At 38.7% G+C, this 70,089-nt stretch overlaps 2 protein-coding genes across 2 annotated transcripts; one reads left to right on the plus strand and one right to left on the minus strand.

Moving 5' to 3' along the window:
- Positions 1-1,160: 1,160 nt before the first annotated feature.
- On the plus strand, positions 1,161-20,062 carry LOC140244595 (uncharacterized). The gene is made up of 6 exons (XM_072324220.1): positions 1,161-1,349; positions 7,235-7,392; positions 7,860-8,074; positions 8,501-8,703; positions 10,168-10,455; positions 12,929-20,062. Exons 1-6 carry the CDS (start codon positions 1,161-1,163, stop codon positions 16,130-16,132), a joined length of 4,257 nt encoding a protein of 1,418 aa, XP_072180321.1. The 3' UTR covers positions 16,133-20,062.
- Positions 20,063-31,396: 11,334 nt separating this feature from the next.
- On the minus strand, positions 31,397-60,180 carry LOC140242300 (importin-9-like). Its single transcript, XM_072322046.1, has 23 exons — positions 60,045-60,180; positions 58,289-58,350; positions 56,213-56,299; positions 55,254-55,455; positions 53,881-54,056; positions 53,266-53,385; positions 52,597-52,756; positions 51,292-51,443; positions 49,998-50,096; positions 48,779-48,885; positions 47,296-47,435; positions 46,874-46,952; positions 46,208-46,442; positions 45,105-45,183; positions 43,452-43,600; positions 42,159-42,287; positions 40,860-41,135; positions 39,442-39,608; positions 38,315-38,448; positions 37,245-37,369; positions 35,914-36,019; positions 34,018-34,103; positions 31,397-32,392 (listed from the first exon to the last, which is right to left on the minus strand). The coding sequence occupies exons 1-23, from the start codon at positions 60,178-60,180 to the stop codon at positions 32,273-32,275; spliced, it is 3,126 nt and encodes a 1,041-aa protein (XP_072178147.1). The 3' UTR covers positions 31,397-32,272.
- Between the last annotated feature and the right edge of the window lie 9,909 nt (positions 60,181-70,089).

Consider the following 70,089-nt stretch of genomic DNA (forward strand, 5'->3'; position numbering starts at 1 on the left):
AAAAACATAGGACATTTTTATTGTGTCTGTCTACACGATGTGTCTTATGACCATGGTATGTTTGTTGTTACGTAGGGCCTACTGTGTGTATAATGCCCATGAATATACATGTTATCATTATATGTATATGTAGGCCCTATACAATTTATGATGTCCAAAACACTCTCAAAAGGAAACAAACATAGACTTAACATTTGCTCTATACAGCAGTTAGTGGAGGGAATTTGCTTAAAAAGAAAGTGAACTTTTATATAATTCTATGATTTTCCTTTAACCGTATATGTTTTTCAAAAAGCTTGTTATATTCAACGATGCGATATAACTTATATAATAGGTGTGTGTGTCTGAGTGTGTGTGTGTGCGTGCGTGTGTGTGTGTGTTAATGTGTGCAGAGAGGGACTTCCCCTTCGATAATGATCATTCAAAACACCATATGGCATGTGGTCTCTTACACAGTGGAAGAACATAATTCTCTTTTCTCTTATTTCAAGTACGATGTATTTGGTATTGCCAGTACTTTTTATCTGCTCCACTTTGCCAAAACTTTCCCCCTCTAAATCCACAAGCATGCACCTCTTACCCCCACTCCCCACACACACACACACACACACACAAAAACGTAACCCACAGAGGAAAGATACATGTACATGAATTGAAAGTGGAAAGAATAGGAAATCTCGCTTAATATTATGATAAAAGATAAATTACACCTTGTTCGAAGCCCCCATCCCCTCCCTTTAAAAAAAAATATACATGTAGGCCTAGTAGAGTTGAATTTATATATTAAAAAAAAATAGAATCTTATCTAGTAATGTTTGTGGCTGTGCACCATATCTTGTGTAGGAAGAACAGCATTATAATAACCAGGGAGGTGGCTTCCCATCTCCCTGAAATATACACACGATCGCACACCACGTGGGTTTACGCGGAGCAGCAAGTTCATGTGTGTAATTGTTATGGGCACACAAACTGTACCACCAGCTTGGCGGGTCTCTGTGTGTGTGTCTGCATCATGTCTGCTGTGCGCTGGTCAGGTCGCACGTTGCGGCAAAGATGATAGAGCGCGGCGCTCTATCATCTTTGGCTGCGGGACGTGTCCGCGGCTACATGCTGGTGGATGGCTAGTGCGCGTATCGTACGTGCCTTCAAATAAATCCGCGATGGCGACGTCGAGTTGTTCCGAAAGTGCGAACACTGATGACGAGAAAGACGCTACAAATCCAGCTCTCCAGATGCAAAGAGTGCTGGATACCTTCCTGCAGTCCTTTCTGGCCTCGAGCGCTACTGCAGGAGGGAGCGATGGAGATCACATCAATAACAATATCAAGTTTTGTCAACTACTGACCGAGGTAAGCAAGAACCGCTTCCAGGTTAGCAGCAGTGTGCATGCCCTACGACTACCCATCACTAGTAATCCATGCATTGCTCGGAGCATTCAGCGCTCGCTCATCGTGGAGCCCGATCCCGAGCCACCGACCAGCCAGTGCCCTAAGCTCATTCGTTTGTTTTGGTCCTCGAGACCTTAGGACCGTCCAGACAATAGTTGTGTACTGGAGCGGAGCCTGAGGGCTCTTGGTAAAGCGAAGTCTCTTTTGTTGTATCCCGTATGGGCCGTAACTGATTATGTTTACTAAATGTGGGCCAGATAAACGGAAAGTGATTGTTTCCGCCAATGTTTTTGTCGGCGTTAGTTTGTCTGTGTTATAGAATAACTCACTAAGTAAGAGTTGTAAAAGATAACACTATTAACAGGCGTTCTAGCGACAACGTGTTTCTAAAACAGATTTCATTTCAGACATTTGGATAAAACTTTTGACAGGAAAAGTCGATACTGAAACAAGGAACAGATGATTAAATTTTGGTAGTGATCAGAAATTTTTATAAAATTTAGAAGAATTTTAACAATATTTTGGCAAAAAGGGTAAATGAACTTGGCCTTGCCCTTGGAGGTTCAAGAAACGGTAATCATGTAGAAATGCACACCTACCGTTCGCTTCGCCGTTTGTCAATCAAATTTTGTGCAGCTATTGGAGATGCTAAATTGAACCATATCAGAGAGTTTTCATGGAATTAGAAAGCCGAAAAGGTAAGAAAAATGAGAAATCGGAGTTGAAAGTATGTCGGAAAGTAGTGCACCGATTTCGCAGAGAACGATGTCAACTGCTATAATCGATTCTGGTAGTCTCTAATTAACCGCTTACTACAATATTGAACTTGACTCGTGCAATACGTGTAGCTCCTACTTTCTTTTTCATATTTTTTCTTATTGTTAGCTCACCTGAGTTGAAGGCTCAAGTGAGCTATTGTGATATTTCTTTGTTTTCATTGCCACTATCATGATTATCACTATTCAAATTATTGATACAGATTATTCATACCAGGATTTAGACATCGATCCTTTCTTTAAAATTGTGGCAAGTATTGATTTTATCATGACAAAGTTGATAATATTATTATCAACTTTGTCATGATAAAATCACATACATGTAATTTGAGTAGTGTTGAAAGGAATAGAATGAGGTTGAAGGAAAAGTGGAAGAAAAAGGTTAGGCTATTAATAGGAGGGAGAGAGAAAGAGAGAGAAAAGAAGATGAGAAGGAAGTTGAATTCAAAGGGGATTTGTTTCTAGTAATCTACATAATTTATAGGCCTAATTTAATAAATTAAAGAGAATAGTATTACAAAAAGTGTATGTTATACAATCGTATTGACATTGTGAACTTCTCATAAAGTGTTCATTTTAGCTAAAAAGAAACAGAATATTGAAATTAAAATGGTAATATGTTTTTAATTGATAAGTTCATCTTAGGGATAGTAGAAAGTAATTGTTTTCATGATAGTATTTATTTTTCCATTTCATTTTTTAATCATGTATACAGTTGAGCCTCTATTATCCGGCCTCCCTTTATCCGGATCTCTCTATTATATGGACGCAATCTCGCCGTGAATTTTTTTTTTTTTTTAAATAAAGCCATGTGGGAGGAAAGGGGAATTCCCAACTCCGTGAGAACTCCTACACAAACACACATGAATTACATATTACTTCCAACATGATTGACATACATATTACATCAAATTTCCTTCCAAATTGCTTACCTTCAGACATTTTAACATCCCCAAACATCCCCAAATGTAACAATGAAAAGGTTGCAGTATACACATTACTACATGTTGTACTACAATGGGCTACATCAGTACATGTGTATGTATATGTACATGTATAAAGCATTGAGTCTCCCGTATCCGGCCAAATCCCTTATCTGGATGAGCCCCGGTCCCGACTTGTCCGGATACGAGAGGTTCAACTGTATATACAAAAACTGCAACCCCAGTATTTGCTTTTGTTTTGTAGTAAAAATCCATTTTGTTGTGCAATATTCATGATGGATAATTCCCATTTTTTCATATATCTTTTACTGTTTTGTACACATATTATCCGTCCATCATTTAGTCAGCAAACAATGTTGACAGATACACAGTCACACGCAGGAGAAAATTAACTAAAATGATAAAAAACAGACGCATCAAGATCGCTTTCTTTCTTCCACATTTTACTGTCGAGCCGACTAACATTGTGGTTAAACACCAAACAAGCGGCTGTATCACAGACTACAACAATCGATTATCATCGTTATATCGCTCTTCCACATAATCGATCATCCATCATGCTACACTGACACAGCCGTCGATTGGCGTAATTTTGAGTCAAAATTAGCTACTTTTCTTCTGTAATTGACATTGAAATTTCATGAAACCGTCAGATATGGTCCATCTTGACATTTCTGATAGCAACAAGAAGTTTTCATTGACAAATTAAGGAAGGAAATGGTAGGTGTGCATTTGTACATGATTACCCAAGAATCTAACGAATGTTAGATTCTACTAACTGTGTATAGAGTGGTTTCAGGGCCTATTTGAAGTGAATTAGAGGTTTGCACATGTGCTCTATAAGGTGGAAGCTGATGACATGGACAAAACTAAAAGGCTTCTGTTCAGAAATCGGGCGATTTCAGCTCGTGAGCATGGGTGGAAAATGAGCTGCTCTGTGGAGGTCTGTGCTCTCCGAGTCCGAGTGCATTTCTGAAGTTAGTTTGAATAAGTCGGAAAGAGTTCCATATGCACTAACGTTAGTATAGTTTACCTGTTGTACATTATGTTCAGTACATTTAAAGATAATATAAAGTTTTGGTACCTCAAAAGTTTCCCTGAGTTTCCTTGTCTTAGGGTTGTTTCAGGTTAAAGTGCCTTTCATATAACTAACACTGTGAGACCCCGTTTACAGTGCGGGGCCGGGCTCGGCCGCGGCCGAGCCTCGCAATTTTGTCCGTTTACACTGCTGGGCTCGGCCGCGCTTTTGATTCAAACCTTTCAATATTTTGTCGTAGTGGCGCTCTGCTTGTAAACAAATGCAATTTGGTATTGTCTGGTTTTCAGACCCTTTGCCAAATGAATTCCGTGGCGACGAAGTCGCCGTTCGGGCAAAGGCCTTTGCCGAAGGAAAAAATCCTTTGCAGGACAAAACCACCTTAAACTATACTAGTTTTCGACGTTGAGGGGGTTAATATCCTGAATAGCGAAAGATACAGGCAGAGGGTTTGGAAGCCAGACTAAAATTGGCCGCGCAATTGGCCGCGCATTTGGCCCAGTTTGCGTTTACACCAAGAAGAGGCAGGGCTCGGCCGCGGCTCGGCCGCGGCCGAGACCACCTCCAGAGCGAGGCCAAATGCGAGGCCAATGGCCTCGCATTTGGCCTTTTGCGCGTTTACACTAAAGCGGGGCTGGGCTCGGCCGTGGCTCGGCCGCGGCCGAGCCTCGCACTGTAAACGGGGTCTGAGACTTACTCGCCCCAAAGTGCTCTCATGTCTTAGTAATCATGCAATAATGGTTTCGTACAATACGTGTTTGTCGCGGTACCGCGTCGAGTCAAACTAACGGCTCGTTCGAATTTTTCAGAGCCCGCTCTGCTCTGGTACGAAACCATTATTGCATGATTACTAAGACATGAGAGCACTTTGGGGCGAGAAATTCTCACAGTGTTAGTTATATGAAAGGTACTTTAACCTGAAACACAAACTAAGACAAGGAAACTCAGGGAAACTTTTGAGGTACCAAAACTTTGTTATCTTTAAGCAGCGCCTTGGTCAACACAGCACAAGTGCAGATGTCTCCAGAACCCACTGCGAATGCCTGCTGCTCATTCCCGATTGCTCAGAGAATATTGACATCTTGACTATCACAGTGCAGTTGCAGCAAGGAGAGAGATAAATATCTTGGCCTCTCTAGTACAGTAGTGTAGAGCTCCTCTCCGCTGCTCGCTTGCTAGGTCTTGCTGCTGATTGGCTGAGCCGCGGCACTGCATTATTTGGCATGTGTCTTGCTCGTCTTCCTGACTGCACAGCACGCGTGGTCACTCCAAGCTCACTCTCGAGACTGGTGTCTACCCTTACAGCCTCGCTGCGCACCTCGGAACTATCGGGTAGGTCGTTCGCTACGGAAATCTAACATTTTGAACATTGATCTAGTTATGCACTTCAGGCATCCTGGCACATATGTTGCACACACACGTTAAAATGTAGGATCAAAACACAGATTAATTGCTCGAAAATTCATCAAAATATGCAAGAGATCGAAAAAGATATGCATGTATGATCAAAATTACTCCACCTGTGTTGGTATTTTCCTGGCACAAACTGCCGGAAAATTCCATAAGAAAGGGTGAAATTACAAAGAAAATTTATAATTTTATTTTTCAAAAAGCCATGAAAGCAAACGGAAGAGTATATGGTAATAACGTAAAGCTTACGAATGGAAGAAAGCATTTTAGAAAGCATTGTGGGAGAACAACCCGACCAATGAGGAAAAACGTTTCACAGTTGAAAGCAATAGCAAGCAGATCAGCTAAGCAATAATAGGTTGTTGTTATCTGCTATGATAGGGATGAATGGCATAGTGCGTGCAGTGTACAGTACTGAGCGAGACATGATGTCATCTCTCATGAACGGTGGCAGTGCGAACCGCAGTGATAGGTACCCCCCATTAACCTAGGACACCGGGGTCCGTATTACCCTCGAACACTGAGATCAATGTTACCGTAACCCTCACCACTAACCCTCGCCCTAAAGCCACCTAATGTTAAATTTAATCATATTAAGTACATATGTCACTCTTTTTCTTCTTTTTTTTTCAATTTTAGCAGAGGTACAACACACGGAACTCTTGGCAAAAAAGTCACCAACGTCATGTTCCATTTTCAAAATTACTGATCTGGGTTTTTCACCACTGCTTCAGCAAGTTATTTAAAGAACAAGTTTCTATCTTGTAGAGTGTAAACATGCATGCATTTTTGGTAGTTGAATACTGTATACGCCATATATTTCGCGAGTCTAAATTTTCGCAAATTTGGAATTCCCGATGCTTTTGTGAGTGGTTAAATTCGTGATCATGAAGTCCTGTACTGAACGGAGAAGTGTACACATGTACGTCACATTCACATCGGGATCAGAGTCAATATTTTCGCGTGTCTTTAATTTCGCGAATAGCACCCGACTCGCAAAATTCGCGAAAATGAAAACCTCGCAAAATATTTGGCGTATACAGTATTAACTGAAACAGTAGAATGCTTTTGTCTGAACATTTATACCACACCAAACCAAAGGTTAGACCTCCCGTGCCAAAAGTCAACTCCAGGCAAAAGCATAGTTTTCTGCATGTAGCCGGCTGTTGAATTTTGGATGGCTTGTTGTAATTTGAGACCTACATGTGGGTAGGAAGTACACAAGTTTGTAAGTGGGCTACAGTAATATGAATGTTAGATGAATGCTCACACACACTTTTGTAATACAAACTTTTGTTTTATTTGTTTAGTTTGGGATTTGGTTTTAATCACCCAATAAGTCAGCCAGCTCACCCATTTTCATGGGGGGGGGGGGGGGGGGTTCTGTTGTTTACCTATGCTCTATGAATTTTTCTCCAGTCTGCATGAAAAATAAACTATGGACTGAATTGCACAAATTGTTGTTTGTATGATGTCCATTGACTAATTATTGTCTGGTGTAGACTTGCCCAACCAGACGCCATGTGCAGCACGATGTCTGACAATACACCATACACTGACAGAACTAGACCCCTCGACACAGCTATAAAACTTGAAGAAAATTGTACATTCTAGCACAAATTTTATGTTATTGTGGAGTGTATTTATGCACAAGCTTCTTCCACTCTATGCTTTCCCCAGGTCACAGAGTCTTTTGATATGCACCAGCGAGCTGCCAGCATTGCTCCTCTTCAGGCATTAGCTGGGTTCTACTGCATTCTCCAGACCATAGAAGCAGCCACTGCGTGCTTTCCCCCAAGTCATGAGCTCTTGTCTACCGTTTGCTGCAGACTCTATGAGTAAGTCTTTCTGTGTGTTGTGAAAGAACTTCTTGGATGCTTGGCAAACAAACAGACAGAGCTGTGCTGATAATAATTGACTTATGTGTTCAAGAAATTCAGCAATAAAATTTAATGTAGGTGCAAATTTTAGGAGAATGAAAATATTTAGGTGTCTTGAGCTGAATTCAACACAAGTGGCAGTCTGCCTGAATCATGTTCACTGCTTAATCTTTCAGTTTAATCTTTGTGTCAGGTAGAGTGTTATAGTTTTGTCATTTGTGTTGACTCAAAAAGTTGTGTTGTCTTGAAGTGAGCTAAAGACAACTTTACTGATTCGAACCGATCTGAGGCCTCTTCAAGCAAATGGAAGTTATAAAAGTAAGTGCTTCATTATTTTATTCTGCAAGGCAGCATACCAGTGGAGACATCCAGTTGATTTGACTTTGTTCTGTTTGTGTTTCTACACTGACATTTTCCATGTCCAGATGCTGTGTGTGCCTCGTTCTTGACAAAGACTGGCTGAAGCTTCCGGCCTTCACTGTGGAAGTTGTGGCAAGCAAGTTTTCCAGCCTCCACGAGAGCCTCAAGCCATGGGCGCAAGACAATTTCTTGAATGTTGCCCTCCTAGCCAAGGATCCATTGGGCCAGGAGCCGATCTGCAAGATTCTTCCTGCCAAGAGCATTCTTGACAAGATTCACGGTACCGATGGTAGTTTCATTGTGTAGGAATATTCTTTCTGCATTTAACAGTGCATGCAGGATTTATTGCAAAGCATAGTTTTTGTGAGTTCTTTAGAGGAGACTATTTTTAAGTTCATTTAATTTCAACCCGTTGAGGACGAGTATACTTGGGCAGGTGTCTGTGGGAAATGTATGTTTTAGCAAAATCAGCCCGTTTTAATGGGTTAAGAAATAGCCCAACTGGCTAATTAGATGTCCCATGTAAGTACAAAGGGAAAGTCAGTACAATTTGGTCTTGAGGTGTAGTTTTTGAGATAAGGCATGAACAATAGAAAGGGTTTAGGAGGGGTTGATGACACAATGTTGACTTGAAGTGTGGAACTCGGATTGTTTCTGTAGAACTCAGATCGTTTCTACCCCCCCCCCTTTTCTTTTTTTCATTCAGTTGACAAGTGCCTCATCAGGCAGGGGGACTTCCTGCTGGAGCGGCGGGTCAAGGTCCTACTGGAATCTGACCACCACACAGCGGCTCTCTGCCTGGCCAGAGCCTGCAGCTCCCATCCCCAGCTCTGCCGCAATCCCATCTTTTGTGAAGTCACGTGTCTGCTGTGTCACAGCCAGGGCGACTTAGAGGGTCTTGCTTCACAAGTATGCTATCATTTAGGAATCCATCATTTAAAGGCAAAATATAGTTCTGGTATTTCTGCAAAATAATCAAATTTCGCTCCAAAATGTAAATATATGCCTATTGAAATGTGTGGAATAACACTGTAATAACAAGGTATTCGTTGGGTAACAACGGAAATGCAAAATATTAACCAAAAGTGTTTGCATCTCAGAGCTTGCCTAATCGGGGTCAGGCTAACTCGGACTTGGGGACAACTCTGCCTCGCTTTGACGGTGGGGCCGAGTTGTCCCTTTCAATTGTACATACAAAATGAACGTTGGCCTATGTATAGAATATAGCGATCATGAACTGTATATAAATTGTCTGAAATAGGGCCGAGTTGTCCCTGAGACCGAGTTAACCTGGAGCCTTCTGGAATAAAAGTTGATATACCGACTTACTTTTGACCTCAAAATACTCCAAAACAACTCATCATCCCGGCAAATGGCGTCAGTCACTTTAAGTTTCTTGTTATTCCCTTTCGATATATTGCAAGCAAATATGAAATGGTGCAAGACGGGTTCTCAAACCCTTACCAGAACTATGTTTTCACTTTAAGCAGTAGTCACACCTGTTGGATAGATTTAACCAATGTTTGGTGGATAGAAAAAGATAGACTTGTCCAGTGTTGGAAATGTTCTCCATCTCTGATTAATGCTCTCATGAATGGAGTTGGGAGTGGGTCATCGGTTTACCCACAGCATGTCAGCTAGTATCTATCCAGGCCCCAAGTTTAGTCTTCAAATATAAGCCGATGCAAACTGACATGTACCGGAAGAGGAAGACAAGTTGGAAACAAAATACTTTATTTTCCAGCATACAAAAACTATACAATCAAAGGACATATTTGTCCAGTGGAGTCTATTCCAAGTTTTGCTCGTGCACAAAACTTTCCACCAGACTGGAAGAACCTCGCCAGACAGGGAATACATTTGCCCGATGAAAAATGGACAAGAAACACATGCAAACAGAGATTAATAGATGCAATTTTGTCTTTCGTCGGATGTCCCTTAAATGCTATCCAGCAAGGTGTGACTGCTGCTTTGCTGGTATAAGGTGTATCAGAAAGGAAGTTTTTGAGGAGTTGTTTTATCTAGGAAGCAATGGGGTTATTGGCAGTAGTTTTGTTGAGGTGAAGGCATTTTTTCTTCTTTTTGTTATGGAGATAATTTCTTTTTAAAGATATGTTAAAGAAAATGCAATTTTCTATTAAAGTAAATGTAGGAGATTTTACAATGTACACCAGATAGTGATTGATTTGTATATCTGTATAAATGTTTTGTTCTCAAGAAACTAGATAAAAGATAAAAAAGACATTTTCAGACATGTTCACATTTGTGACAATCTTAAAGAAATGGAAAACGTTGGAAACAGCTCTGATGAATAGCATATCTGTTAAGCATGTTTAAGTTGATAACTGTATTTGACCATCCTCTACTTGATAGGTAAATCAATATCCCAGTGTTCAGCATCTGATCACCGTAGCCGAGAGCCTTGCGTCATACTGCCCCTGTACAGCCGTCCTGGTGTCGAGGTTGCTGTTGCTGCGATTGTGGGAAGAAGAGAATGAAGACATTGCTGGCGTGGAGAAGGTCACCTGTCTCTGGGTGGAATTGACGTGGAAACTCTGCGCCCATGATAGCTTGCAGTTTGCCGAGGCTTTGGACAGTCTACACAGGCTGACCGATGACCCCCTCTTCCTGTATTACCTGGCCAGAATGGCCTTTGACAAGGTGACCATTGCAGTCAGTCTGTCTTTATATTTCATTTGCTGTTGTTGTTTGTGTGTATATATGTGTGTGTGTGTGTGTGTGTAAAGGGTAAGTGTAGTTATGGTGCTGCAGATTTTTCTTTTCTTTTCAAAAACTCTTGAGAAATTAGGGGATTTTAAAGCTGTGAGAACAAAGCTTCCTACAAATGCTTAATTTTAGTAGGGTAGAAAGAGCTTCTGAAGTTACTTATATTTTTTGCTGTCATGTTGCATGTTAATGATTGTCAACAGGGATATGATCATGTAGGGCCAAGGAAAAAAATAGTTTGGTTTCCGGTAACCTGACCGACCCGACCAGAAGGTGCCGACCCGTAAATTTTATCCTCATAGATGCGCTGCAACCATCGTTACGGCCACCTGTACTCATTGTTCGGCCTCATATGTCCGTGCATCAACATGCGCGACGTACCGCGCCGTGCGCTCTCCCTGCCTAAGTGAATGTATTCGTGCGCGTGCTACGCACAGGCGAAACTGTATACATACTGTAGTACATCGCACTACGAGAGCGTGGTAGTATCCATGTACTCGCACGCTGTGCGAGAGATTCAACGCGTTCACAACACGTTGGAATCGAACACTGGTGATACAGCAAATTCTGGCACGGGTGGCATGCAAAATATAAATATCGCGTAAACGCTCAAGTTATCTCAGAAACTGCTGCAAACATGGCTGTAAGTGTACTTGCTGTATAGATTCAATGCAGATAAACAGACTAGTAACTTCAAAACTTGGAATGAAACGAGTCTGTATGTGTTGCTATGCAACTTTACTTACCTGTTACTTGCCCGTTGAACTGCTTGTGCAAGTTGACCCAGGAGGGTTCGACAATGATTTCGGGGGTCCGGCGACGTGGCCCACTGTTGTGCTCTTCGGAGCACGTGTGGAGATAGTTGCATAGTTTGAATTTCGCACTTGATATGTGCCATTTTTTATTCATGAATTTCAGTGAATTTTTATTTGTAAGAGTGGTTGATTCATGGAACCCTGTCGAATCAAGGGCCACTTGCTTTACTGCACGCAATTTACTGCGAAGTACCGTATAGCATACCCGATACATTTTTTACACAATGCAATGCATGTGTGTGTACGGTATAAAATGCATTTAATAGATGACTGTGTGTGCATTGCAATATTGTGCAACTTGCATACGTTCCTGTAACGTATGCTGCAGAGCTAGGTCTACTTATACGATACTGTACATGTATGAAAGATACCGATACGTACCACACAGACATACATAAACATACATGGTACGCTCCGTAATTTTTCTGTGGTACACACACACATTACACACGTACACGTTCACATTGAAACAGAAACCAAATTTTTCTATAGAAAGGGCAAAATTTTTTCGAAAAATAAAATTTTTCCCCTACCTTCCGATCCACTGTTCTTGAGGTCATGTTACAGGAAACCAACATATTATTTACTTTGGCCTAGGGCGTCACATTTATTTCATGTATTCCACAAAATGATACGTGAGTGATTTGATTGTCAGTGTTTGTTTTGAAGGACTTTTCCTTGTAAAGATTACCTCATCTTGAGATTGGAGAAAAAAAACCAAAGATTTTCAAAACATTTTGCTTCTGGATGGAGTGCCATTAAAAAGAAAAGGACTAATTGGTGATTGTAGGACCTGTGGCTTTCTTGTTATCACTCAATATAATATCAGCTGTAATTCAAATGTTATGGAGCTCCTTCTCTTTGATTTTTTTTGGTCAAAGTTCCATCAGATAACAAAATCCACACAACGAAATACATACTTGTATTTTCACTTTGCCATAACAATATCTACTATTAAGGGGGGGGGGGCAGAGGGGGCATTATTTCCGCCCCCCCCCCCCAAGATATGATACAAGTCTTGCTACCAGATGGTTGTAGTCTTTATATTGCCAAACATAATCCCCCTTTCTTGATTAGTGGTAATATTGCAGGTACAATGTACAAAGCAATGTATGCCTCGTAGTCCATGGAAAGAGTTATGTGTGTGGGTTTATCTACTTTTGATAATCTTATTTAGATACTTTCAGCATTCAGCATCACACATGTTATACTCCATTATTGCTGGGTTTTGTTTTTGTTTTTTTGTATCATTGCCATGTCAATTTTGTAAGAAAATTGATATCATCCATAAAGATGCAATATATCAGAGACATACATTTATAATGAACATCACAGCAATTCATGTATGAAATGAAAAAAAAAAAAGAATTGCACAGAAATTGATGCAGCTTACTCAAACCTGTTACAGGTAGAAATGATATGATGTACTCAACTGTAGTTCCCTACACCTCTCACTGCTTGAGACTCTCAGAAAAGCTGTGATCCTTGCTCATATATTTCTGTTTGACTTGCTACTATCTTCATACGTGTGGGCTCTCATTTTGAGGGACTGAATAGATTATCTTCCTTTCTCTCTCTCTGTCTACCTTCAGGTTGGTGTTGGGGTCATTCCAGTCCTGGTATCTCTCTGTCTCGGTGCCTTGAGAGCACCAGAGGTGCACCCCAGTGAGGACATTGTCACTGCCACAAGCATTGACCTGGGGAATGTGGCCCACTACCAGCTACTGTCCGAACTTTTGGAGGATGACGTCCGCACGCAGAGGCTGTGCCTGCTGGCAGCGTTCTACATCGCCCCTGGCCCCGAGAACTTTGCCAGCCTCAAGGAGAACTATTGTTCTCCGAGCCACTCAACAGGTCCTGCCAGGCTTAACTCCTGGCAGCAGCAGTGCCTGATCCAGAGTGTTAACTACTTTGTGCCAGGAACTGTAGCCCTGGCCCTCTCAGAGGACTGGCCCAGAGTGGAGCCTGTTTTCCGCAAACACGCGCAGAAGAGCAGGCTGATTATCTCAGAGTGGCTCTTACTGAGGGGCCGTGAAAGAGCAGTGAAACTCTTTTTGAAGCCTGTGGTGTGTGATGAGCAGAATGGAAGGCTGTTGTCTGTCCAGGATGGTAAGATGCGATGGAAGCAGTTGGCCAAGGGGTGTAGAAAAGGACCGGTGTTGAAGGCCGTAAGACACATGGTGCCAAAGCTCCCCAGACCAGAGGCGAATGTAGATCCCCTCCAGAGTTCTTCCACTGAGAAGCCACCAGCCTGCCTTCAAGAGCAGGGTGAGGTGGATGATGGAGGTGAATCAAGAAATGTGCTTCCAGCAGAGGTGATCACCAGTCAGTCTGTCCGTCCTGCAGAGGCAGAACTGCCGCAGCAGCCTGCCTGTGTGGATTCTGACTTGACGGCTGAAATGATTGGAAAGGCGGAGAGAGTGCAAGGTGACCAATGCGCAGCTGAGACGGAGGATGATGCTTCTTTTGAGATGGAAGTGGATATCACAGAGGAGCCAAGAAGATGTGATGGCTCTCCAACTGATGAAACGTTAACGGTGACAGGTGATGGTGTCCAACGAATGGAAGTATCCAGTGGTGAGCAAGCAGAAACATGTCGGATGGGTGTCGTGCCATTGCTTGAGGCTCACAGTGACAAAACTCCACCTCACAAACAAACTGACTTTGAAAAAACAGTGCAAAAGGTTGTACTTCTCAAAAGCACAAGTGACCTGCAAACTTCTTGTGAGGTGCAGAGAGACCCACCAAAAAAGTTCCCAGGGGCAGCAGTAGGTGTGGGAGAGGAAAAACGAGAGGATAATGGCCAGCACCGAGTAGCATTAGTTGCGTTGAAAGGGGATAACCGGGTGTCGGCCAAGCAGGTGCGAAAGTTCAAACTCAATGCTGCACAAGCAATGCAGATCAAAGGGAATGGCACGACATTCCTGGTTGTGAAGGGTAACTGTGTGCTCACGAAGATTGGGGAATGTCAACAGCATGTTGGTACGGAAAATGACCAGTTGATCAAGTCGAGGAAAGATGAAGAGATCTACGAGAGTAGAGGAGGCAAATCTTTGTCTTTAGCTGCAGAAACACTGAAGGATGGACCAGCTGGTCATGTAAGTGGCAATTCCAATGATAAATTTCCCCAATCTGGATCTGTGTCTGTGATGCAAAAGTGTAAAAAAACTGAGGGTCATGCCAATTGCCGTATACAGGTGTCTCCAGGCACGCAGGGCAGGGTAGAGGTAGCTGTTAGTGCGGGAGATACAGACGGTGCCAAAACAGAGCGCTATCCAACTCCATATTTGAGTCTCGGGGCGAGAAGCACAGAAGCAGTATCACATAACAACAGCAAGAGCCTTCTTGTCGTGCAGACGGAGAGTGCAGGGAAGAGATGCCAGATGGCTTCAGCACTCGGTTCACATGACCATGGTGAAGGGGAGAGCAGTGCGTGCAGAGGCTCGATCAAGAAGCAGTCACATGCGACGGCATGCCCGCAAACTCTTGTAAGCAGGAAAAACAAACAGACTCAGTCTTTCGCTCCTACGGGCAGCATCTCTGGAAACTGTCAGCAGGGAGCCAAGCGCTGCATGGCTAAATCTGGAGGTTACACTCAGTCGTGCCAGAAAAATTGTGGTCCGGGACAGGGAAAGTATAAAAAGATCACAATTGCTGTGTGCCCTAGTAATCTTTCTACCTCATCAGATTGCAACAGGAGACAGCTGCAATGTTGGAGTACTCACAATAGTGTCCCAGAAAAGCATAGGATGCAAAAAACGAATGATCCTGCTGTGACTGCACTACAAAGCTCATTGGGGTCCAATGTAAATAACCCTTCTCAAGAGCACGACAAAGAAAGATGTGTTCGGACGACAGAAGTGTTTGAAGCAAGGGAATCAATGAACTCAGCAGAATTACAGAAAACACAGTCAGAGACTGATTCCGTAGCGAGCAAGGAAGAAGTAGAGGGCAAAGAAGAGGGTTACGTCCAAGCGAGTAATGGAGAAGTTCCAGGCAGTGGGGATGTGTGTACAGAGGAAGACAGTCAAGATGTCAGCAGTATCACAGATTCAGACAGCTGTGTGTGGCTGAATGTGAAAGATTCCCAAATAGAATGTGAGAAAGGCATGGAGCGCAGTGAGAGTGATGTGCCTGAAGCCTGGACATTGGGGTCTGAAGCGGATGACGGGGAGAAAGGGAACGCCGTCAAAAGTGGGCCCAAGGGCAATGCTCATTGCTCACCCAGGAACAGCTGTGCTGGGGAATCTGTGAAAAGAAAATCGGTGCGGTTGAAGTTTCGAAACAGGGAAACTAGTTCGGTAAGAAGTGGCTGTGGTAAACGAAGCAATAAGAAGAGTAGAACATGTCGAAGCAAAGAAGTCAAGCCCAAGGATGAATTTGTAAGCATCACGATGGAGGATCATGCTTCACAGAGGGGGCTGGCCATGAAGGTGTCATCAAGGAGAGGAATCTCACAGAAGAGAGCAAATGGTGTGATAAAATGTGACCCAACTGCTGCTGGTGAAAAAAGGGACAAGGAAAGCGGCAAACCAGAACAACAGGCTGCCTGTACCTCCCCCGTTGCTGGTCAGGAAGCTAAGGGGATGTCGGAGCAAGATTATAGCGGAAGGCACAGAGAGCTGCAGCAGAACCGACTCTTTGCTGTGACATACAACGCCAAGGAAGCGCTGAAGAAGAAGCTGTCCCCAAAGGTGCCCTCTCGGAATCGGAAGGGACCAGGCCCGCGAACCACAGGTCCCGTCGTCCTGACCAGATGCATGCATGCCAAGGCGAGGATACCGCCGCCTGATTAAAATCGGGCAAGGCTATATGCAGAAGATTGAGTGTCTTTTAGAAAAAAAGGAATTCACCAGTCTTTCATTGATTTAGAACGTGACCTTCATTATTTTTGTTAGTGTTGATACATAGATAGTTTGCAATATTTAGAGCAATACAGTGATCACCTGACATGCCTCAAATATGCAGATTAGTCTGTGGTGACCGAAAAAGCAAAATGTTCTCTGGTGTAAGTTTCTTTGATTCATTCCATGAGGGACTAGATGTTCAGTACTTCTGCATGTTGAGTGGTAATAACTGTACTTCTGCCATTTCTTACTCTTTCGTATATCTTTTCAGATTTTTGTCTTGTGCCAAAAGCATTTGTATTTTAGATCATTCAGATTTTACCAGCATTCATGTTGCATTCATATTCAAATAATCAAACTGATCGACACCAGAGAGAGATAGAGAGAGAGAGAGAGAGATCAAATTTATGAACTGCATGAGCATGTACATTTCTCGCATAGAACTGTAGGAAAAGTCCCTTTCACTTTGATACCCATGTCGATGTGTGTAGATTGCACAAGCTACAATGTACTTGTTGATATTTTAGGCAGGACTCGACACAATTTTTTTTTTTTTCCTCTGGTGGCCACAGAAATATTTGAATTGGTGGCCCAAAAAAGAAATGTAGAGGCCTGAAATAATTAGGCCACCAAGAGATAATCTTTTTGGAAATTTGTTGGCTAGGCATCAATTTTTTTTGCGGCCCTGGGCCACTGGGCCACTGCTAATGTTAAGCCCTGTCATATGTATTACATGTAAATATGCAATTTAAATTTTAAATTCCTACTCATAAGCTGCAGTCACACTGGCAAAAGTTCACAAAGTTTTAGATCGCAAAGTCTCCGCGATCTTTGGTCGTCTGTCCACACTAGCAGTCAAACTTCTCCATCTTAAAAGTTCCCGAAGTTTGGGCCACTGGTGCGCGTGTGCAAGGAAGAAGAAAGATTGTGCAGTCCGACAGCTAGTGATTATGACATCACAATGCACACCTGTACATGGCAATGACTGTGTGCTTTGCAGGCACCGCCTCAGACGGGTTGTGGACTGGTCATGTGACAAACTTTGCAGTTTCATTTTCCAGCGTTCACACTGTCCAAAGATCGAGGGGATTGGCAGGGGTCCAGGAAATTTCCTTCGTTTGAGTGGGAGGTTTCGCGAGAAGTTTTTGATCACACTGGCATAACTTTGAGATATTCATGATGGCAATCTGAAACTTTTTGATCATTTGCCAGTGTGACTGCAGCTATGGAGTTGATTTCAGAGAGACGATTTGCAATTACTTTGCACTCACATTCTCTACCTCACTGTAGAATAGACATTTCCTTTTATAGTTTTGTGTACATTTTCTGTGACAGCTGAAAAAATGGTGACGTATATGCAGTCAATCTTTTGGATGTGGAACCAATTTCGAGTGACAAATGAGTTTCAATTCTCTTAATATTCTACTTCTGTAAGAGTTAATTCCCTATCATTTTCCAGATATTTTTTCTTTTTTAATGCAGGGAGATGGGCTGACCTTGTTTCTCATATTCATAGAATACTATGTTTTCAGTGGATATTTTTCATTCATGTACAGTATGATTTGTAGATGTCAATATACTTCCAATTAGTTCTACATCCAGTTATATGCAGGCATATACTGGTTTCAATTCTTCCCAGTTATGTGTACTAATTTTTTTCTACTTGCTTGTTTGTTTGTTTGGTTTTTTGTAATTTTTAGAAAATCAGTTCTAAATGTGAATAACTGTCTGATGAGTGATCTTTGTTTTCAAGCCTTTGAAAGAGGAAATGAGCAATTTCACATTAATACAATCAATTTATTTTAGAAGTGCAAAATGTTATAGGACGATATGTCTCACTTGTTGCTGTTTCACCTCATAAAATTTTCCTCCTCTCCTAGTGTTGTTGTTCATCAAAGATGTGCCATTTAATGGATTTTTTTCTCACTTTTTTTTTTACGTCTTGAATCTTCCATGACTGAAGAGGAGGCAATTATAAATAATGTATTTGCTGCTTATCTGGTGTACCCCAGTGCACCGATTAATTTTTTGCCCTCATTTCTCTCAAAGGATATGATTGCAAGGTAGTTGTAAATGCATTACAGGTGAATTCAGTCAGAATTACAGACATCTGAATAATGCTTTGCTTGTGTACGATATGACACACACGCACACCCAAGCTAATACAACCTCATGCAAAAATGCCTTCTCGTGTATTTACACTGCATAATAATGATTTCAATCAGTACTCTGCGCCCTTTGTTCTGTGAAGTTTTAGGTGAGGGGTTTGCATGCAAGCACATGCTTTTGGGACCATCTCTGGAAGTGAGGGAGCTCTATGAAATGCATACAGGAATTTGGTTCACTCTTGAGAAGCAAGCATTGCCGTACATTTACTGTGCACTGGTGTCCATTAACCCATTGAAGACGAGTCCCGAGTATACTCGGGCAAGTGTGTATGGGAAATGCATGTTGTAGCAAAATCAACCCGTCCTCAACGGGTTAAGACACAATGACGAGATGTAGCCATGAAATGCACTAGGGCCATATTTTTCGCACATGAACAGAATGGCAAATATTTCTGGGGAAAGTACTATCATTATTTATGATGATTTTCTGAAGAGAATGTGCGTGATAACTGTCATCTTATTTTAGATTAAGAAAAAAAAAAAAGAAAGAAAGAAACTAGAACGAAATCAGATTCACTGGAATCCAAAGTAATGACCACCATGTGTTGACATTTCTCAAGGTCATGTACATGTACATGGTCATGATATATTTATTAGGTATGCGTGTGTGTGTGATAAAAGGGCAGCTGACTGGTATGTGACAACTGCTTGTCATTTGTGTACTTGATGACCTGATGCCTTAACTCTGAAAAGAACAAGTCAGAAAAGTGTTGACAGCTCACAAGAATTATATTCTCTACATTCAAATGGGCTGTTTGAGTGGAAGTGTCCGTTTTCCCGCCTCCTATCGAGGGAATGAATGTTTTCATGTATTGCATTAAACCAAAGTTGATAGTGTTGGAAGAATGTAAGATGCTGTAGGTAGAGAGGTGTTAGTTTTCAGAATTTTGCGTGCTGAAATGTGCCTCCTGGAGAAGTGTTGTACGTAAATGATGTGTCATGCATTGAATAATATATATATTTTTTTTTTGGTTAACTCTCAATTAGTTACATTACGGAGGCAGAATTATCTGCATGTAACGTGATGTATGCCAGTGTGTTTGTATGAAAAACATGTCGATGCTAGTCATGGGACGAAATCACTTGAGGAAGAGAGCATAGCATGGTCTTCATGAATGCAAAAGTTGTTTTGCAGCAGCAAGTATGCATCAACTTTACCAATGGCATATTTGATTTGGTACTGATGGAACTAGATGTGGGTAGCTGTGATATTGTGTGTATATAAAGCAAGGACAAAGCTCAACACCGGAAGTTCCATAGGATTGGAGGAGATCTAATGATAACAAAAACACTGAGAGTAGCAGATTCAATCTCATTTTTTTTTTTCTTGTGTAATCAAACCTGATCTTTACAAAGTGTAAATTGTTGAAATTGACTATATTACCTGGACTTCCTTGAGCTAATTTCCCCTCTGCTATGATAGAATGCATACTTATTGCCAAATGACATTCTGAAAAAACTGGTCTTGTTTAAACAGAGCAACTGATTTGGAAGTTTGATTTCCTCAGAATACCAATGAACAACTCATGATATGAGCTGTTAACATTAGAAGACAGAAAAAAAAAGAGAAGATGTATTTCTGTACATACAATGCTTCATAACTCAGTAATTGTGCATTTGCGACAAATTGTAATTCTTGCCGTATTCTCATTTGACTTCAAAAGATTCATGATACATTTTTTTTTTCATTAAAAAGATTATTGCCCACCAACTTTTGGTTTATCATTTGCAGCTTGAATGACTGAACAATTTTTAAAGCGTGTTGCCGACATTGTTACTGTGGCCTTACTGTGGCTTGTGATGGTCTTTTTTTTCCCTTCTCTCTCGCTTTCACTGGTTATATCTGTATATTTATTATTCAATCAGATATTTGTTAAATTATTCAAGTATAAGGTACCTATTTATTCACAAGTTTACATTTCAAGTATTTCCATAAAAATCAATTGGTTAGGACTACTGAATGCTTAAGTTGTGAAAAAAGTAAACTTTTACACCACTCCCACAAGTCATACAAGACTTCACATTTAACTACGACTACAAACACACAACAAACCACAGGGAGGTTAATGTGACACTTACGTCGATATACACTGTAGCATTATTAGACAAGTTACAAAACATGTATTGTTTAAATTTGAGACTTGTTCGATCCTAAAATTTGCCAGATGCTTTTGAACTCGACTTAATTGCACTTACTCCTTGTTTCCTTGTTTTGGTACTAAATGGGTGAGTGTAACACGGTCCATGTCGCTTCTTTCAGTTCTCAAAGAGGAAGGTTCTTTACACTAAAATGCACTATGTATGAGAAATGACAAACTTTGAACATGTGTCGTAAACTTTATCATGTAAACATCACAAGTTCTGTTCAAATTTTTGAAGTTGCTCTCAAAATTGTCTTCCTCTGAACTCAAAATATACCTTAAACTGGCTTGATGCACTGAGTGTGCGGCATGAAATATTATATCAAAGGCGTCGGCCATATCCACAAAGTGAGGGAATGTTTTACAGAAATACTTTTAAAGGCACACTTGTGAATGTTATGTTAATTACCGGTATGAATTGAAGTTCTGCCAAAGCAAGAAGACATGCCACTTGTGAATGTTATGTTAATTACCGGTATGAATTGAAGTTCTGCCAAAGCAAGAAGACATGCCAATACAAAAACTTCAGTGGACCTCATTAACCCATTGCATACAGAAACCTGATATGCCAAGTATTACAGTGAGGAATGATTACATAGGGGTGGGGGGGGGGGGGGCAGTCGGTTCAGTGTGGACGATCTATTTGAATCATGTATATTTATTTGGAAATACATGTACAGGGAAACCTTGTTACATATCAATCTCACTTACAGTGTGGTATCCTGTACTGTTTTTAACAAGGTAAATTTGGTGGTACTATTTTCCATTACTGTATTTAGATGGTCTCTTGATAGTACAATTGCAAGTTACCAGTTGTAATTAAGGTAAATTATCATGCCCGCAACCTTTTTATAGCTGATTTCACAGTGCTGTTGTACAGTGTAATTGTATTGTTTTGCAGAGACTCCAACCTCAAGCGCCTTCTGATCTGGAGATTCTCCTGCCTGAAACCCCTAGCAAACGGGAGATTCCAACTTCATGTGCGCAAAGTGCGAAGTTCCTTGTGGCCAGGGTCCAGGGCCCACTTAAGGGCTCTGGAAGCTTTAGGCTTCTAAATGCTCTCTCGTGCTATCTAAGGCTTATTTTTCAACATACAATGACACCAAGTAAGAAATCATTTCAAGCGGGGACACAGAGCCAGGGCGGGAGAAATTTAATCTCAAGCGGGAGAACGGGAGAACGGGAGAACGGGAGAACGGGAGAATGGGCTTTCGGCGGGAGATTTCCCTTCGAAAGCAGGAGAGTTGGAGTCTCTGGTTTTGACAAGCATGAGGTCACGTATGCAGAGAAATGATATTACAATGATTAGCTAATAATCAATAGTCTTCTATTACAGCCCACAACAACTTGTAATCTTGACTTTTATTAGATAACATCTTGAAAATATTTAAAACTGTATCATGCTAGTACACTATTAGAGTTATATTGATCATATATTATTATACTGATGTTCTGCAAAGTTTGTTGTGCAAGGCACAAGTTTTTTTTTGGTTTTTTTTTTTTTTTTGTCTTGGGTAGTGAGAGCATTCTGTAGTCTGGGAAATACTGTACATGTTACTTGAACTGCACATTGTACTGTATTTGTCCTTGATATCTTTTTTGGTAATTGATTTTACTGTTGACATGTTCAATTATACAGTGGTGGTACTGTATGTTTGGCATATGCAGTGCAGTCAGTTTTGCTGGTTGTGTGTGTGTGTGTGCTTGTGTGTCTGTTTGGATGTAGCTACTGATGTTGATGGATGTGTCATTGTAGGTACTTTCAACCCTGATGCCCACACAAGATGGGCTATTGGGGAAATTCTGCATGGATTTGTCAAGTTTCCTTTGTTGTCAGATCGATATGCAAGACTACACTCTGGGTGCAATTATCCTAACATTAGTCAAGCCAGGCTAGATGGCTGCTTTCAAAGAATGGTGGTTTTTCTAATTCTCCATTTGGATATATATTTTCTCTGCACATGTACTTTTGTACTATTCATCAATGAAGTGGTTATTAACCAGTACACTACATATTTTGAGAAGTAGACAGAGCTATGTACTACAAGCAAAAAAAACAAACAAAAACAAAACAAAACAAAATGGAAACCCCAAACAAACCAACAAACAAATGCCCAGTTGTCTGGAATACGTACAGGTAGTGTACTTTTGTTTCACTGACTTTTAATTTTCTTTTCTGAAAACATAATCCACACATATTATACAATGTCTTGGAAAAAAAAAATGATGGAGGGCCACTTCATACGCATATCACAGAGAAGCCTACTGTGGTCTTTCATACAGTTCATGGAGGCATAAAACAAAGCGTTAAGATTGTTTAATGAGCTCTCCAACCTCACTCTGCCAAACTTGCCCTCCCCCCCCCCCCCAAAAAAAAAAGAACAATCACCCTAATGAGAAACATATATTTGACTAATATTTAGCTGACCACTGCAAAGTTTCTGCAATTGCACATTAACCTGTCAAGGATGGAGTGATTTTACTACAACACATATTTTCCATAGACATCTGCCGGAGTACTCTCGGGACTCGTCCTCAATGCTACAGATTTGATGTCTTCAGAAGTAGCAACATCCCCTCATAAGTTCAATGGATGCATGTCACGGGTTCAACACCCATGAATCAGCCCACAAGTTCAACACTATAAAGCAAACAAGGCCCACGAGACCGACGCATTAAGCCCCGTGTTTAGTGATGTCACACACATGGGCTGTTTTTACCATAGTAATATGCTGGTCTTGCCACTCACATTGCTCATTTATGTTCCGACACCCTCAACCCCCTGCCCCCCCCCCCCCAAAAAAAACAAACAAACAAAAAAAAAAAAACAACAACACAACAACAACAACAACAACAACAAAACAGGGGGTCCCATTTAATAAAAGATGTCGGGATTACAACTCTTGCTGGCATGGCAACTTCCAATAGCAATAGGCAATCACAACCTGGACTCTTCTTGTTACTATGACGATTGCTATTCCATCAAAAGTTGCTACCATGTACAATTGTACATGTATCATATCAACTTTTTCTTCTTCTTCTTCTTTTTAAAATGGGGCCAAGAACATCTATTGCATGTGTCTCTGTGTGTGACTGTATGTGTTGTGTGACTGTGTGTGTTGTGTGACTGTATGTGTTGTGTGACTGTGTGTGTTGTGTGACTGTATGTGTTGTGTGACTGTGTGTGTTATGTGACTGTATGTGTTGTGTGACTGTGTGTGTATCTCTTTCCATGCACTGCACATGGACAGCCCCCACCTTCCACATTCTGTATACACCACAATATTTAGTGAGTCTAATTTTTTTGTGGATCGAGACTTTCAGACAATATATGAGCAGTGAAACACACAGTTGTTGAGTACAATGAAATATTAAAGAAATGCATGTGTGCTCATTGTATTTTTGATGGGATCATAGTTAATATTTTCATGTATTTTTAAATTAGCATACAATTATCGAAAGTTATGACAATAAAAACCTCCTGAAATATATGGCATATACAGTACTAGTTTACTCCACTCTTGGTCCCCTAGTCATGCTGGGAACCAAGCCACAGGCAGTTGCAAACAGGTTGTGCCTGCTCATCTACACACAGACCATTAACAGCGTTGTGGCACTGGAGTACGGGTGAAAGTTGATCTTTCCCTTTCAAACCAGGGCAAAGTTTAGGGAATCTCCCAAGAAATGATGCAGCAAAAATATACTATCTTTCATTTTCACTTTCGGACAAAAGAAACCAAAGCAACATCTTTCCAAAGATTTAAATGACTGCTTTCAGATCAACATTTAGATCAGGAATAACGACCAAAGTCGCATTTTACTTGTGAGACACGCATGATAAAAATTTGTCATATCCATGTCTGTATTGGTAGGGGTTTTTAATAATTTTTTAGGGCATGTGATGCAAGACTTTCTTTTCAGATTTGCTCCTATTTTGTTATAATGATTAAGAACAATTGAGGGAAACCAGGTGATCACCCTGTCCAAATGATTAGTGTAAGTATGTATGTATATAATAACATATATATATATATATATATATATATATATATATATACATATACATATATATGGGCCGTGACGCGAGAAAAAGGCTCTTAGCGCCGCTGCGCGCAAACGCCAAAAAACGGCGCGGAAGTTTGACAAAGCAATAACGCGCAAAAAAAAAAAGATCAACCTGCTAACTACGCGCACATCCATAGACGCATCAAAAAAGTGACAGGATTTTGGACGAAACACGCTTTTTTGAATGTCATAATGGGGTCATTTAGGATTGGAATTTCAGAAAAAGGTTTGCATATTTAAATACAGTTGAACCTCTCGTATCCGGACAAGTCGGGACCGGGGCTCATCCGGATAAGGGATTTGGCCGGATACGGGAGACTCAATGCTTTATACATGTACATATACATACACATGTACTGATGTAGCCCATTGTAGTGCTACATGTAGTAATGTGTATACTGCAACCTTTTCATTGTTACATTTGAGGATGTTTCGGGATGTTGAAATGTCTGAAGGTAAGCAATTTGGAAGGAAATTTGATGCAATGTATGTTAATCATACTGGAAGTAATATGTAATTCATGAGTGTTTGGGTAGGAGTTCTCAAGGAGATTGGAATCCCCCTTTCTTCCCGTAATTATAAAAAAAAAAAAATCACGGCGAGATTGCGTCCGGATAATAGAGAGATCCGGATAAAGGGAGGCTGGATAATAGAGGTTCAACTGTACTTCAGAGTTCCTTCTACAATGTGGAGGTAAAAACTCATTTTCAGTATTTAATGCTCTAAGGGCCCTTTTCTCACGCCACGGCCCATATATATATATATACATATACACATATATATATACATGTATATATATATATATATATATATATATATATATATATATATATATATATATATATATATATATATATATATATATATATATATATATATATATATATATATATATATTTCGCACTAGTTTCTAGTTGCATGGAATGTGCGAAAATTTCAACACCACAAAAATTTCCACTTTTACAGTATATACACACACATATATATATGTATATATATATATATATACGTGTATAAAGAGAGAGAGAGGGAGAGAGAAAAAAATGTACAGGTGTTCTTATACAACACATGCAAAATGACATACTGCATAGTATGCCAATATGTCATATTATTACCCATATCAGGCATCTGAGCTGTGGTTCTACGAAATTGTATTCCCCTCGTCTTGCGCGTGGGAATAGCGCGGGATTACGCGCTATCAGGGAGAAGAGGAGCAAATTTTCCATATTCCCCGCTTCAACAAACGCCTATGGGATTTACGTGTTAAAGACGAGGGGAATATAGCATCCGGGCACTTGAGCTCCCAGTGAGGAAAATTTGCTGTTGATGACAGTTTCTCGCGGAGTAGTTTCGCGACGAAGTGCAAATTCCCTTAGGTTAACACGTAAAAATAGGTGACGATCCCTGCGCCTGTGTGAGTTGGCTGTTATACGCGCGCTGCGTACCTGAGCTGATGAGTATAGGGATGCAGTGCGCAGTATGGTGTAGAGCTCAAGCTGGCCCCAAGTGGATAATTACCGTAAATTGTGAAGTTGTAAAAAAAAATTAAAAAAAAAATACTCCAGTACGCTTTATTTTGCTGCTCAAGATGCCTGAAATGGGTAATAATAATGATATGGACTGTCTACTTTCAGGGGATACAACATTTTAATTGCCCTCACTAGAATTGTATTGCCCTCGTCTTCGACTCGAGCAATACAATTCTAGTTCGGGCAATAAATGTTGTATCCCTCTCAAGGCCAGTCCATATTACATTAATATATTCTGCAAGCATGATTTTTCCTGCATCAACAACATTGAAGGCAAATTCATATGGGCAACTAAATTTAAAATAAGAAAACACATTGATGGAAGGAAATATACATCATTCACCGTTACATACGAGAAGAAAAGCCAGCAATTTCCCACCTCGAAGACAATACAGATTTTTCTTATTGAAGGTGATATTTTGGCGCACTGCTAGTTCTGGCAATATCAGGCGACTCGCAAAAATGAAGGTGAGAGCTACATGTACATTGTACGGTGAATACAGCACATTTAATAACGCAAATTACGACCGGTAAATAAAGCTCCTTTTGTACACTACAGATCTCGTTACATCTCGTTGTGGTGTGAAGATTTCAGTCCATTCAGACACTTTTATTTCTTCCTCCGGTCATGGGGTCATCGGAGGTCAAAGGTTAAATTTGTTATCGGAGTAAACACAACATTCTTCGCGTACAAGAAGGGCCTGTTTTTTGCACATCTGAACATACACTCAAAACGACAACAGTAAGGAAGAACAGCTGTTAGCACCAGCATGTCTACGTATATGTTGGTCCAACAGCATCTTCAGAAATAGAAGAAAAAAAAAAAAGAAATCTGATGATTATCAAATATGCATCTCCCAACAAAATGGTAATGTAATATATCATAAAATTACACATTTGAAATAAGAGTCCACTGAGCGACATATTATTCAAGCAATAATGCCAAAATCTGTTCACAATAGTCCCTGCCTATTACTGCCATGCTTTCTTTACTGCATGCAAGAAATATGATTATTAAAGTGATATCTAACTGTTTCCCTGCAGTATTCAAGAGGAATTGCAATTTTAGCTATTAAAGTGACAAAAATTGCAGGCGCATCGCATCTGTGCCTGAGCATTGTGGTGACAGCAGGCAGGTCAACATTGATCCAAAATTTCTGCATCTCCTGCCCGTTATATAAAATAAATCCCCATATGATCAGGTACAGCAACCAGTAAGATTAAGAGGAAAGGACAGTGCACTCCCGTTATAACGAACACGGTTATAACGAAATACCCGTTACAACGAAATAAAAATCCATGTTGCAAAAATTATCGGCTCTATGTGCTTTTATTTGTTTTTTGTTCGGTTACAACAAAACTTTGATATGACGAAAGAAAACTGCCAGTCCCGAAGACTTCGTTATAACCGGAGTCCACTGTAGCACATAGTACATCACACATATATTTCATTTCTAGTGTCCATCAAAACATTCTTTTTTTCTCTAATACACTATATCAAAGACAGAAAAAAAAAAAAAAACTGTACTGAGCATACATGTACGCTGATAGTAAAGACTGAGGTATATAGGTGTGGAGGAAAAGTGGCTAATTGTGGAAAATTGGAAATTTTCGCTTGAGTGCATTTTTTTTTTTAGCTCGGCCTGGTAAGGTGAATTTTGCTCGTTTCCAATCAGGCAGAATCAAAATCAAAGTCAAAATCACAGCAGTATTACATACATTACTAGCATAACACGTCTCCCCCCCCCCAAAAAAAAAAGTGTGTTCTTATTTTTGCGCTCATTTCATTTTACACTAAAATCCACGAATATTTCCACACTGCAAATTGTTCACTTTTACAGTAAATGTCTGCCTTCTATAAACAACCCTGGGTAGCCCCTTGGTGTAATGCGAATAAAACCCCTTGTAGCCAATTCACAGCAAAATTAGTTGAATTATAACACACAGCACTGAGCGAGGGGACTTCCAGGCGGCAGTGATTTCTTTGTACGGATCTGTGCATTGTACACTCTACTACAATTTACATCAATTGGTTTAAAGGGGAACTCCGGACCAGCTGAAAGTTAGTCTGAAAAGAAAGAGCAAAAAATTTACGAGCGTAATGGTGAAAATCGGTTGAAAACCAGATAAAAATCTGGGAAGTTACGAAATCGTGAAGTTTCACAAAAAAAAAACCAACCCAACAAAAACAACAAAACAACAGTTCTAAACCAGTTGATATAAATATGTGAATGAGTGAGCTGATGATGTAATCACAATTTTCCATTGATCATGTAGAAAAAACTGACAAAAATTCATTTTCCTTGCCACAAAAGTATAAAACATAATGTTACTCATAGCTTAACAGGTTCAAAATACTATATACGCCAAATATTTCGCGAGATTTTTATCTTTGCGAATTTTGCGAGTCAGGTGCAATTTGCAAAATTATAAAGACACACGAAAATAATGACTATGATCCCGATATGAATGTGATTCACACGTATACATTTTTCTGTTCAGTACAGTACTCCGTGATCGCGAATTTAACTACTCACGTAATCGTCGGGAAGTCCCGATTCACAAAAATTTAGACTTGCTAGATATATGGCATTTACAGTAATGTTTACTAGTATTCACATACATTTAGATTTGAGACTGGGATATAATTTAATTTGAACAAAGAAACTGGAAATTTAAAGATATTTTAAGTACAAACTATATGAGAAGTTGTCAGGGGATGATATCATCAGGTCACTCACATTCATATTGACTGCTTAAGAAGTGCTTTGTTAAAAATTGGGGAAATCTCACAATTTTCATAACTTTCCTCATTTTTATACTATTTTGATCAAATATTCACTGCTGTGGCTATAAAATTTTACTCTTTCTCACCAGACTTACTTTTAACTGGCCCGGAATTCCACTTTAAGGATGGAGCAAGAAGAAAGAAAAGAAAAAGAAAGGAAAAGAAAGAGAGAGAGAGAGAGATGAAGAGTGGTGTGAAGCAACTTGCTTTATATTTCAGGCTCTGAATAACAGTGTCTCCTTATTTGCATAGAAATATTGACAGAAATATAGAAATAACCAAACACATGCAACATGTGCTCACTTAGGGGTGACTTATCGTGTGGGTATACATTTGTGGCACTGATCATGAGAAAGATGGCGACTGGATCAAACAATATACTGTGAAGGGCACACTTGTACTTTAAGAGAAATGATCTAGAATATGATTTTACACGAGTCTTCATATCTATTTAATAGATTAAATGGTACAAGATGACTACATGGTCTACACTTCTTACCCGTAAACAACCTCTTTCAAAATTCCATCTCGAGCATACACGCTGATTGCTTCCAACAAGCCTCACAACTTCCCAACAGTACTTGATGAATATAAAGCTGCTTTAATGATTAATGAATATCATGATTTCGTACATGCTGATGCTTCTGATTGCCGATAATAGGTGTACCATCTGAGAACCACAAGGGCACTAAACACGCTGTTCAAAGTTTATAGAGTTAGCGTCTTTCTGCCTCTCACATCAAAGATGCCATATGTAAAACGGGATGATCTGCTCCACAGAAAACTTGGCGAGAGCAGGACAAAAATCATGCATTGGTGGAACAGGATACAGTGACATCACAAAGTTTATTCAACACACACTTCAACGTGATTCGACAAGCTGAAGAGAAGAGTTTTGAGGGGCACTTGCCACAAATATTCTAATTAGACACGTAATGCATCAACTGTGTCCGTTATGCCATGTTGACATACCTGTATAGAGAGTAGCTGCTACTCCATATTTTTCTGCCTAAAAAGTTACTGCATCATTTGATTTTAAGCTCCACAGACACCCAAAATTACATTCACACGTTCTGCTCTGTTCCTGAACAGGAATACCTACTACATACTATCTGCCCTGTATACAACAACTTCTCGAAATACAGAAAATCATTGACATTCATTTAATTATCAAACATTCACTATCACTCTTTAGTTTGTTTGTTTGTTTGTTTGTTTTTTTTGTCTTTAGAGAGCAGCTAGATTTAACAAACAGCTGGCTGTTTCAGATACAAAATGCCAGGCACATCTTCGAGACAGACTCATCTACGATGAGAAGAGATCTGCGGAGAAAAAAACACTTTTGGCGAGAAAGACACCAGTAAAGCAGTACAATGCTCCACACTCCGCAAATTGGCAGCTCACAAAGCATCGCGGGGTTTCTTTTCCCCCAGCAGCTCAAATCTGGCTGATTTGGGCTCTACAACACAGTACTTCACTGCTAACAAGCATATACTTCATTTGCTAACTCTCCCCTTTGATTTTTTTTTTTTGTCATTTACTAAAGATCTGCTTGTGATTAAAATACTTATACTGCGATAACAGTATTACATATCAAGTAATGAATAAATATTTTTTCTCTTTTGTTCTTATCTGACATTCTCACAATTATTCTTGATCTAAGAGAGCCAGGAGTTTAAGTTTTATGTTAAATAGCACATACTGATTTTCACAGGTACCTGACTAGAATGGCTGGGAAATGTCACTTCAATTCAGACAAGCAAAAAAAAAAAAAAAAAAAATGTATTCTTATAAAATTACAGTAAATGACACCTGTCCTCTCTCAGGAAGTTGTACAGACTGGCTTGCTATGGTCTACGAACAGGTTTCAACCCTCGCATAATATCACATCTTATTCTGATTTTCTTGTTGGAAACTTGACCTGAGTATTAGATAAAAAGTGAGGTCGACCCATGCAGAGGGTGTGTGCATCTATGTCAAAGTAGTCTTCACGCTCATAGTTTGTAAATGTGATATTTGTTCGTCAAAACAAGTCAATGTCGACTACTCTCTTACAAGCAATTGTGATTTCAGCCAGCATATGGAGCAAAATCTTTCGTGCCATGATTTCTTGTGCAGAATGACTGTATGATCAGAGGATGAGCAACACTTCAGTCCCATATGTGCAAGCTGCTGTAGTGTCTCAAAACGTGAAATAAGTACAAGATGATAAGTATCTTTACAGCAAATGAATGAATAAGCTCTGCGAGTGTTTCCCACACCCAAGCAATGTGTGCTTAACTCGACAGGCTCTAAATTCTTCCCAGCTAGCTTGCAATGAGAGCCTACTTTGAGCATTTTTTATCCATTTTCAGAAAATAAATGAACATACAAACAAAGAGAAAGGTGGGGGGGGGGGATGAGAATCACCTTCCACAACCCCTACGATAAAAAATCACCTAAACTCCTCGTCTACAAGGATTACAGGGAAGATTTAATCCATACAGATGCTAAACTATCATGTAAGAATGCGTTACTGGGACATATCACCTTTTGCAGATGCAAGTTTTGACGAGACATGGCAAATTTACCAACCCCAGAGAATGAATTTCGCTCCTGCTCGCATTCAGCCTCGGCCCACATGTACCGCGACTTCTTCACATCTGCATTTTATCAGCAAGTCTATTCTGTGACCTATAAACACCCCAGCAACTCTCTCTCCCGTCCATGTTGAATACAGGAAAACATGGTTGGTACACAAAGACTAGCAGCGGATTAAGCAGCGTTGCTACTCAGCGTCATCTCCAAAGGGTTTATGGAGACACTGAGACGGCATTGCAAGCAAATTAGACGCCTCCACTCATTCTGCTGAATACAAAACTGCCACTTTCTCATAGATTTAGACTTTCTGGAAACAGCACATGGACAATTTTGAGAAGTTTCTATAAATAGACAGACTGTTTGCTTTTTCTCTTTTTTTTTTTTTTTTGCACAAACAATGCACATAGTACAGTAGACACAGTCAGTTTTGCAAACAATTTGCACTCGCATAGATGTACCAATCAATCGTGGTCGAATGTCCAAATTTTGAGGATGTCCCGGGATAACGCCCACAACGTACAAATGACCAAACCACTGGGAATCAAAGTCAAGCAGTTTAGAATGAAGAGGAGACTGCCAAGGACAACGGCACACGCAATCCGTTTACGACCGACTCCAACGCTCACATCAGAAAGCTTCCATGACGACAGAAGACACACGGTATCCTGACTGCCCACGCAAGTGCTTGTATTCCGCCTTCTTTATAAAAAAAAAAAAAAAATCTAATCCGCCTCTTGATATGGATGCCCTGTAATCTCACAGCTTACAGCAAAATAGTCCAGGTGATACCTTGCACCCGAAGAACACAGAGGGCGGCCTCATGCTAGCACGATGCCCACGCTGCCTAGGACATGGCGCTCGGCGTCGTTGAGATGGGCAGCGAACTCTCGATGACACTGATGCTTGGACAGCTCCACCAGGAAATCTGTGAGGTATGACTGGGGGTGGGGTGGGGGCAGTGAGAAATCGAGATGGCACATTTTAGTCAAGTCTTAATTCTCCCCTCGTACAAATGAAGTCATTATGACAAATTAACATTCTCATACAAATCTAAATTAAAAGTACTGAAAGGAATGAATACATTTGCATGTACACAAGAACATACAATATATTGTATCTCAACTATTTATGTGCCACATTCGCACGCCCGACTCGGTCGACGGCGTGCCAAGTTTGCATATTCTGCTAGACGCACAGACCCACCCAAACCGCTTGATAAATCGCCAAATGCCAAGGTACATTGAAAGCGTTTCTTGCAATTCCAATCCTGTTACATGCAACTTGCATTTCATGTGGTGATTAACTGTCAGGCAGTATTCTCTTGTGGATTTGCTGGTAAATTCTAAGTATCTTTCACCGTTTTGTGTTCAAAAGTCATGGCTCTACAATAATATAGCTACGGGTCATTTGAAAGAATAACAATCATAGATTTGTCACACAATTTATATCTATGCAAAGCTTGGCACTTTCTCTACAACTTCACTCACTACATGTCAAAAGTAACAAAAATCTATGAAAGTTACATAGATTTGAAAAACAAAATGTTTTCACAAAGTATGACTATGTTGCTGTCTCAAAATAATGTGGCACACAGGGGGTTTGCACCATGACACATAAAGAGTTAAGGTACAGGTTGAGGAGACCGTCATCAGTAGGTAGTTTGCTTGACTGGGATTTTTTGAGAAGACAGTCCAACTGTTTTTTAAAAGCTTTCTGTCTGATCAGTAGAGAGTCATCACCTTCCAACCAAAAGCAATAATTTGCTAAATGCTCCTACTGAAAAAGAAGAAAAAGAAATCCTGATTATTTGAGAAGATGATAATTCCACGGACCTCTTATCAAGCCACAGTAGAAGCTTGTGAAAGTGAGACTAGATTTTTACACAGAATATGACTCATTGGCATCAAAGCATCGATCTCAAGCCAAAGTTTACTTCAAGTTTTAAGACATGCTGTTTGTGAAAGGTCAAATGGAACAGCATATCTCTGCCAGGTTTTGCTTTTAACCCGTTGAGGACGGTTTGATTTTGCTACAACACGTAATTCCCATAGACACCTGCCCGAGTATACTCGGGACTCATCCTCAACGGGTTAAGAAAAAAAAAAAGAGAGAGAGACAGGCTTAATAGACAACTTGTCTTGGTGGTAATACACTGAAGATCAACTTTATTTATCCCACAGCAAATGAACCATAGGCATGCCTCACCAGTGAAGGCTTGAAGCTCAACATTTGTCACAGTTGTTGTTTACATTTACTGCATTTTTCATGCAGCCTGAATACCGTATAAACTGTTATTTTCGCGTGCAGATATTTTCGCAAATGAGGAGGTCAGAGACATTTTTGCGAGATGTCGTTTTTGCAAATTGACACCAACAGTATCGTAAATGCAGTATTAACTTAGTGCAAAGCGACATTATCAAATGTTGTTAAATTTAATAGGGATTGGATTGTGATTTACGAAATCCCCGAAAATATAACCCTCGTGAAAATAACAGCTCACACAGTATGTACGCCACTTAAGACTGCGTTGAGTCTTGGTTACTCTCGTTCCAGCCTGACTCACCTGTAGGTCCACTTGATAGAGAGGGTCCTGGAGAGCATCGGGATCGTCTTCCTCATCGGGATCGTCGTCATCAAAGCAGTCGTAACCTGGACAAAAACAACAAGGAAAAGTAGAAATTACGCGGTGCGTAACATATGTCCCCGCCGGAAGTAGCATTTTGTCACAAAATGTGCAATATAGGTAAAAAATCAAGGTCAAAGGTCAAAGAAGTCAAAGGTCAAAATTCTGTGCAGAAGTTTTGAAGCCCTCACCTAGTGCCATCACATAAAGCAAATGGAATCGAAATTGGGTTAGAAATGGCGAAGGAGTAGCATTTTGTAGCCAATGTACAATATAGGTCAAAAATTAAGGTCAAAGGTCAAAGAAGACAAAGGTCAAAATTTTGTGTAGAAGTTTTGAAGCCCTCACCTAGTGCTATCACATAAAGCAAACGGAATCGAAATCGGGTTAGAAATGGCGAAGGAGTAGCATTCTGTAGCAAAATGCACAATATAGGTCAAAAATCAAGGTCAAAGGTCAAAGAAGTCAAAGGTCAAAATTCTGTGTAGAAGTTTTGAAGCCTTCAACTAGTGCCATCATATAAAGCAAACGGAATTGAAATCGGGTTAAAAATGGCGAAGGAGTAGCATTTCGTAGCAAAATGTACAATATAGGTCAAAAATCAAGGTCAAAGGTCAAAGAAGTCAAAGGTCAAAATTCTGTGTAGAAGTTTTGAAGCCCTCACCTAGTGCCATCACATAAAGCAAACGGAATCGAAATCGGGTTAGAAATGGCGAAGGAGTAGCATTTTGTAGCAAAATGTACAATATAGGTCAAAAAATCAAGGTCAAAGGTCAAAGAAGTCAAAGGTCAAAATTCTGTGTAGAAGTTTTGAAGCCCTCACCTAGTGCCATCACATAAAGCAAACGGAATCGAAATCGGGTTAGAAATGGCGAAGGAGTAGCATTTTGTAGCAAAATGTACAATATAGGTCAAAGGTCAAGGTCAAAGGTCACGACTGAAATTCTGTGTACAAGTTTCAAAGCTCCCATGTAGTGCTATCATATAAAGCAAACAGAATCAAAATTGGCTCAAAAATGACAGAGAAGTAGCAAATTGAAGATTTTGATCACACACGGACACACGGACGGACGGACGGACGGACACACGGACGGACGGACGGACGGACGGACGGACGGACACACGGACACACACACGTACGGAGCTCGTTTCATAGTCCCCTGCTCGAACTCGTTCGGCGGGGACAAAAAGACATTGACAGAGAGAACAATACAACAATTTGTCTCAGGACTTGAAGCATTCCTTCATCTGAATTTTACCAGTTGGTTTTAATACAGAGAGGGGGAAAAGGAGTTTAGTAGAACTATTTGACAAAAATGAGAGGGGAGAATGGTGGCTCAGCATGGTTATCATTTTACTAAAATACAAACATGATGCTACACAGATAAATAGATAGACAGACAGACAGAAAGACAGATAAACAGATTAACAGAACATACGAGAGAGAGAGAAAAAAGAGAGTAAAGATAAAGCAACAGTATTGCACAGGTATAATGTTTTAAAAACACTTTCATGGATATATAATTCTAATACACATTTTCAGCTCATCATTAATTGCAAGTACAGTTATATCTTTCCCCCTCTCAATAAAACCTAAAACCAGAATAGCTATCACATAATCTGTGTAGTAGTATTACATTTAGTGAAGACTTTAAGTGACAACGAAGGATCACACTTGTCAAAGCAACTTTTATTTTTCTCCATAAAAATTTAGGGGGAAAAAAACACCAAACAAGCACCAAGAATCAACATAGACAAAGACATCACATCACTGTAACCGACGTTACATTTTGCAGTCATCGTAACCTGATATCTCTTCACAGGAGAAAATGGTACCTGGATAAGCATCTGCAAAGTCTGTCAGTTGTCCCGTCAGCCCGTGTTCGTTGACCATGACATCCTCATCGTCGTCATCGTCCTCTTCATCCTCCCAACCATCATCCTTGAAAAGAAGGCAATCAGAGAAGAATCAATGGTGGCATGATCTCTGTGAAAACTGGTGATGATCTGCACAGAGTGTGCCTGCACAGAGCTGGTATTAAAATTTCACGAGGCTCACATTACTATTAGTCATGGTCACATTACGCAAAACTGCCAATATGCATAATTTGCTTTCTGATAACTTCCAGAAGTTTGAGCACACAGTCACACACTACCCACAAGACTACATACAGTTTCAATGATGCAAACTACCTGTAGTTTTGTCATCTCACATGCATCATACTCCACATGGGCAAAAACCGCACGCCCTCCTTGATAGTACAAAAATTGTCAATGCTCAACAGCGTTAAAACGAGTGCACAATGTTTGTAAACAACATGATAGATCTCATGTAACAATCTTCTCAAAGTGTAAACCGTGAGCGAATCACACTACACAAAACTACCCATTCTTTTGCGAGGAGTGTGAGAAACTTCTCAAGTGCACGCAGGAAGTTTCATGAGAAGTCTTGCTGGTAACTTTTCAAGAAGTTTGAGGTCACACTACCAAAATTAGCAAAATACTTGGTAGTGTAACCGCATGTAGTTTCACTTAGTGTGAGTGCCGCTATTGCGACATGATGATTTGACGTCCAGTAAAATGGCATGCACAGACAGCAGATGAGGAAAGATCCATTCTTGGATCACTCATGGATTTAATAGAAATCAAAGCCAAATATATTTGGTCACTGTTAGTGACATATACATGTAGCAGTGCCCACACACACAAGTGAAGGAAAAGGCATGATTTACTCTAAAATGGTGTTGCTATCTGCTCCCTTGCCCAAGTATCCACACTTCACTTTTCCCAACTGCAGATGATAGCGCAATTTATACATTGCGTGTATTACCACAGCAATATGGGGAGTGTAGCAGAAAAAAATCTTGATATGAATTCATATTTTTCCAGCAAACCCGTTACAAATGAATGATATTCAAGCCATAATGCTGAGTGACAAAGAGAGCAAACCCCTCAATGAGAAGACTTATTTATAGAGCGCTTGATATGCTGCTGCAGATTCTTTCTCAAAACCATACCAGAGATATCTTTTATATGATTAACTCCCACAGACCACACTTTTCTATCACAAAGCATTGCACATGTTGGCCTGCCCCACTTGCTACAAGGCACCACGCTGGGTGCTGCATCCATGGAAACTGAGGGCGGATTCTGTTTTTGCACCATACCTCCAAGTCTTCCCCTCCCGCCGAGGCCTGCCTGGACGTTGTCGTCTCCATAGCGTTAGATAACTCATTGATGAGGAGCTTGTAGATCTTGATGTGTATAGGGATGGATGTCCACTGCTCCGGCACTGACAGGGAAAAAAGATTGACATCCGAGGACAAATGCACAAAAAATAATCACTTTAGGGTAATTTGCCCCAAATGTACACATGGAATCAGTGAAATGCAGAAATGTTACCAGAAAACATGACTAAAGTTTTGGGGAAAATTTGATAATTTGTTCAACAGATATGGACCGGATTCTATGAAGACATTGGTGGATAGGAAATCTACATGTACAACGGTGAGTGATGGTGCAGTATAAAGAAAATATAAAGAGAATTCAACATATTCCTATTTTTCTAGCCTAATGAAAAGACACTGGACTAAATTCCATCAGAATGCTGGGGAAATAGATGTATATTTTGCTAATATCATGTCACCAAAGTGACATCACAAACTCTTGTATCATTCTTATCTCGCAATTATGGCATATCAATTTAACTATAACTTTGAACAAATTCACAGTACAATTTTCCTCAAGCTTCCTCAGGAATGTATTCCTACTAATATTTCTGCACTGACTGGCTCAATATAAACTCCTGTGTGTAACTTTTATTTTCCATTCCTCTCTCCTTTTTAGAGACAAAAATTAAGTTATGATGGTTGGCTTCAAAAACTATGGACATAAAAGAACTAAACTGACATGAATCGCCCGCAATATGGCTGCACTAAAACTATTACAAAATGGAGATGTTTGCAAAGGAGTATGCAACAAAACTCCATTCTTTCCTTCATTTTCTTACAGTTCTACTCTGCTTAAAGAAAAGAAAAATCTACTTACTGAAAGAATAAATAAAATATAAGTGCAAATACACTGGGTAAACAGGTAAAAAAAAAAAAAAAAAACATTTCAAATATTACTACTGCAGGGCTGTGTATGTCTGAAATATGTCTCATACATCTTGTAGAGTATCCCTGACGGCCATGTGTGATTCAAAATGAATTTTGCAGAAATGCAGCGACCATCTTACTTTGTGCAGCTTTTGATCTCGTCCTGATGCCCTCCCCCGGCGTGAAGACCTGGTCTCCCTTGACAACGATGCCGTGCAGCCTGCTGTCATTAGTCGTGATGGCGTACTCCAACAATTTGGCCAGTGCCATAATGCTGTTACATTAACAAATATGATGTGTGGGTTTTTTTTTTAATTGAATTTGATTTTTGATTTGATTTTGACTTTATCTCTCAATTTCTTTTTCATACATAAATGAAATACAAAGTCATTTGAATGAACTAATTGAGCACAGTATAATTTGAATCTAACAGTTATAACAAATGAATGATTAATTCAAATATCCAACATTTTTTTTTCCCCTGACACAATGCAAAATGAAAATAAACAACTTATTTCATGCATACATTTATGCAAACATAAGTCACATTATATCTACTGTTCAAAGACAAATTAGGCAACTCTTGATGAACAAAAATTCAGGAGACCATCATCATAAGCAAATGCTTGACGAGGAAAACGGCCTCAGAAATGATTGTCTAAACAATACAACATTGTAAGAATATAATATATCAGTCACCACTCACTGAGTGGCGATAAAGATAAAGGGAGGGAAGAATGAGGGAAACAAGTGCAGCGGTGCATTGTGTAAGATGTGAAGTATTTGTGTGGATGATAAATAAGGATGGAGAGTTTAGCTACAATCAGAACTAAAAGTACCTAAAATATTGTAGTGAAGATTGAAAATTGATAGAAAAACTTGATTGATTGAAAAAAAGATTGATAGAAAAAAAAAGGATTGATAGAAAACTTGTAAAAATTATTTCAGGAGTAGCAATGTATATTGTATGCATATAATTGAACATGGAATTCCCATAGTGTCTATGGTTGCTGAAAGGTAGTGAATGTCAATGGTTACATTTTGTCACATGTCTAACATACCAGCACGTTGAATTTCATTCACAATCTTCATTATGTATGAATATTACGTAAAAAAACTTTTCACTCCGAGCAAATGCCTTGTCTTAATAGTGGTACACATAATGTTGCGAATATTCTGTCCCATTAAAAAAGCAGTGGTCTCCATTTAACCAAGTCACTATGAAGTGGCAGCAGCTGTACGTGAAACAAACTCCTTCTCAACTCACCTGACTTTGCTGTCATAGGCTCCATAGAACATGTTCTGCCTGGCGACCCAGTCCGTCATGACATAGTGCAGGGCAGACTTACCCGTTGGCCCCGGAACATTGACGAGGAACTCGAGGACGTCCTCTAACCGCGTGTGCATTAGGTGAGCAAACACCATGATGAGAGACTGTGTGGTTTGCGAGGAATAGTAAAAAAAAAAGGGGGGAAAAAAACAGCACAAGATAAACGAACATGTTGAAGAGCTTTGACAGCACATCTCAAAACCACAGGGGAAACTTGTTAACAAAGAGGTCATGCCTTATAACGATGATTTTGGAGGTCCTAACTCTGTATGCTTCTTCATTTTTGTACAATGATACAGTGAGAAACCTGATACAGCAAGATAATTGTCATGGTTTCTATGCACTTGTTATAATAAGGTTCCCTTGTACTCTTCAAATTTATACATTGTACCATTGAATACTGACATTTAACAAACGACATAGACTAAAAAGAACACAATGTAGTGCAAATTCACAATCAGCACTTGAATGAAACATCGTTTGCAAATTTGTTTTTGAGATCAAGACTGACTTTTCGTAAATCGTACAAATGAATAGACATAGTTACATTAATTTTTTTTTTGGAAACATGAAGGGTAAAATCCACAGGAAACAAACTGAAGATATGTATTCACAGCAATTAGGTACAGTAGGTGTGTAGAATTAGGGCTGAATATTTATATTGATGAAAGATTTCACAGCACATGGTGTCTGGTCTGAATATCAAAGCATCTGAAATAAGTTATCATCTAGTACATCAGGGCTGCACACTAACCCATTTCTTCTACTGGTCCAACCTGTCTGTCAGACAAGTAGGTACCCAGTTTTTTCATTTTTTACTAGTAAATTCCAGAACAAGTTATTGGTACGACAGTGATTTTTACTGGTCAGGGACAGTCAGACCAGTGCCAGTGTGCAGCGTTGAGTACATATATGACATCACGTAACACTAGGATAAAAAAAAGCAAGCTAATTTGAGAGTTGACGACACGTTGGGAGAATACAACACAGAACTAAACATTGTTGGCTAAGAACCAGATGGGCTCTATCGCAATTTTGGGGGCTCTTGAGTGACTGGTATAATGTTCTACAGCTTGATCTCCTCTACATTATGGAATCAATTTTAAATTATTTTCATTTTCAGCAAAATGTTAAAAAATAAAACCATGGGGGCACTATTCTACCCTATATTTGGAACAATGCTTATAAATCTACACACTTTTGGTGAAATAAACCTTTTATTTCTTGAAAATTCATTGTTTTGTTTGTATTTACACTCAAATCTTAGAACATGATGGTGCCCTTCTGGTTCTCAGCTGACAACATGCTACATTGAAATGCTTCACTCATGAATGTCTGCTGAAACTTCAGCCCACCTGTGTGACACTCAGCGTCTCCGCGATCTGCATCTTACTGAGGACGGCACGGAGTATGAGGTCCTGGTCGGCGCCCAGCGAGTTGCCTGCCTTGGAGATCAGCACGGCCACGAGCCGACCCACAAACGAGGCCGTGTACTCCGACGTCTGCGGGCTGAGCAGCCGCGAAATGACCTGGCAGGTGTAGTACATGCCCGTGTTGCCGGCGTCATCCCGCCACGCCTCGACCTGGTCCAATGCTACGGAGATGTAACCCCGCAAACACTCACCACCGCTCTGAGAGATACAAAGGGGACCACAGACAAAGGGAAACAAATTGATTTGATTTGATTTGAACCACGCTGGGTGCTGCATCCATGGAATCTGAGGACGGATTCTTTTTTTGCACCATACCTCCAAGTCTTCCCCTCCTGCCGAGGCCTGCCTAGACGTTGTCATCTCCATGGCGTTAGATAACCCATTGATAAGGAGCTTGTAGATCTTGTTTATTCACTTGTTTTATGTGACTGATTCGGAAGCAATACATGCGCGTACGCAAGCAAACATGAGATCGATAGCTCTAGATCCTCGGCTAAGGACTACGCAATGAGGATAAACAGCCTTGCCTAGGGGCACAACAGAAGCAGTCAGGGAACTTGAACCAGAAAAAGAACTCACAATTGATTGTCTGTGGTCCTATCAACTGAGCTACACCAGTGGTTCAATTAACCTTGTGTGTTTTTTTGGCTTGAAGACAAAAGAGAATTTGTGGAATAAAGTCTTGGGGTAACCCAGCTTGATGGAAGTCTGTGACATTCTCTTTGAGAGAGCTTTACATGAAGAAGGGACTGTTATAATGGATATATCATGAGAGGAACCTAATCAAACTTTAATTATTTGTGAGAGCAGGGTTTTGTGGGTGATGTACACAGCACATTCACTTCTATTCACTCCTCCACAGACACCTGAATATATGAAAATTTCATAGTCTTTAATAACACACTATTCATGGGATGCCTATCAAATTGGAAACAGGCCCTACACAAATTATCCTGGGTGGTTTGTCCCAATTGAAAATTGTGCCAACTGCTGATTTAACACTGTACCTTCAGCACTTGGGCAACTATAGAGTATACCAGTGATGATGTTACAGTCTTTTGTTATAGTTTGGGTTAGAACCAGGTGCGAGCATAAAGACTTGGGCAGGGCGATGTTGTTCAGAACTGGTTTCCATGGCAATGAATGGTTATGACATCACACTAGGGTACAAAGATTACTTCATTCCCACTTTATATCTTTTGTGATGCCCTCTCAACAAACCTGCATGACTGAGCTGTCGTCTGACCTCAGCGTACAGTGCGCCACCGCTGGGAAGGCCTGCTTCATTAGGAGGTCAGTGAGGGGAAGAGGGCTGTTTCGGACTATCGTACACAGTATATCAATGGCTGCCTGGGATGAGAGAGAGAGATGGGAATAGGAGGTACTTTCACACTGCAAAGTTTCTCACCGTTTGGTTTAGTTTATTGGTGTGTTTGTTTGTTTTGTTTTTTGCATATTTCAAACACAAACAACACTATACATAAAATGATACTTAAATACTATGAGATCCATTACATCCAAAACTGCATAGAAGTTACAGTAAAAACATAAAATATAATTTAATGAAATTATAAATTTACATATCATTTCTTACTAATGATAGTATTAAATTTTCAAGTCAACATGTCATTAATTACTTAAAAATGATGAATGAAAGATACAGGAGACAACCATCATGCATGTATTAAGCAGTTGCTTGAATCCCATGGCAGTCTCAAGAAAACAAAATACATGAGCTTTGAAAAAAAAAAATCATAAAATATCATACGGATTTGATTGAATATGAGTCAGCATGAAGTTACTTGAATATCTGTCTAGTGTGGAACATTTCTTCATGTTCTCCTCAATTGAGAGCTTACTGTAAAAGTGGATATTTTCGCACGACTGATTTTTCGCGCTTGGCCGGGTAAGAAGAGTTTCGCATGTTTATAAATCCGCGGAAGTAAGACATCACGCACAGGAACATATGGCAGGCAAAAATATTTGTGTGCTTTTATTTTCGCGCTAGTTTCTGGTTGCGCGAAATGCGCGAAAATTTAAACACCACGAAAATTTCCACTTTTACAATAGTTGTATAAACATATTGCAAATGATAAAACATAATAAGAACGATGCCTCAGTGCAAACAATAAAAAATTGTCATCGTATGCAATGTTGAGAGCTGAGTGACAGTTGACTCGGAATGAAGATGGAAAAAATGAAAAAAAAAATGAAGAAAATTATGAATTCCCGATGCAAACACATGTTTTCATTATTGTAAATATGTTCATTTTATACACATACCTATCATTGTAAATGCACTCATTTGTATGCTCTCATTCATTATTGAAAATATGTTCTTGTTGAGACTCTCGTACTCCTGATCGGGGGTTGATAGAGTTTTATAATAAAATCTTACATTTTACATAGAAATGTGATTTTAGTAAATCAGGTATGAACTGCACATCTGAGAGGTGCTAAAGCTACATTCTCTGAGGACGGGAGAAAATGATGGGAGATGGCGCACAAACTTACTGATTGGATGCCCATGGGGACCTTGTCCGAGGCAGCGTTGAAGATGCTGAGGAGGGTGGGGATGAGGCGCTCTTGGAGGGGGAGGGTGCAAGCCTCGTTGGAGCACAGTTCCTTGTAGATGTCTTGCACTAACGAGATGAGCAGGGGATCTGAGGAGGGCAAGCAAGAACCCCCAGGGACAGATAGGGATGTAGGTTTAAAGTAGAGTTAAAGGGAGGAGGGGGGGGGGGGGACTTTTCTCAGACATCATGATCCTACTAGCAATGTCAAAATGAGTTAAAGGAATCGCAATGATTATTGTAAAACCAAAAGTATATGCATGAGTAAAACTTTCACAAACTTTGTGAGGAACCAAGATTTACAAAAGTAAAATGCACATGAAAGTCTTTGTCCACACAATGCAATGAATGCCAGTACAATGCAGTACATCACTATGGTCAGCACTTTGTGAAGGTTTTATGCCACAGGAGTTTCTCATTTTACACTACTACACAACAAAAATTGGATTACTGTATAAGTGGTTATTTTCGCGAGGGTTTAATTTTCGCGAATTTCGCAAATCACAGTTGGATCGCGAATTTAACAACACGCGAAAATGTCACCATACACTAGAGTAACAATGCATGCAAGATAGAGTAGGTGTCAATTGGCAAAAACATCTCGCGAAAATGTCTGTGACCTTCTAATTCGCGAAAATATCTGTACGCGAAAATAACAGCTTATACAGTACTCCAAAATCACTCTCTGAAATCACAGGATAAATAGGTACAGTAGGGCATTTTCGGGAAGCAAGAACAAACATGTCCTTTGATCTAGGAAAAGGTGATGCAAGGCTGCACATTATGTAACTCTCCTTAACACTGCACCATGTTACACATGCCCCTGCCATGAAGTCCTCAATAAGATCATCACTGGGGATAAGTTTATGGGATTACTCATTACTGCATGGTCAGTATACAAAATTTACATAGACTCTGAAAACTTGATGAAAATGGTCATGAAAACGGTTTGGTGAAAACACTTTTATGTGACATAGTTTTCAACATGGAAGGATTATTATAAAAAATAGTGTGTCAACTGATCATTCTATTCGGGGTCTTCATGCAGATGTCAGCTAATCGGAAAATATCGAGAAAAAAACTACAGTAACAAACTTTCTAATCATTGTTCTTTAAAGGAAACCTCCGGATCATTTTCAGACTTTTACATTTGAACAACTATGAATTAGTTATAGCGAGTAGAGTTTTAGAATATATAGTGATTGGGTTGAGGAATAAGAATATTTTCAAAATTTACAACAAATTGCCATGAACAAGGATGATGACATGGCAGCCTCACCATAAAAATGCATGAGTTGGGACTCACGGAAGCAGAAAAGAAGAAGATGGCATGCCTACATTCTACACAGGTGAACTTGCTAAGCAAGTGATATTGTAATGAAATTACACTGCTACATTTCTGAAATAGGTGAGGCTCCTACGTCATCAACACTGTATAGTGTAATTTGTTGAAGGTTTTCACAGTACTGTTTCTCTGCTCAAGGACCACAATTTCCATAAATCTATACATGGAACTGTCGATTTATGTACTAAATGATGTGAAATTATGAAAATCGTCTGGAATACCCCTTTAATGTGCTTTTTTTTCTCTCACCTTGACTGTACTTGAGGAAGACTGCATTAGCAAGAGGGGTAACTCTACTTTCACACTGTGCTGTAAATGACTCATCAACCTGTTACAAAACAATACAAAGAAAGTCCATTCATTTGCAACTATCAAGATCTATTTTTTTTTCTTTGTCTTCGTTGTTCATAAAACACTGTTACTTGCACATGCAATTACTTGTTGTGTGCAATTAACACAATCATGCACCCGAGCAACAATACTAATAATCTAATTTTGCCCTTATCTAATTCCTGTAAAAATGAAATTGTGACAAGAGCACAGTCAAATGGGGTCAAGATTACTGCATGTTTTGTTTTGTTTTTCTTGTTTTCTTTTTGTTTTTGTTTTTGTTTTTGTTTTTTTCAGGAGGCTCTGTGCAAGCAGATGTGGTTATAAGAGACCTGCTTTCCTGTCTCTAGACCTGTTCTGGTTTTGCTGCCACTTCTCTCCCATCCATTCCTAGAACAAAGAAAGACAGATAAAGAAACAAACAAACAAAACAAACACACACACACACACAAACATACAAACTACAATAGCAAGCTCACAAACAAGCAAACACACAATGTGACTACACCATCAAATTTCTTTTGGGAATGCATGAATTGCAATGAAAAATTCACCTTCTCAAATATGGTATTTATCACAACAGGCAAAAAAAAGATCATCTGCTATTGTTCAAAACAACATACCTTGACAAACACTATAATATATGCTCACGGTAGCACTCAGTCCACACTGCCAGATGAAGGCTAACAAATCTTGCAGCCAAAACATTAAAATCTTCTTGTTTACCCCGCATTGTAAGACAACTGATTGACTTGACCTTCTTTCAATGCTTTCCAATCTTACACACCATGCCTTTGATATCAACTTCCACCACACACCCACAGTGCTCCCTCACTTGCAACTTTAAGGGTACTGCTGAAGACTTAACTAGTCTGATTTTCCTGCACTCCGTCTTTGCGAAGTGCTGTCGAACCAATTTGTGTGAGAGCGCAGTATAAATGAACGCATTATAATAAGTACACAAACAGATCGAAAAGCAAACAACCAACCGATAGAAAAGAAGCTACCGAGACCAAACTGACCGTTAGGACTATGCTGACGGTCTCCAGGACCAGGGACAGGATGTCTGAGCCAAACTGCGAGAAGGTAGCCAGCTGCACCAGCCCCTCCATGATGGGCGAAAGGAACGGGTGGAGGATCGCCGTGCTGTTGGCGCTCTTCAGGTGCTCGCAGAAGCCGTAGATGGCGCGCACCGCCGATATCCGCACCGAGGGCGGGTGGGGCTCGTGGAGTCCCGTGACAGTGAATTGTAAGAAACTGGCGAGAGAACCAATGCAAGATCAAGAGAAAACAAAGCATGCAGCACATTATCTCTCAAAACAGTAGGATAAGATCTCAAGTGAAGGAATGTACAAAGACTAAAGACACTAGAAACAAGCAAAATATTGAATACAGCTATCTACACATCACTGAGACCCCTTTACTGAAAATACATGTACCTCCATGTCTCTATGTAAAGTGCTGTTAAACCACTTTATTCAAGAGTGCTTTATAAATAAGTATATGATTACTACATAATCATCATTATCAATATACAAGTATATACACATGCACACAGATATATATTTATCAATTTAAGTCCCACCCCCTCCCACCCCCCCCCCAAAAAAACCCAAAAAACGAAGAGGGAATAACAGGTAAAAAAGGAAAAAAAAAATATGTTGCACGAGTTCATATCATCACTGTACCTTTGCACTAATTCTGGAGTCATGACTTGTGAATATCTACTGGCCATCCAGAGGGCTCTCCCTAGTAAAAATGGTGAAACTGCAGATGAAAGGAACACACAAAAAAGGAAACAAGCAAACCAAAAAGAAAAGTGTAAAAAATTAACCGCAGAGAATCCATTAACGCTGCTTCAACAAAAACGATCATCACATAGCAACATTGCATCCTGATGTCATCTTCTACTGTTAGAGAACATCAACCTCTTCCTCTTCCCTTTGGTAACATCTCGTTTTCCATACGTTCCAGTCACAAACATAATTAAGTGATCGAGGGAGAAATGGTCAGATACTTTGAGAGCAAAGCGAAGATGGCATCCCCTCCGACAATTATCATCATCTGACACCATGAATGAGAAAGACGACATCCCGATTTCCCAACTCACCCGTTTGCTGCAGATCTTCTAGGACTATGGTCGTGAGAAACCTGGTGAGATTGAATGACAGCTTGCCCTTGGCCACCTTGTCAATGATCAGGGACTTGATGGAGCCTAGACCTAGTAAACATGATTCGTGGACCTTCCACCTGACAAAGGAAGGAGAGATACAATGGCCGTAAATTTCAATTTCAATTTCAATTTCAATTTCAATTCATTTTCATATTTCTCGATAAAAAATACATCAAATATAACAAAATTAAATAATACATGATATCCAGCTAGGAGGCACAATAGAATATTGCAAACATAAAACATAGCGGTCGATCTATGAAAGTTGGAATCTGAGAATGAATGCTAAAGAAACATGATGGAACCTAGTTAGAAGCAAGCTTCTGAAGCAAAATTTTCATATTTCTCAATAAAAGATACATCAAATATAACAAAATTAAATAATACATGATATCCACCTAGGAGGCATAATAGAATATTGCAAACATATAAAACATAGCGGTCGATCTATGAAAGTTGGAATCTGAGAATGAATGCTAGAGAAACGTGATGGAGCCTACTTAGAAGCAAGTTTGTCGAGCGTAGGTCCCACTTAAAATCAAGCGTAAAGATTAAGATGAGGAGCACACGTACAACAAATGACCGAAACATAGAGAAAGAAGAAAATACAAAAGAAAATACATATATTCAGGAATATAGCAAATTTTTCTTTAACGCAGGTTTGGGAGTTGGATAAGCCACATGCTGCAAGCCGATGAGTAAATAGTAGAGATTTTGTTGCTGATTTCCACGTCTAGCCTAATATATCACGGTCTACATCTAGCCTTATTTGTCACGCCTTGCCTAATATGTCAAAGTACTGCACCTTCACATCTACAGAAGAAGGAAGATTTACTTCATAAAGCTAAATCAAAATTTTCTTTCACCTTTCACCTCAATATGTTACCTTTATTCTATCTCTTTCCCCCCTTTTTAGAATGCATATCTTTCAGAATAATCAACCACACAATGAAGACACACACACTGACTTCAAAAAATCCATCCAAATAAGTTTGTTTGAAACTGATAATTCAAAATACAGTAGGCAGGGGGGGGGGGGGCACACATTCCAGCATCTTGGAGAAAGTAATATGGAACCCTGTCACAGCTTTTATCAGCGTATTTTGCGATAGGGCATTTTACAAGAGACAAAAAGTCAAACAATTGGAAAGCTCCCAAACTACAGAACAGGTATCAGATTGCTTGGATTCAGGGATTAAATTACTTCTGACTAATGACGCAACAATAAACAGGAGATAAGGAGGAGAAATGCATGTGGGATTTGGACAGAGCTTGAAAATGTCTCATATAATACACACAAATATGCAAAAAATAAAAGCACTAGAAAGTGTTTGACATTTTGACATATAAAGAACTCCATGGCAGAGTCTGCTGCACAAATAAGCTCTTTTCAGCAGACCTGACAACACAACGGACTCACCAGTAATTGTGACCCTGACTCTTGGCCTGCTGAGCCTCTTGTAAATGCCTGTCTAGTGCCGCCATGAGACCACTGGATGTCTCCTGGGGGAATTCACTACCTAAGGACTGAAAGATAGATATATAGATAGATGGATAGATAGATGGGTAGATATATAGATAGATAGGTAGATAAATAGATAGATAGGTAGATAGACAGACAGACAGACAGACAGACAGACAGATAGATAGACAGATAGATAGTATAGTATAGTATAGTATAGTACAGCATAATATAGTATAGTATAGTATAGTATAGTATAGTATAGTATAGTATAGTATAGTATAGATAGATAGATAGATAGATAGATAGGTAGGTAGATAGATAGATAGAAAGTATAGATAGATAGATAGTATAGATAGATAGATAGATAGATAGATAGATAGACAGACAGACAGATAGATAGATAGATAGATAGATAGATAGATAGATATAGAGATAGATAGATAGATAGATAGATAGATAGATAGATAGATAGATAGATAGACAGATAGACAGATAGATGGGGAGCAGAACAATGGATGGATAGAGAGGGAGACAGAAAGAGAGACAGACAGATGATAGATAGATGGACAGAATGGATAGAGAGATAGATAGAGACAGAATGAGATAAAGAGAGAAAGAGAGAGAGAGTGAAAAATAGAGAGAAAAAAAAACCCCATAGAGATAAGAGAGAGAATGCAGTGATGTAAATGACTGATGAATAGGGTGATGTCTTTAAACCTGAAAAGGTTGGCTACTTTTAGGAGTGCGTATAGTCCAGTCAGGGCCAGATGAAATGAGCACTACTTCAAATAATATTGCACAGTCTTAAAGTCCTTTTGATACCCAGCCAACATTGAAAATCATCACATTCAGTTAACTATATCCTTTGGAGGAGACTTAAAAACCATTGGTTCAGTGGCAGTTTGTTTACATTCTTCCTGGCCATATTTGATTAAAATCAAAACAAATTGGTGGTAGACATGTCTCCAAGTACACATGCTTTCTATCTAGTACAATACACATCTTGGAGAATGGAAACTAAATTCTCCTCATCACAAAGCTCAATCTATGAAGCAATTTACTATGAAGATGAAACTAAATACCAATCCATATCCAATATATCAAAACACACCAGTGAGTAGACATGTAAATGAATTTGACATTGTTTGAGTCACAGGTATCAACGAGCACTTACCAACAGTAAATCTTGTGCTGAAATTCGTACACTGTAGGAGAAGGTATCGTCATCCTCATCTTCAACAAATTGATTAGGATCTGCAGTCCATTGATACACCTGTGCACAAAGAGATAACACAATTTGGCTGTTTTGCTGTTTTTCTTATTGATGAACTGTTGCATATATCTAAAAATAGATGCGCTGAAGTCTTCGTCATAAAAAAAAAAAATATATATATATATATATATAATCAACCATTTATACAAAAATTGGGGTTTGTAGGGGTGTCTGAGGCAATTATTTCTATCTTTCACTTTCCAATGTGGAGGCTACACCTGTATCTCCATGCTAGAAAGAAAAAAAAAAATACATATTAAACCCTGTATCTATTTTTTTTTTTTTTTTATTGTTATGGACCCCAAAACATGGAAGCACAGTGCTTCCATGAGCATAACATAGCAGAAGTCTTACTAAAACAGGGAAAGAGAATATTTTACACAAGCAAGAAAACTCTAAAACTACCATTTCTAGCAGTATCATACATAACCTTATCATAGTGTATAGAGTTTGACACACTAGAACTATAAGCATGACATTCTACAGTTTAGTCAGTGTCTCATTAATCAATGCACTATCTGTCCAAAAAGACCTAAGACCATAAGTAATCTATTAATGCTAGCTAGTATGCAGCTGCTGTCACTTTCATGTATCATCCTCATTGCTAAGCAACTCCAAAACATTGAACTCATATCAAGCATTGGATAATGCTTGAAGGTAATGATCAGTAGTGGCAGCAAAATGAAAAATGGCATGAAACTAATAAGAAATGGTCTTGTATTGTCAAGCTTGCACAAAAAGATACACGAGTGAGATCTATTGGTATTCTAGTCATAATTTCTGGTGATTTTCAGTGAAATAATTCAAATGACCACATATCAGCCACTACCTTTTACCCTCGCTATGGAACATCTACCCCAACACTAACTGCTCTCGGCTCTCAAGCAGACTGGCATTTATCAAACTCTCATTGGTTACATGTGTGTGAATTTCGTACGATGCCCACATACAAAACTGGATGTGTATTCCATTGATACTTCAGCCATTTCTTCACCAATTTTTCTCAAACATCACCTATGTAGACTATCAATCATTCTACATCAGTACCCAAAGTGATTTTTTTATTCCTCCTGCCAAAGTAGTCAAATATCAAAAGCGCCATCTTGACTTTTCCACTACCGCTCTTCTGCTTAAAACATTTTGTCTCGTTCTGAACCAACGAAGGGGTTCGCTTCACGCGAGACGTATGACACACCTGTTCCTCCGTAATCTGCATGTAGAGTAGAACATAGTAAAGCAGCTGGTCACACAGCTTCCGCACAGTCCCCCTGAACTTTGGCGTGTCGATCATCGCAGACACAAAGTCGAATATGCTGAACACCAAGTTCTCAAAGCCGAGAACCTCGCCTGTGAGAGGGAAATCCAAATTCAACAAATGATGATGCCATAATGTCATGTGTGATAAACAAGGGAGACTGCCATTCAACTTTCACAAATTCTGCTAGACTTAATGGCGATTACTGATTACACAAACCAATGCACTTGCCTTTATGCTTGATTCTGATAGGTAACTTGAGAATAAAGCCGACGGCCACGACTACGTGAGGGTACAATACTAGTGTCTACAATACGTGAGGGTACAATACTAGTGTCTACAATACGAGCGCTCTCCTATATAAAGACAACCAAACTGTACTGAACGTGCCCCAGATGAGCTCTCAAACATTTCGAAAGTGTACCATACTGAACTGAACTGAGCTAAAGTGGACCACTTCCCAATGTGCTCCAAAAGGGTACCAAAAGCGTACCAAAAATTTGCATGCGAAGACCACGTAACATGCACATACGTCATAATGCAAAGAGTTCATTCTCTTTGTTCGAGGCATCTGTAAGTAGTTAAAGCACAAAGGGGTGCATGATCCTCTTGCTACAAAATGCGTGACCCCCTCGACAAATAACTCACGAGGTACGCTTTCTCCACAGAGCGCTTGAACACTCCATGTCTGACACAGTTCAGCATGGTTCCCTTTGGTTCGATTTTGAGCGCTCCAACGCACGCTTGTTTTTGTCATGGTTGAGTTTTTTATTTTTTTTATTTCTCAAGACAAGTGACATGTACTTTGGAAGAGCTAATAACACATCCATTTTCATGCCATGATCTGAATCCAGCACATACCCAAGTGTGAGTAAACCTCTTGCCAAAGCCTTCATCAGAACCATTTATTCATGATTTATACAATTGATACAAGAAACAATACTGTAAAACATGTTGTATTCACGGCATGAAAATTTCGCAAATTGGAGCCAACGGCTTTTCTCGCATCATGAAATTTTCGTGCATTGCCACTGGCATCCAATGCATATTGTGTAGGCAAGAACTTTTGCCTGCATTTTAATTTCGCGAATGTTGGCATTCGCGAAATTCGCGAATTAAAATCCATGCGAACATTCCTCGTTTTACAGTACCAGAGTGTGAGTAAACCTCTTGCTAAAGCCTTCATCAGAACCATTTATTCATTATTTATACAATACGATACAAGAAACAATACTCCCTACTTACCATCAGAGTCCACAGGATCATCTGCTTCCTCCGTGTCGTTGATGACCGTCCGCACGTAGATGTCCGCGCTGTCGGTCAACGTCTTCCACGTGGCCTGGAGGACAGCCGGCATGGCCTTGGCTATTTGGCTTGGAAAGCACTTCACAATGACCGTCAAGGCCTGATACACAACAGTGACAAGAGGAATGTGAATGCATAATAAATTGTAGCTCACTACACACTCCAGGCACTGAAGCAACTGAAAATATTCTCCTTTGATGTCTGGCATAAGTGCAACTTCAAACCTAGAAGATAACATCATCCCTGGGGTGACAGGACCTTCAATGTTGTATCTCAAAATAACAAATTTTAAAGACAGCAATTTTTTTCTAAGTAAGCTTTGGTTGTCCTTTTTAAATGGCCAAAATTGAACAGTCAATAATAGTAGGATTCCAACTCCCATAGTTACACAAGCACAAATTCCTGCACTTCCCGTCTATAAAACAAACAAACAAACAAACAAACAAACAAACAAACAAAACAACCTGATGTAATTTGGCAGAAAAGACATGTTTGCAGGAGCATTGTATCTTTTACAGGTGAGGAGGTTACTGCATTCAAGTAAGGCAGCCCGAAATAAACAAAATTTCTTATTTGAGAAACGCTTGTTATCCGATTGGGTGAACTCACTTTGATGATTTCTTTCTTCAGGCCACTGTCTGATGTTGCACCATCTGGTACTGTAAGGGCCTTAACAAACTCATCCATGAAAACACTCAGGACTGGATACAGGAGCTTCTTAGCCGCACCCTACAACAGAAAATAAACAAAACACAAAGTGGATAGTAAGTATTCACATTCAGAAGTGATAAAAATACATATAGCTTAGCTTCATTTTTTTTTTTTTTTTTTGGGGGGGGGGGCAAAGACTGGTTTAACTTAATCGTTTGAAAATCAGAACATTGACAACAGAAAAGCACAAACAAACATGAAGTGCCATAATACTTCTGATGGCCCAAAAGTTCCTCTTACTCGTTGTGGGTCAATATGATAATAAAATCAGTTTGGATCGACATACGCATAAATCAATTTCTTTCTTACTTGAATTTTTTGCATAGTAGAAGTCCTGAAAATTGATACATATTTCATTTTCCTCCATTTGCTTTGTAAATCAAAAATCTACCATTCTACCGTAACTTTCTAAAAAGACCATATTATGACTGAAGCTAAAGCAAAAGACACAATTATACAAAACTGGGCTGACAAGCTGTGCATGTGAAAGGGTACTAAAAGACAGGAGTTCACCTTTGAAATGGAGGCGATGTTGTAGATGAGAGTCGCACACGTGTTGAAAATCTCCACGGCACGGCCGCGAGTCCTGATCGTGTACGTGTCGCTCTGGACGAAGATGCGGTGCATCTCCGGGAGAATCACGGGGGCGACGTGTTCCATTTGAACGTCCGACACTTCTCTCGTAAACTCTGGAAAGTAATAGATCACACGAGGTGAGAATTTCTTTCTGCTTCAACTCCTTACATTTATCCAAGTACCAGGTGAACATTGCAAAGGAAATGATCATCAGGCCATCATCGAACTGGCAGCTCTGAAATTCACAACATACCACAGTATCTTATTTACCAGAGAAACATTACATGGAACTGGCTGTAGTCATAAAATGAGCATGAATTAGAAAGAAATAAAAAAAAAAAAATTGCCCATTTGAAAGAGAAGCAGACACTTAACCCTTCTAAAATGCATTGTCGATTTAAAAATCAATTTAAGCTTTGGCATTGGCAAAAGAGCTTTTGCCACGAAGCTTTGAAAGTTATGCACTTGAACAAAAAAAAAAATCAATAAATAAATAAACCCGAAGAACAGAGATAGTATATCTCTGTTAGTCTCTGTGATAGTATGATAGTATTCTTATAAAAGAAAACTATGAAAGAAAACTAATCCATGAAAACTGAGCTATGAAAGAGAACTGCTACTTTATCTCATGAAGCACTATCAATGAATAGTAAAATTCAAAGCACAAAATCACAATTGCAGTTACCAAGTATCTATGACTCTGGCAGAGGAATTAAAAGATTTGAATTTTTCTCAGCACCACAGAAGTCAAAGTAGAAAAGTTCCCTGCTTAGTCTTTCTCCGGCTCTCTCACTATTTCTGTTTTCAACGCCACACAAATTCTATCCCTCACTATGCCATGACATACAGAAGGCCAAAGACTTTTCTAATAGATGCGTTGTTTAATATTGTGGCGGCTCTATTTCAGAAGCCGTTAAACTTTGCTGACGTTTATGATGATGTTCAAGCGCAAAGGGAGAGCACTCTAAGAGCACGTCTAAGAAATTTGGCTTTCACTGTCAAGAGATATCCAACCAAATATCACAATCACACAAAGTGGGCAATGGCAATGCTCAGAATGGTTTATTCTGACACTATCGTGTACTGGAAATATAGAGAGAGGTAAATGGGATTACTCCCAGATGTCCACTCTTACAAAGCAGTCATCTTTTCATTATTATCAACCCAAACTTTTTCACAGCTTCATACCTATGCAATATCATAGACTCCAGTAGTAAATAGGATCACGCATCTCTTATTTGCAAACTGGATCATATATGTACTATATGTTCATAAATAAACTTTACTCCTCCTGTACTCATTTCACATACCCGTGAGCACTCTCATGGCTCCGTGGACCTCGTTGCTGTTGCCGTTGGTGATCATCATCATGAGGAGGCCAAACAGGTCCGGCCAGGCGTCCGGCCAGTCCCAGTGGGCAATGGCCGAGATGGCATAGGCCACGCTGGACCTTACCTTGCTGATGGACTCGCCGAGACCAGCGGGCAGCATGCTGCGAATATGGGCCTTGGCCTGGACATTTAAAAGCAAAACCCAAATCAAACATGCATGTATAAAGAGAGGATGGATAGCATGAGATGCAATCAAAAAGGCTGAAGTGCTTAATTACCATTTTTAGTGACCAGTCATTCTTATCGATGTGGGAGCTAGTGTGATGGAGAGTATTGGCATGCTAAACTGATAGAAAGAACTAATCCTAGTTTCCATTCCCTGGACATGATAATAGCATGTTTATCCAAGAATCCACAAGTATCTACACTGTTCTCTCTACCCGGCTGTACAAATGACTATCCAGACAGACAACATTGAAGAATCGTGATGCAGAATGGAAAGTAAACAACAGTAAATGGGTAAAAGAACTTGAAGGGATTCCACAGGGCACCACTCAGCCTGCTGCCAGTGCACCCAGAGAGTTGGGAGTGGGGTTCACTCAGGAGAGGCAATAGAGATGGCTGAACTCCAATGCCAGACCAATGTGCTACATTTATCAGTCCATACCAAATGTCATTCTCTCTCTTTTTTTCTTTTTTTTAAACGAAACCAGGTCTTTACATCACAATGTTCATGTTAAAATGATACTGGCTGTCCAACACTTCATGTAAAAAAGACAAACATTACTGGTATAAAGTATAGATAGAGCATCAATGAATTGGGAGTATTTTCCAACGCAGCGATGCTCTGACGATGGCCCTATGAGCATCCCCGTATAAAACAACAAACTTTACAAACATTAAAGTCTTTTTTTTCCATATCACTTTTCAGCACTCACTGCATCTGTTGCCACAGGCGGCCTGAATTTCTCTGAATTCTGAGACCAGTGCGCCTCCACATATTGCTTGAGGATGAGTGATGACAGCTGTACAAGAATGAATGAAAGAGCATAACTGATGACCACGACAAGAAAATGCACCATAGTATCATGAGTGTGGTGAATGCACAATAATTCTCAGGTATTCATTCATGTTCCCAAACAGAATTTAGAGCTCTCAGTGAAGTCATTTGTTCAATCTTGAGGGAATAGCAAATAGAAAGCTGTTGGTTAAATAACTACCTCTTCAGAAACAGATAACAATCATGCATGCGCCTGCATCCTTGAGGATTTTGTACTACAATGTACTTTACCACAAATGGGACATTTGATGAAATTACACATGTATTAATTCAAGATTTAAATGTTAAGCGTTTAGAAACTACTGCAATAAGCGCTATATAAATGTACATTATTTATTTATTTATTTATTTAATTACAATGTGTAGGAAATTCAAATAATTCCAACAACAATGGATTTGATTTACTGCTGTGTGGTGGTGTTGCTACTTGGGATTGGTATAACTGTTGTTTGATATAGAGGTATCAAGTCCAGATGAGCCAGGATTAAGAAAGAAAGAGCAGTTGATGAGTATTCTTTCATCTTAATACTGTGTGAGTTTCCAAATGACAAGTTATGCCACATCAAAGTTCTGTCTGATGTCATTGAAGAGCAGCATTAATATTCCTGTCAGTTACAATGTACATGGTGTCATTTCAGGCAATTCTTAAATTATACCACAAAATAAGAATATGGGTCACCACACAGCTTAAAGGGAAGGTAAACCCAAAAAGCAATGTGGATTGAGTGAAAGCAGCAACATTAGTAGAACACATCAGTGAAAGTTTGAGGAAAATCGGACAATCGATGCAAAAGTTATGAATTTTTAAAGTTTTGGTGTTGGAACCGCTGGAAGAGGAGACTACTAGAGGATATGACGTATTAGTGGACAACAATACAAAGAAAATATAAAGGAAATTCAACAAAAATTCACTTTTCTAGAATTATGAAAGAGCAATGGACCAACCTCTTTCAGAAAGCAGGGGGAATAATTGCTACCCTTAACATATGTCAATATCAAGCTGATGGAATTTGTAATTTTCATGAAAAATGGATTTTTGTAGAATTTCTTTATATTTTCTTGGTATTGTTGTCCACTCATACGTCATAACCTCTAGTAGTCTCCTCGTCCAGCGGTTCCAACACCACAACTTTAAAAATTCATAACTTTTGCATCGATTGTCCGATTTTCTTCAAACTTTCACTGATGTGTTCTACCAATGGTGCTGCTTTCACTCAATCCACATTGCTCTTGGGGTTTATCTTCCCTTTAACTGCCCATGGTTTAGTGAGAAAACATGCAATAACATAGAGATGTGAATTAGAATGAGGTTTTTCAATAGTCAATGTTGAACGACATCTTTCATTATGTCATTTCCTCATTCCAATCAGCAGGATCTCTGATGCTCTGCTTTTTTTTATTTTTTTTATTTCAGGGAATAATTTTCCAACTCAAATTTGATTAGCAATTTCAGCTGATGAACAACATATTAAATGTTATCCTGTACACTTCTATGGAAGAAAACTGCTACACAAAAGTTAGTTTGTGTAGCAGTTTTGTTAAAATGCATAGCAAATTGCGATGCGATACCAGGAAAATCATTCCCTGAATTTATTTGTAAATTTCCAACTTCCCATGAACTACACTTTCCACATGAAACATTACCTCTGTTAGCTCAAGATGTGACATAAATTGTTACAACTATATTAATTGGAAAGGTACAGCTAAATTGGTAAATTTGCAGTTATATGTGTGCAGCTTAAAGCATCCTCATATACAGTAAATGTAGATACTGCTTCAAAAGTACTATCGGGAATAACATGCAGCAATTTACCAAACACACACACACACACACACACACAACAACAACAACAACAACAACAACAACAACAAAACATCAGCAACAAATTGCAGGAATTAGAAGAAAAGTGGGAGAAGGGAGGTCTCAGGAAAGATGTTGGGTTATTTTTATTACCTGTCTGATAGCAAGGGCTCCATTTTTATCTAGGGTGAGTTCTGCAAGGTACACCCCAAATTCTGCAAAACAAAATTTATGCATGAATATATTTAAGAAAAATACTTAGTACAACCAAAATTACAGATATGTTTTGGTATTTCTTTGTGAGTTTCTTCTGGATATGAAGCATGGATTCAATTTACAGCTGTATGTGCATTCTCAGGGATAAGCAATACAACTTTGTACATATCTGAAGAGTTAAATTGTGGTGTGCGATGTCTTTGCTTCTATTTCTGTTTTTGTTGGAAGCACACAAACATATTGAATACACATGAAGTACGGTATGTAGAAAAAGCAAGTTCTGTGGTTAAGGCATTATAGGCCTACAGCATGTGTACTCGGTAAACAGTAAAGACAGCTCCAGAGTCCAATAGTATAAAAATTACTGCGATCAAAAGGCTAAATATCATTTCATCAACTAAAATTTATTTAGACATCTACCTGGGCTTTATTACTTTAATATGAGGTGAGGTCCGAGGGGGACCTCAAAATGTATTTATTAGTCAAGTGAAACTGATCAACTTAAAGCAAGCCACCCATAATTCAAACATAACACCATCCAAGATCTGACCGCCAGCTATATACTGTAGAAACCTATAATCTATACGGTATACATGTATGCTTTTGTACGCAGTCAAATTTTGGCACGGGAGGCCAGAGGTTGAACCTTGGTGCAGGTTTTTTTACATGTCTAAACATTTGTTAAGACAAAATTTAAGATTTTAATGGCACATATAATTTAGATGAAAAGTCGGCTGCCGAAAAGTCAACAACAGAGGGTTAGACTCCATATCCCTGAATATTTTCATTATAGATAAACTGGTCCATGGCCAGACTAGGGTGTTCATTTATGTTTTCATTAGATCTGGATAGTGGATAGTATTAAATTTAAACTAAAGAAGGATTAAAATTTTAGTCTACATTCTAATATTTCTATCTTCATTGTCTCACGGCTCAGTTTAATACATAACTTAATTTCAGATTTACACCATTCTTAACTAGTATAGGGTCCTATCTTGTCACTTGTGTGTGTGAGTAATCGGCATTTTCCAATTCTGTAAACTTTCAAGTTAAAATAGGATTATTTTCTAATTATTACTTTAATTGCACGGCAGAAAATTCTCAGTAATCACACAACTGCAGGAACAAAAAAAAAAAAAAAAGAAAAGAAAAAGAAAAAGCGCAGCCTACTACCTAGTCTTGATTCACAACGTTAACACTAGATCTAGGCCTACATGTACTAAATATACTAGATCTAGTCTAACTGTTAGATCTAGATCTAGACTAGCAGTAAAATTTAGTCGATCTAAGATCTAGACTCCAGTAAATTTACTGATTTGGTTCTACCATTCATTCATTCATTAGCTAGCGGTCTTCCGTCTAACGTTTACACTGGTCTAGGTCTCCTAGAATCTACTAGATTGTCTAGCAGTGTCTAGTTAAGTTAAGTTCCTACTACCTAGACTAGTCAGTCCTTAACTGGGATCTAACGTTAGACCAGGGAGGTGGCACCTCCCTGGTTAGACTTTATAGAGTCTAACGTATATATCTAGACGTCTAGGCCTAGATCTATACTAAAGCTTATCATTCCAGTAAAAATACCAACACGGGTTTGAACACATGGGACCGAACATCGGTCATGTCCACAGGGTGCATTTTCAGTGCTTAGCAATCGCTGTGGAAGATTACAGAGGAGCATGATTTCGAAATTTACCTTCTGTCACCTCAAGCAACTTCAGCTGTTCTTCTCCTTGCTGTCTTATTTCCTGCTGAGGAGATAAGATGGCCGTGAGGCTCTCCAGTAAGGCGTTTTTGACTGTGTTACTCGCTTCAGCACTGCCGACTGCCATGATGGTTTTAGCGCAGTTGGTTGTTGGGTCAATGGTGTTGTGGTGTGTGTGCATGTGGGAAGAAGGTGTAAGACACCGGGCGGTGTGCATGTCATGTATGATCCATGTGGAAAACGAGGCGCGCCGGAACACAAGATGGTGCAGGTTGTGCGCAGACGAGTGGTGAGGGAGGGATCGGAGCGGGGGGGTGCTCAGGATCCAGATGACAGTGGGGTACAAAAATGACAGGATTAAAAAAAAAAAAAAAAAGGAAAAAAGAAAAGAACAAATGGAACAACCACATTGATCAAGTGATATATCAAACGACTTTTAAACGAATTGAAGCGACATAAAGTGATTTCAATACACTTTTAGGTGAGTTCATCACGAAGGTCAGAGTTAGGGTTACTATACAGTTTTATTTAACTGGTGATTGGTTGTTGTTGTGTTTTAAAGAAAGAAGGAAGAGAAATTGGGGCCCTAGACAACAAATGATTTAATTGCCCCATGATGGAATTTTTCTTATTTGATAACAAAATATTCTACCGGGCTCTATATCAGAGCTGCGTAACCGCCAAATTGGGTGCATGGCTGTCACAAAACCCATCTGCTATAAATACACACAAAAACAAACAAACATTCAAGACATTTCTATAACGTGCTGTTACACATGAAGAGTTTGTTCGCAAAAACCGATAAGTCCATTTTTGAAGATTTTGAAGTACGGTCTCTGTCATAAAGTACAAAATAATATCTTTTAAATGATATATTTGTCACTACATATGAAGGTACATTTTTGAAGTGATAATGGTCAAAAGAAACAAAAATGTTCTTATTATTCTCTTAATTTTTCTTGACCTTTAATCGCAAATATCTCCATTTGGCAAATATGGACTTATCGGTTTTTGCGAACAAACTCTTCACATATTACTTTTTTATAATAAGCGTAAGAATTATTATATCAAATGAAAGCAATGCAGTTTGCACTCATTTCAAACGAGATGAGAATATTACATGCATTCATAAGTTTTTCGTACTTTTTTGATAAAAAAATAACAACAAATAAAGTGTGCACCAGATCACCACTGTAGTGATCTGGTGCACACTTTATTTGTTGTTGTTTGTTTGTTTGTTTTTTTTCACAGGTCTGAAAACGCACAAATCTCCCTCGTGTAGAGGAGAGAGGATATCCTCTCCCACGTACCCCCCGGCCCGGGGTCGCTCTGCTCCCTCGATCGGATCGCACAGATCTTCCAACCCCAAATCGTGAAAACGGATCGACGCCACTGATGACTCTATGATGAATACATGATTGTTGGATATTGAAACATATACTTGCTTGATTTAGATCTAAGTTCAGGGAATTATTTTGTGACTTTCTGCCATATTTGTCAACAATTTCCTTGCAATGGTTTTACTGGTGTCAGTTCATTACAAGGAAATGATCATGATAACGATGCAAAAGTACCTCCTTTGTGATCCCACTTATATGCAAATGGAATCATATCCTCGGGACGTTCTGATCGAAAGGTCATGATAATCTCTTTAAATCAAAACGAAGTAATGAATGAAGAATCTTAAGGGTTAAATATTTATTTAGAGTAATATCAATTTCAAGTGAGCATACACCAATGAAGCCTTGCGACGCTACGCTGAAAAAAAAACACACACAAAAAAAAAACACACACACCACAAATCTGCTCTTTTCACACATTTCAAGGATACATTTTAAGCACGTGAACAAATATTCATGACAGGGACTTTGAGGTTGTGCACCTATGTAGGCCTACGTACGTTACTATCTAAACATGGCGAGGAGGATACTTATACATAACTTTAATTAGTAGAACTAATTTGATTCAGATTATCCCATATTATCCATACTGTACAGTATAGTAGTAGTAGGAGTAGTAGTAGTAGTAGTAGTAGTAGTAGTAGTAGTAGTAGTAGTAGTACACAATGTAGTAGTAGTAGTAGCAGTAGTAGTAGTATATAGTATAGTAGTAGCAGTAGTAATAGTAGTAGTAGTATAATAGTATAGTAGTAGTAGTAGTAGTAGTATATAGCAGCAGTAATAATAGTAGTAGTAGCGACAGTAGTGGTGGTGGTGGTGATGCCTGGTGGTAGGTGGTGGTGGTGGTAGTAGGTTAATAGTAGTAGCAGTATATAACAGCAGCAGAAGCAGTAGTTGTTGTAGTACTAGCATTCACATTTTTGTTTGTTTGTTTGTTTTGTTTGTTAAGGGCTTGTGCGCTTTTGATTTTTTCCCTTTTTTTTTTTCAAAGCAATTTCTGCCACCTTGGAGGCAATAGATTGTCTCAGCTCAGTTGTACATGTATATATTTGCATACTATACGATTAAAGATTTTGTAGCAATGGCTATTGCTCTGTCAAAACTGGAACACAATTCGTATAAGGAAGAATTTATAAATTTATCTTGGCAAGAGTGAAGGAAGAAAAAGAATACACATTCGTGTTCCTTCCTTTTAACGTTGAGGAAAACTATCAAATTGAAGACGTACCTCCTTTGTATCTGAATTTGAGTCTGACTTCTCTTCATGTATATTACACAAAAAAAGAAGACACAATAGCAGATAAATTCTATACAAAAGATAGTCAAAATCATCAAAATGCAGTTGAAGGCATAGAAATGTCTTACGAAAGTAGTTGTAATGATTCAAGGGAACTAACTCGGGGCTTATTTTTCAATAAGTGACTTAACAAAAGTTTAAAGTCCCGTAAAGAGAGAAGCTGAAATATGACCCCACGCAAACAAAAGCAATTGTTGTAAATTTTTGTTAGTTCCTCCGACGAAGTGTGTCAAGGCAACTATATTCTTGACACATATGCATAAAGTTAATATCTTATTCATTCAATTTCTGTTATCTTAAAATCTTGAAATCATACGCGAATATAAACAGTGATGTATGCAAATTTATATACGGATAATACGGATGATGTTCTTATTCCCAAGGTTTGTTAATCCGAAAACAAACTGAGGTTTGTTATTCCAAAGGTTTGTTGCTCCGAAACACTATGTCATTGTACTATATTCCCTATACCTAGATGCTCTTTAATCCGAAAATGTAAAGGGTTTTACAAACATTATTTGCGTTATTCGGAAGGCTTCCGAAGGAAAATGACATAAGAGTTATTATTTCGACGATTTGTTAATCCAAAAATGAAATAAGGTTCGTTTATCGGGTAAGGAACATTCTGATTAACGAACCTTTTTGATAATGGTTTTAACGAACCGTTGGGATAACGAATTTAACCATCGGAATATTAAATCTTTGGAAGAACAAACCTTTTGAACAATTCGGGATAACGAACCATATCATTTTCGGATCAACAAACTTTCCGAAGTACGACCTTATTTCATTTTGGGATTAGCAAACCTTCGAGATAACAAACTTTCAGAATAGCAAAGTGTAAACCATAAATACACGAACTCCGCGGATTTTGAACATGTAGTTTTTATGACTGAGTATAGTTCCAGCTTGTATATTCAGGGGCGGATCCAGGGAGGACCGCAACCGGCGCACGCCCCCCCCCCCTTTATTTTTTGTTGAAACAAAAGAAATAAAAAGAAAAAAATGGGGGGAGGGGTGCGTGCGCCCCCACCTTTAATTTTGTAAACACGCCCCCTCTTTACGGAATTCCTGGATCCGCCCCTGATATTGTATCATCATCTTTTGTGTGTGTGTGTGTGTGTGTGTGTGTGTGTGTGAGTACATATGGTTTTCTAAGATTTTTTTCGCAGGAAATGTTCTTAAGTGTAACTGTTTTTAAGATTGTGAATTTATTTTAACATAGATGTTAGCATATTATTTGTATGATTTTGTTAAAACGCATTGATAATAGCCCCATAGTTTACTAACAATGAATGTATCGTTGATTTTGCATTGTATGGATATGATTTCCTTTCCTTTTTGTTACAGTATACTAGGCGTGATATCTTGTATTGTGTTACTTTAGTTTTGGCGTTACCGCTTTACAAACGGCCTTTGGCTGACATAAATGGCCTTCGCGAAAGAAGATAAACTGAAACTCAAACTCTATGTGTATGTCTTATTGCTTTTATTTTGATTCGTTTTGAAAGTACCAATCTTTATTGCTATACCCGGATGATTTGTGAAAATGTCAGGCTTACCGATTCCTTGCGTCTTTATGAATAATATGTTGAATATATAAATAAATAAATATATATATATATATATATATATATATATATATAATTATATATAGTGAAAACTTTGAGCAAAGAAAATGGGTTTTCATCGGGAATACTATTTATCATTTGTTTCTGGTCAGTTTTCCCTCTCTTTGTTTCAATATATATATATGAAATTAGGAAAAATTGAAAAACACACTTTTTTTCAGTGATCTTTTTATTAATTCCATTTCCTTTGAAAATATAACAATAAAAAAAAATACATACATTCTACATAACATGTCATAAATGTTCCTACATGTATGAGACTTAATCCATAATCCATAAGACAAGAATAATTACACACAGGCACACACACACATACATACACACACACACGCACGCACACACACACACACACGCGCGCGCACACACACACAAACAAACAAAAACCCGGAAACAAACCACAACACCCAATGATCCGAAGATTCCGTCCTTACATTATTCCGGTGTATTAGTGGGAGGTGATGGGGTGTTACCATCCACCCGCAGCCACCCCTTTAAAACGTCCCACGACACCTGTTGATATAATGCTTTTGTTCTATATAAATGCTGGCCTTGTTTCATCATGTTGACTTCTTGTTTGAGTTCTAGGACACAATGATATTTCTTTTGTTGATTATCTTGCAAAAATGCCCATAATGACTATACATAATAGTCATTCCACTATTACAGCTATTCTTTCTTTCTTTTTTTTTCATCCTGAAATGTAGTGCATGCAAGCACATGAAAACATGTGCTTATGTTTTTGTCTTTTTTTTTCATGTGCATGCATTTTACCCTTAACTATGAATTCAGACTAGCTGTGCCCAACCCATCATGACTGATTAAAAAAGCATTCATTCACATACCCGTCATTGGTTCTTGGTAAAGTTCAATTTTATACGGGGTTCAAAGTTGAGCAAAATGTAGAACTTGTCTTTAAATAAAATCAATAATGGATTTAACAAAACTAATTCATGCCCTAATATTCAAATCACCTCCAAGTAAATTGAACTCTATTCAGCTATTAGTAATATTAATGACAGTGTTATCTGATGTATAGTTTTCGAATTATAAGGGATCAAAAGTGGGAAATGTTTTTTTTTTTAACACCTGTAGAAAGGACTACAGAACGTATCAGAGAAAGATGAATACTGGCTTTTCTCACGGCAAAAGCAAAGTATCGTTTGACTGCACACGGAAACCTAAAATTCGCTCTCGTATAAGAAATGACAGTTCCTACCATATTTTGGCGAACATGTGAGAGTTTGCAAACTGGCCCCTATGGCCATGAATATATATATATGTGTATATATATATATATATATATATATATATATATATACATATATATACATACATATATATATATATATATATATATATATATGAAGTTTTATTGCAAAATAAGCTAAGCGGCATTTTTAACATCCAAAGTTAGTCAATCAGATAGAGCAAAATGAAACCTTTCCAGTGATACCTTACTTGTGACATAATAAGGAATATTCTACAAGTTATGATTAAAAATATCCTGTACTTTCTGAGTATTTTCTTGTTTAATGTCTTTTCTTTTTAATTTATTCAATTTTTTTGCAGCTTTAAAAACAAATATCTTAACACGAATGGAGTTACTTGTATCTCATTTTGCACTAAAACTCTTATGATATATGTATATATATATGCATATATACACACACACACATTTATATTTAGGTGAGATGTCAGAGGTAAAACATTTTTACTTGACATTTTTACTTTTTACCTCTGACATTATTACACCGAACCTATATATATATATGTGTTATATTATATTATATTGTATTATACTATATTATATTATATCATATTATATTATATTATATTATATCATATTATATTATATTATATTATATCATATTATATTATATTATATTATATTATATCATATTATATTACAATATATATATATATATATATATATATATATATATATATATATACATATATATATATATATATATATATATATATATATATATATATATCCCCCCATCTCCAGGGGAATGAAAATAGAGATGGAAGAAAAGAAAAATCACCCTGATGTCACATGCCTGTGTAAAAATTCAATTCTTTTCTTTATTGCTATAACTAATTAAAATGACCATCGAAAATGTTGGACTGTCTAGATATCTGTATCACGCTACATTATCAATTTATGATATTCAACGTGACATTAAAAAAAAAATAGTTTGTTCCTACTGAACAATCACATGAATGAGTAAAAATTACTTTCGAATGTATGTAATTCTAGTACTGTGATATTGGGACAAAATATCTAGAAAATATTACCTTTTTTTTTTTAAAGGGGAATTCCAGACCAGTTACAAGTCAGTCTATGTAAAAATGTTACAAGCACAACAGTGAAAATTTTGTCAAAATTACATTAAATTAAGAAGTTATGACATTCAAAAGATTTGTTAATTTTTGACAAACAGTTCACGAACTGCTGAATGCATTATGCAAAATAATGACTGAGCTGGTAACGTCATTACCCTACAATCTCCCATTGATCGAGCATGATGACAAAAATTAATTTTTCCCCATGAGGGTGTAAAATTAATGATATTAATGGCTGAATAACTTCAAATTAATGACCAGTAGAATATACTAGGATTTAGGGGGAAAAAAGAGAAAGAAATTTCAAGGTTTTATGTACCAAACTACATGGTAAGTTGTGAGGCAATGACATCATAAACTCACTTATTTGCATATTCATTTTGACTATTATTTTTCATGAAAACAAGTGACACTTCACAATGTCGTAATTTCCCCGTAATTTGTCCTTCGATTTTGATATCTTCAATGTTGCGCTTGTAAAATTGTACTTTTTCTTTTCAAAATAACTTTTGGCTGGTTTAAAGTTCACCTTTAAATTCTATCTTCAAACTGATGACATCATCAACACACTTTTTGTTTACATGTAATACATTCCCATACATAGTACATCGTATAAGTACTCTTTAATGTTGTCCACAAATCTAGATAAAATTCCATTTTTTTTTTTTTTTACTTCTCCACTCAACATGCTGACTGAAATGACTTATCACACTAAGTAATAACATGTCTCCCATAATCTCATTAAGTACCCCAGAAGCATGAGAACCATGGGTGGTCCGATTAAATCAATTTACGTTTACTGCCCAGCATGATAAATATGAAAACAACTTGTAGTGCCCATCAGTGAATATGTGCGTCAATTCCTATACTCAACTGTAACAGTTGACTCAGACAAGATTCTTCTGCTGTACATGTGTGTGTGTGTGTGTGCATACGTATAGATCAGTGATAAAGCTTTACACATTTATACTGTAGTTACAGGGATTCAACCTTCCAACTCCATTGTATCCACACACCACTGGGTCTTTAAAGTATGACAGCAAACCTAATAAATATTATAGCTTTTTCCTCCTTTCTTCAACATGTTCAAATAAGATGTCTCTTATAAATGTATGCTTAGTATTATACTCTTCTAGTCTGACAGCAAACCTAACAAATATTACAGCTTTTTTCCTCCTTTCTTCAACATGTTCAAATAAGATGTCTCTTATAAATGTATGCTTAGTATTATACTCTTCTAGTCTGACAACAAACCTAATAAATATTACAGCTTTTTCCTCCTTTCTTCAACATGTTCAAATAAGATGTCTCCTATAAATGTATGCTTAGTATTATACTCTTATAGTCTGACAACAAATCTAGAAAACCTCACAACTTCTATGTGTTTCCTTCAACACACTACTTTTGTAGCCGAGTGATTTTACACTCAAAGTAGGTGCATGCAAGGCCACAGGTCTGTCAGGAAGACTCGGATACATGTACTCAATATTTACAGTCCATTTTCAGCTGATAAAGACAGGCCCATTGTGCTGATACAGCTTCCCCCAGACTACATTGACTTGAAAGCACTTCAGGTTTAAAACTGCACGGTCAATCCACAAGGAGGGACTATAAAAGCGCCCTCTGCTGTTGAGCGTAAGACAGCCAAATAGTTTGCCCTGTCATGTACTGTATCAACAAGATGTGTGTATGGTAATACAAACAGCAACATCCACGTTCACACTCCTCATTAATTTCTCTTTTTTTTTTTCCCCCAGGTGCATTAACTGCTGAAATTACACAATTGGGGTTAATGCACTTTGTTCGTGTTTTGCTACGAAAAATTTTAAATCAGATATCATACTCTTGTGGGCATTTCACATATCTGAATGCTTAGAGTTGGGCCTACAAAGGGAATCAAGTGCACCAAAATTTGTACTCACTATTTCATCAATCTTTCTTGTTGACAAGTCATATCATATCTGATTAAATCACAACTCTGGAATTGCTCCATTTAAGTACTGAGGCCAAAGAAAGTACATTACTCGATAAGAAAAAGCACACAAAGGTATTAATTAGACATTTTTTCAAAAAGCTGGCAGCACAAGAAAGACTCCAGTGCAGTAAGTCCCATTGCTGTCTGTGAAGATGAAAAAGTTCTCTTTCTCTTTATACAGTACATCACAGACTGTGCTTCCGATGCTGCATAGTTGTCAATAAACATAATTGCATTGTATTGTATTTCCTTCCATTTCCATATTTTGAGACAATCGGCCAACTTGAACAGAATTACTACATTGCCACATGTTGCTTTCTTCTGTTTTGTTCTTGGACACAGTGGCATCAACTCTACACAGAATCACTATCAACATACACAACTTATTTCCACTGAGTCATCTGGTGATAAAATCCCTGACGTACTGAGAAATTATGGATGTGACATTTGGATTTAAATATCCTTAATATACCCTGGAAATATGATACTGACCTTTTATTCACTAAAATACTCTATGGGAGCAGAATGATTCTATGTGCATTGATGACAAATTATTGACAGAGATACAAGGAAGCTCAGACATAATATAACAAGGTTGGCACCACCACTGCATTTATATTGTTAGAGCAAGAACCTACTTGTAAATATACTATGTAAGAGATCAGCTGCATACATTTATGGAAAAAATTGGGACCACATAATTCACCTTGCAAAAAGCAGTAGCTCATTGTAAGCCAGCTTGTAATAGTAAGGTTTCCCTGCACTAATATGCCAACATGTTGTCTTCTCTTTCAAAGGCTGCAGTTTAATACCAATCACTTTGAATCTGTGGTGGTTCAACTACAAACCTTGGACATAAACAGAATTCATACCAATTGGTCCTGTAAGGCAGGAAATTACACACTCTAACACAACATGAAATTGCTCTTTAAGTAGACTTTCATGATTACCATACGAAAAACAAAATAACACACTATGACATGAGATCAGATCATTTTATGTTTGGTTAGCCCTTCGTGCCTGAAGATTTACACCATAATCCAAATCAAACACATGAGAAGACATAAAAAGATCTCTTTTGATTACATTTTTGAGTGGTATCAATAAACTTTAAAATGATGGGTTAAACATGGCTATTCAAAAAATAAAAAGCCCATTGCACAAACGGATTGCATTCTTTTATATGTCCACAATTATCTACAGAAACTGTAATGTGAGTCAACATGTCCATTTGATGAGAGAAAAAGCTTTATCGAAAATTTATTCCCGCAATGGTCAACTCTTATTGGACAAAAAAAAAGCATGTGTGACTATTTTTCATGCCATAGGAGTGTATGTTCCATGCAGTAGTAATGTCCTGATTCTGCAGAATCAATAACAAGTG

The sequence above is a fragment of the Diadema setosum genome, chromosome 2, assembly GCF_964275005.1.
Source record: "Diadema setosum chromosome 2, eeDiaSeto1, whole genome shotgun sequence".
NCBI classification, from domain to species: Eukaryota; Metazoa; Echinodermata; class Echinoidea; order Diadematoida; family Diadematidae; genus Diadema; species Diadema setosum.

Excerpts from the sequence above, each read along its gene's own strand:
- LOC140244595 (XM_072324220.1), top strand. The coding sequence starts at position 1,161 with ATGGCGACGTCGAGTTGTTCCGAAAGTGCGAACACTGATGACGAGAAA. Across the intron at positions 7,393-7,859 it reads GTTTGCTGCAGACTCTATGA|ATGCTGTGTGTGCCTCGTTC; the intron begins GTAAGTCTTTCT and ends TTCCATGTCCAG. Across the intron at positions 8,704-10,167 it reads TAGAGGGTCTTGCTTCACAA|GTAAATCAATATCCCAGTGT; the intron begins GTATGCTATCAT and ends TCTACTTGATAG.
- LOC140242300 (XM_072322046.1), bottom strand. The coding sequence starts at position 60,180 with ATGGCAGTCGGCAGTGCTGAAGCGAGTAACACAGTCAAAAACGCCTTA. Across the intron at positions 43,601-45,104 it reads CTTCCTCAAGTACAGTCAAG|ATCCCCTGCTCATCTCGTTA; the intron begins GTGAGAGAAAAA and ends TGCCCTCCTCAG. Across the intron at positions 41,136-42,158 it reads ACGACAGCTCAGTCATGCAG|AGCGGTGGTGAGTGTTTGCG; the intron begins GTTTGTTGAGAG and ends TGTATCTCTCAG.